General features: G+C 32.5%; 6 protein-coding genes and 1 non-coding gene across 7 annotated transcripts; 4 read left to right on the forward strand and 3 right to left on the reverse strand.

Moving 5' to 3' along the window:
* Nucleotides 1–21,424: 21,424 nt before the first annotated feature.
* LOC121222443 (uncharacterized) lies at nt 21,425–23,115 on the forward strand. The gene is made up of 2 exons (XM_041103215.1): nt 21,425–22,138; nt 22,351–23,115. Exons 1-2 carry the CDS (start codon nt 21,425–21,427, stop codon nt 23,113–23,115), a joined length of 1,479 nt encoding a protein of 492 aa, XP_040959149.1.
* A 1,593-nt stretch (nt 23,116–24,708) lies between these two features.
* LOC107916394 (eukaryotic initiation factor 4A-14) lies at nt 24,709–27,915 on the forward strand. Its single transcript, XM_016845665.2, has 5 exons — nt 24,709–24,922; nt 26,050–26,119; nt 26,246–26,352; nt 26,498–26,928; nt 27,026–27,915. The coding sequence occupies exons 2-5, from the start codon at nt 26,052–26,054 to the stop codon at nt 27,659–27,661; spliced, it is 1,242 nt and encodes a 413-aa protein (XP_016701154.1). The 5' UTR covers nt 24,709–24,922; nt 26,050–26,051; the 3' UTR covers nt 27,662–27,915.
* Nucleotides 25,761–25,871, forward strand: LOC121222928 (small nucleolar RNA snoR98). The gene has a single exon (XR_005920298.1). It is a non-coding gene; the product is annotated as a small nucleolar RNA snoR98 (small nucleolar RNA).
* A 14,613-nt stretch (nt 27,916–42,528) lies between the features above and the next one.
* On the forward strand, nt 42,529–43,301 carry LOC107916393 (uncharacterized). The gene has a single exon (XM_016845664.2). The coding sequence runs from the start codon at nt 42,787–42,789 to the stop codon at nt 43,123–43,125; it is 339 nt and encodes a 112-aa protein (XP_016701153.1). The 5' UTR covers nt 42,529–42,786; the 3' UTR covers nt 43,126–43,301.
* A 607-nt stretch (nt 43,302–43,908) lies between these two features.
* LOC107916391 (probable phospholipid-transporting ATPase 4) lies at nt 43,909–50,352 on the reverse strand. The gene is given in 12 exon segments (XM_016845660.2): nt 43,909–44,935; nt 45,034–45,225; nt 45,314–45,412; nt 45,852–45,977; nt 46,108–46,317; nt 46,434–46,506; nt 46,633–46,721; nt 46,840–47,116; nt 47,247–47,357; nt 47,453–48,803; nt 48,806–49,361; nt 49,977–50,352. Coding segments are annotated over 11 exon segments (3,636 nt in total). The 5' UTR covers nt 49,242–49,361; nt 49,977–50,352; the 3' UTR covers nt 43,909–44,263.
* Nucleotides 50,353–66,575: 16,223 nt separating this feature from the next.
* Nucleotides 66,576–68,346, reverse strand: LOC121222348 (EPIDERMAL PATTERNING FACTOR-like protein 6). Its single transcript, XM_041102943.1, has 2 exons — nt 67,052–68,346; nt 66,576–66,966 (listed from the first exon to the last, which is right to left on the reverse strand). The coding sequence occupies exons 1-2, from the start codon at nt 67,161–67,163 to the stop codon at nt 66,653–66,655; spliced, it is 426 nt and encodes a 141-aa protein (XP_040958877.1). The 5' UTR covers nt 67,164–68,346; the 3' UTR covers nt 66,576–66,652.
* A 172-nt stretch (nt 68,347–68,518) lies between these two features.
* On the reverse strand, nt 68,519–69,505 carry LOC107916390 (uncharacterized). Its single transcript, XM_016845659.2, has 2 exons — nt 69,328–69,505; nt 68,519–68,925 (listed from the first exon to the last, which is right to left on the reverse strand). Exons 1-2 carry the CDS (start codon nt 69,365–69,367, stop codon nt 68,690–68,692), a joined length of 276 nt encoding a protein of 91 aa, XP_016701148.1. The 5' UTR covers nt 69,368–69,505; the 3' UTR covers nt 68,519–68,689.
* Nucleotides 69,506–72,089: the final 2,584 nt, after the last annotated feature.

Below are 72,089 nucleotides of genomic sequence, written 5' to 3' on the forward strand. Positions count from 1 at the left end.
ATAATTTTTTTTCCTGACAAAATTTATCATAAAATAAAAGTTATGAATTTTTTTCCCATTAAAATTTTGTAATATTTAAAAATAATTATTTTTTACTCCAAAATTATATTTCGTATCAAATCATCATTTTGAAACCATACAAAAAAAGTTAATAGTATTAAAAAATATGAGGAAGTACAAAAAATTTTGAGAAAATACTAAAAATTTTAAGAGAATCCAAAAAAATTATAAGAAAGCACCAAAAAAACCATGAAGAACCAAAACAAATTATGAGGGAATACCAAAATAAATCTAAAGACCAACAAAAATCATGAGGGAGAAAATACAAAAGTACCAAAAAATTACGAAGGAATTTCAAAAAAAAAAAAACAAGAGGAACCACAAAGAAAACATGAGGAAGTGCCAAAAAGGATAAGGAAGTACATTTTTTTTTGAAAAAGTACAAAAAAATACGATGGAACACCGAAAAACACGAGGAATTACCAAAAAATTTTGAGGAAATACAAAAAAAATAAGGAAGTATAAAAAATGTATGAAGAAGTATAAAAAATTATGAATTAACACCAAAAAAGAATGAAGAAGTACAAAAAAACTATAAGAGAAGTCCAAATAACACGAGGAGATACCACAAATAACACGAGGAGATACCAAAAATTGTGAGGGATATAAATTTTTGGTTGTGTATGGAAAATTTTCATTTATTTAATTTTTCGTATTCTTTTAAAATTATCATGGATTATAACTTTTTTAGCATCAATTTTTTCATTACAAAATCTCATTGAAATTTCTTAAAATTTAAAAATAATATTTTTTATTTACTCTAAAATTATACCTTATGCCAAACATTCTTTTCGAAATAATACCAAAAATTATGATAGTATAGCAAGAGTTATGAGAAAGCACCAAAACTTATGATGATGTATAAAAAATTATGAGGAAGTATAAAAAAATACTAGGAATTACCAAAAATTATGAGGGAGTGCCAAAACTTAGATGTATCAAAAATCACGAGGGAATACCAAAAAAATATGAGGAAGTACAAAAAATTATGAGGGATACCAAAAACTACGAGGATGCACAAAAAATTATGAAGATGTATAAAACATTATGAGAGAATACAAAAAATATGAGGGAATACTAAAAAAATTGAGAAGTAAAAAAAATTATGAGAGAATACTATAAAATCTGAGAAAGAATAAAAAAAATGAAGATGTACTAAAAATTAGAAGGGTATATCAAAACATATGAGGAAGTATCCAAAGATTATGAGAGAATACCAAAAACAAAGAGAAAGTATAAAAAAAATATGAGGATGTAAAAATATGATGATGTATTAAAAATTATGAGAAAATACCAAAAATTACGAGGGAATATTAAAAAAAATAAGAGAAAGTACAAAAAATTATAAGAGAATACTATAAAATATGAGGAAGTACTAAAAAAATGAGAAAGTACCAAAAATTATGAAGGAATACAAAAAAATATGAGGAAGTACCAAAAATTGTAAGGGGATACCAATTTTTGGTATCGCCTCAATAATTTTTTTTCTTTTATTTAAATTTTCATACTTTTTAAATTATCATGAAATATAATTTATCCATACCAATTTTTAGTATTAAAAAATTGTAATTTAATAGTTACAATATTTTTTCCTTACAAAATCAATTTCTTAATATTTAAAAATGTAACATTCTAAAACTTTAGGGTCAAATTCTTTTAGATATCATTATGAATTTAATCTTAGCACTAGTGGGTAAGAGCTTAGTACAACTCTTAGGAAACTAAGACTCAAACCCCACTGTTTTGTTTGCATATTCCTCTTTATTTTTCAGCAACTAAGGATGAAGGAATAAATGTGTTATAATTAAGAAATGGGCAATAGTTTAATGGCTAAGTATCACACCTTTTAACTTTTTGTTCTTAGGTTCTATCCACATTGTTAACTTCATTTTTCCTTCACGAAATTTGGTCATTTACCAAACAGCCCTTGAATTTTTCCTTAACTCAACCATTAAGTCCCTTTCCAAGCCACATGAAGAGTTCTAATTCAAATCTAACTCAAATTGAAATCTCATTCTCCTTATTTATTCTTAATTTTCTCTTCAAATCCTTTTTTACAAAATTCTCTCAAAGTTCTTGTTGGAAGTTTAATTCTTGAAACTCAACTTTGTAATCAAGTCCAACCAAATCATTTATCAATCGATCGTAGAATTTCGTGCCATTAATCCCTAAGTTTCTATCAAGATCAACCTGTGTAGGTAATCTAGACCATATTCAGACGTGAGGACTATTGTACGAGACTCAAGAAGACAGGTGTGTGTTCTTTTACGAAAAATTGAGTCAAAATTTGAAACTATAGAACCGCACACGGCCTACCACATGGGTGTGTTGCCAGCTAGTGTGGATCACATGGCTTCTCACACGGCCATGTCCCTCGGTATTCCCTTGTATCTTCCTTTACACATGGCATGGGGCATCGCACATGGTTCGGTCACACAGCCGTGTGGCCCTTGCACCTCACCTATCCGCTTCGCACACAATCTGGTCACACGGTCGTGTGGCCCCTGAAACTCAAAATTTACAATTTTATCTCAACTTTAGTTATTTTATTCAAATCAATCCCTGATTAGGTTTTTAATAGCATTTAAAGAACTAGATTATCAATTAGGTCCTGGAGTAGGAATAAAGCAAAGAAATATATGGATTATTAAATTACTCTTTATTGATTGCTTGAATAGTGAATAATGTTACATGTATGTTATGGATATTCGATTGAATGATCCGAATGCCCTAATTGTTTGCAAAATTGTATGTCTAATTTATTCATGAATTTCATTGATTAGTTATGAGATTAAAGGTATACAATATATAGGTTGAATGACTTGGAATGTATTTATATTGCTTTTGCAAGGGTTGGGTGATATGATCGGAGGAAGAGCTGACAACTTATCTGCATTTAATTGTTTGTTGTTACTCACAGTTACAGCAGATTCTAATTGCGACGGTTTCGCTATGTACCCACAGTTACAGTAGATCCTAACTGTGACATTTTCATTGTGCTCTCACGGTCCCTCTGACAGCTCTTATTTGCGAGATGGTTGTGTTTCCGCAGTTACCGATAAATTTTATCTACAATTACCCGAACCCGAATGTGGTATTAAGTCTACAAGTTGGAGTGATGGTGGAGGGAGTTCAGGACAACTCCCGATCTTGGAGCGTTAGTGGTTGGGGGTAGGACAACTGATTTTCAAATAGATTTTTGTATGACATATGTGACAATTCATGCACACATGACTGAATTTACTTAATGAAACAATTAAATTGATTTATGTGCTTATATTTTTCGTGAACAATATGAATAACTCTGAAATTGATTCGATTGATTGTCTATGGTTGAGTATATTATTACTATTGCTTACTAAGGTTGCAACACTGATTTACCATGTTTTAAATTGACAAATATTTATAATCGATTGCTATTCTTGATAATGATGTATTATGTGTATTTATTGTTTAAAAATATAGCTGTGTGATTTGGTTTATTGTAAAGGAACTCACATTGAGCTTCCAAAGCTCACTCTTCCAAGTTTCAATCTTTACAAATAATCCTTCAGACTAGGACGCAGACACGACACTCGGAGGGTCTCGGCTTGTGTTCCATTTTCCTTTGCGTTAATGTTATTGTTTTTAATTCCTTAAGAGGTTAAGTTATTTCTGTTTTCTTTATTATAAACCGTGGTTTGGGATTTGGTTTTAATTTAGTTGTTTGGTACATCTCATTCAGTATTGGTTATAAAGTTAGGTTATTATTTGTTAATATTTGATTAAATGAGATTGTTTTATTAAATCGGCTTATGTTTTATTTCTACTGCTATTCCTAATAAGTTAAACTAGAATATATAAATAACATGTATGAACTTGAGTTTTAAAAGGAAAATTGATTTGAATAAAGATCAAGCCACTTTGGTGGTTAATGTAATATTCCGATTTTGAGTTTACCGTCTAAGCCAAGTTGGGGAGGTTACAAAAAGTATGTTTTTGTTTACTCCAAAATTATATCTCGTGCCAAACCTTCTTTTCGAAATAATACAAAAAAATATGAGTAAGTACAAAAAATCTAAGGGAATACCAAAAATTATGAACATATACCAATTATTATGAGAAAATATAAAAAAATTATGAAACTATACCAATTATTAACTTGTAACTTGTTCAATAGGTAAAAGCTTATTATAAGTTTTTTTTTAAGAAGCTCACAACAAAATCTCTCCTATTATTTGCTTGATCCTAATTAAATAAAACAGGGTGAGTGGAATTTTTTAAAATTTTTTTATGTTCTCAATAAAAAATAAAACAATAAATTTTTTTTATTTTAATGACATTTAATTATTTCTTAGATACAATTATGCTAAAACATATATTAATATAAATTTTATTATCATATAGTTTAAACTAATATTATATATAAAGTGTAATTTTGTAATTATCTTGGGGTAGGATTTTTTTCTATACCCGACCCCAACCCAACCTTAGAATTAGGCTCGTCATAGAACTCATTTTCAAAAAAAAGAGAAGAAAACCCAACAATATAGGATTAGGTTGGTCAGTACCCATCGGGTTTGAGTTTTTTTGTCATCCTTAATTGTAATGTACATTATCGTTTGGAACGTTTAGTTAACAAAAATCTAAGATTATCAAGGTAGCCATACATTTTGGAATCACATTTTTATGTTTGGATGAAGAAAATTATCAAAAGTGTCAAGATTCAATAATACAGAGGATAGTCTCAATATAACCTCTTAGAATCTTAAGTGCCCTTGATAATGTGACATTTTCTATAATTGTATTTTCATTTTTAATGAATGTGACTCATTTCAAACTAATAATAAAAATTAATAATCAAATTCTTTAATTTTCGATATAATCTTCAAGTAATATTTCAAATATACGTAATTATCTTCTAAGCCGAGGAAAATTAAAATTTAGTCTATTATATTTCATTTTCTTAACAAATTTATTGGTAATTTCGTCAAAATTTCCCAACAATAAAAACATATAACATGTTTTAATAGTAAAAAAAATATTTGATACACTATCGATGAAGATTTTAAATTCCACAAGCAGGGTTTAGAGCGTGACATATCTTTAGAATTTAGTAAAAAGTAAAAATAAAATAATTAAAAAAAGGGGACATTGAAAATATTTGAACCTTGCTTGTGAAATTAAAAAAAAATTATTTGTAGTGTATCAAATATTGACCCATAAAATAAGGGTTTCTCCTCTTTCTTTTTCTTGTCATTTTGATTAAAAAAGAAGTTCTAGGTGCTTATCGTTTCTCCTATTTATTTGAGAAAAGAGAAATTAAATTACTAGAGAAATGCATTCATTTTTTAGTAAAATAAAATACTATTTGATTCAAACATTGATCTACCACAATTCGTGATGGCAAATTAAAGTCTTTTCGACACTTAATAAGTTTGTTTTCATGCCATTTAATATTATTTCGTTACATATTCTATTTTCAATAGCTTAAATTTAATTTTAGTAAAATAAACGTTTTTACTCATATTTTGGTAATATAATGATCTATTGGGCCAATACGAGCCTAGGTAAGGACTGAAGAGCCAATTTAGTGTGCAGGACACCAATTTCAGGCCAAGGAACACAAGGAACGACTTCAGTGTTGCGACACTAGCATGTAGTATCGTGACACCCAACTTTGAAGCCACAGAAGTTCCATTCGATGCCTAATGTCGCGACACCAGTTTGATGGAAGCTCAAAATACTAAAAGGGTGTTTTAGTCCACACAACCTTAATTAACTTGTTATTCAACCCTTACTTGACCTAATTAGGTTATAATACATGAATTCTACATATAGTCGCTTAAGATAATGGATTCTGGGGGATCTCCATACAATCTTTCATACTTTTAATTTAGGTTTTCTATTTAGTTTAAGTTTATTATGTTTGCTTAATCAAAAGATCCTATTTCGAAGTTAAATAACTACGAGCGAAGGATGTTCCAGATATGCGCTTTCATCGCCATATATATGAGCATTCTCTTCTTTTATTCTATTATTTATATTGTGTTCGTTAATTTTATTAATTGAATATATGTATAAATATTGGAATTTATTTTGTGCTTTATATTTATCTTGCATGAGTTAGTTGTTTGTTGATTAATTGATTAAGTAAATAATAACCTAAAATTGAGTATTTATTTGAGAGTACTTAGTATACTACGAAGTGACACCCCTAGTAGAAGATCTAAAGAGGTGAAACTGAGAGGGTATCCTGTTGAGTAGAATTCGTACCAAGCGGTGAGACCGAGAGGGTATCGTAGGTGGTAGTCCTTAGTGAAGATTAGACCGAGAGGGTATTCCTATCTAAGGGTGGTAAATACTTAATTGAAGGTAATTATTGACTTAATTAACGATTAGGGTTACAATTGATTCTAGGCTAAATGGGGCTCGCGTAGTCAAAACTAGGAATAGGAGAAACTGATAGTTAACTTAGGGTTAGCTTTAGTTTAAGTTAAATTAATTAATTAGTTTTATTATTGTTTTGGATTTACACTACTAATTCAGAACTTGACTAGATTAGTACTTACTTTTTGTAATTAATTTAATAGTGATTTTCTCCAATCAACAATCCCTTGGGTACAATCCTTGGAATGCTTACCAAATGTTTCGTTGTAAACAAACTATATTACAGATTGATCCGTATACTTGCAGACACCGCTGCTTAATTTTATATGTTTTTGTTGTAGTATTTCCAATCTAAACGTTCGCGTGTCTAGCAGCAGTCAAGTTGTTGGTGCTGTTGTCAGGGATTGTGTCGGTGATAATTGTTTTTGAATTAATTACTTTGTAAAATAATATTGATCGAAAGACGAATAAGCTAGATAGCGTGTTAATTTTTATTTTATTTTATTGTTCATTATTTTTTCTTATTTTTATTTTGTTAGTTACGTTGTTGATTTTTTAAAAAATCTAATCATGGATGAATTTTATGGCGCCCCAAACCTGGCCGGAACGGAACGGAACAGACCGACCCGAATCTGAAACGTCACATTGCCACTTATGTGACTCTCCTCACTAGTCATCCAAACACACCATAAAATCAACCATCACACCATCAAACCATGCTTAATCAAGTATTTCTAGCCCTGCAAGCCAAAATCATGCTTCGATTAACACAAATTAGCAATTTAAGAACATGGGTAAAATCGTCAATTTGCATAACGCTGGCGAAAAACATGTAAATCATAAAATTAATCCAACAAGTGTCTTGGGCTTTTTATTTTAAACCATTTGTGAAAATTTTATCTTAAAACGACATTTAAAGCTCATTAAAATTCAAAACCAAATTTAAGGACTAAAATGTAAATTTTACAAATTATATAAATAAACCATTTTAAGAAATTGAAGTGAAAATATTGAAATTCAATGTTTAAATCCATCTCATGTAATTTTTCAAAGTATTTCATGGTGTTTAAGGTCTCCAATTGTATTGTGTAAAAATTAGGACTTATTTACAATAGTATCAAAATAATCCTAGAACACTCTGAAAACCTTGTCACGACCATGTGATTATCACATCGCGACAACGATCCCTTGTCGCGACATCCTACAGGTCTTGTCATGACATCGACTGGAAAAAATTGTAGGAAAAGTTCAACACTTACATACAACACTTTGACACTCAAATGCACATACCAATTCATGGTTTCATGCCATTTTCCCTATTCTAACATATCATATAGCATACTTAAATCATACTAATCATTTTTAAACACACAAGGTCATTTATTAATAAGCTTTGGCATCCAAATCAATCACCTAAGCTAACATACTTTTCTAAAGTTTCAAACCAATTTACTCAATATAGCAAATTTGCATAAAAAACAATTTAAAGTCCAATAAAGGCACATACCTTGCCATTTTGTTATTATGCATCTGTCCAAACCCTCAACATATCATTTAAGCCATTTTAACCATAATTTAACTAAGCATTTATCTAACATACTTCATGCAATAATCCAAGCAATTAAAACAACCACAAAGCAGTTATAAAAATCCTTAAATAGTTCATGGAAAATCCATTTACAAACCAAAACAAATCCAAACTCTAATCGCTCATTATAAACCCACATTGCCATCCCTTATTAACCAAATCCATCTCATATGTATAACCAAGATGCCTTTGCCTTTGGATCTTAAGCTTGCCTACTTCACCTCTCCAGACAAGCTATTTTTCTGCAAAAATAAACATAAAAAAGTGTGAGCTTAACCAAGTTCAATGAGTACTCAAGATGCTACAATAAATCACAAACACAAGAGTTAAAACAAGCATGCTAAATACACTTATCACATAGCATCATCAAACATTATATCATATTGATATATTGGCAACTTGTGAATATGAAAATACATAACAATGGTTCTCATTGGATACACTGATCTCTATCACACCATGACTCCAAAGAGTCTACATGTCCCAAGTAAGTGTAGCATAAAGCTAACATTCTCCAACACACAAACATGTCCTATGAATGGAGCAATGCTCTACATTCTCTTATCCCTCCACATGTTCCAACTATATCCAATGTTTTCAAAGGTTTACAAGGCCAATATATCCATTTCACACATTTATTTTTTGGTTTATGCACACTACACATATCATGCTTTACCATGGCCAAACACTTACACTTGTTCACATATTGCACTACAAGTGCACTTTGCTCATTGAGCAAAAATTACTCTCATATCAGAGATGTGTGCATAATACCAGCCATCCACAAAGCATATTCAGCCATATATCCAATATATATATGCATATCACGCACTTTAGCATTTATAACACAAGTAAGCTTGTTTATAGAATAATAAATATTAAGTAGGAAAACTTACTTCAAGGACTTAGAATAGATGATTTGATCACTTAACCCCCTTTAATTCACTGTTTTGTGCATTGTCCTTGCTTGTAGAGGCTCCCAAATGAGTTGACACTTTACATACATATCAAAAACATTACAAAGGTATTACAAACATCAACAAAATCTTTCAAAATTAATTAAATATTTGTTAAATTAGAATTAAAAACCTTTTAATAGGATCAAAATAAGTTTAAAATAGCTTTGAAACGGTACTTTAACTTAATAAAATTAGATTCACCATTTTCAAGCTTGAAATCAACTTGAAATCAAAGGATCTATTGAAATCGTGAATTAATTTATTAAAACTCAATTTCGAAACCTAACACACTTAGTTTAATAATGAAAAGTCAGAATGTTACCTCAATTTGGAAAAATCGATAAGTTACGAAGCTAATTCGAGTTTGAACATGTGAAGAACTCTAGGGAAATTAAGGATGAAATCATAAGTATTCTTTGAAATTGGGAGGAGATTTTGTGTTTGGCAAAATTTTTGAAGAGATGAAGAATGGAGGGAAGAAGACTGTGGGGGTTTAAATAACCAATCAATTTTTAAAAATTGGGCAACTACGCTTTTAACCACCTCAAGTTTTCTTCCTTTTCTAAATTGGTCATTGGTTTTCAATTAAAGCCAATTTCAAAATTATTTTCAAATCAAGTCTTGTTTTTAGAATTCGTTTTAACCAAATTAATTCCTGAACACTTAATTTTAATTTCTTAACCTAAAATTTTTAATTATACTTATATTAATATTTTATTTATTTAATTTATAATTATTTAATTATCCAACCTAATTACGGTTTTCAGTTCACTAACCCTCGATTTACTAACTCAATTCTATTAACTCGATTTTTGGGATGTGACAAGTTTAATGATGATGATGATTATAGGTGGTACGATGAATGGTTCGTTAATGGAGTATTAAGTTGGGTGAACGGAGCTTCGACAAACTAGTGGAGTTATGATGAAGATGACAATATGTGAATATTCAGCCAAACCTCATGGTGATTCGTATGAGATGTCTTCGTGGTGCAATGAAGGGTATATGTAATAGCCCGATTTTTAGTGATGTCAAAAATAATGGTTTGAGACCACCAAATCCAACAAGTGAGCTCGTATATTTTATTATTTAGTGTTTATGAGCCAAATGTGATTTTAGGAAGACATTTGAATTAGTGAATTGTGTTTTAGAAGACTTTATTAAGTTAAGTGGTTTCAGAAACGAGGTATCGAGACCTCGATTTCATAAACCAAGCCGTAAATATTTTTATTAATATTTTCGGAGTATCATTAAGTTAGTATTAAAGTTTCGTTAGAAAATTTTAACGTTTTGATAGTTAATTAATAAAAAAGGACTAAATTGAAAAAGGTGCAAAACTTGTTAATTAAAGAAATAATGATTAAATAGCGCAAGTTAAGGGAGGACTAAATGGGAAAAATAGCCCAAAGATGATGGCTTAGGCGGCATTTGCAGGGAAAAATTAGGAAATTAGGTGAAACAAGGATAAAATTGGAAATTTTGTAAAAAAATTAAACAGATAAACAAGTAATTAAAAGAGTTTCTAGCAATTTCTTCATAATTCTCAGCCAAAAACACCATAGGAGAGTCTCTAAAAGCTGGTTTTTCATATTTTTACATAATGTGAGTTCAATTCCTTCTCTTTTCTTGAAATTTTTGTGTTTTAAGACTTTTACAATTAGGTCCAACTATCTATGTCATTAGTTTTTGATTTTATGGATAATTTTGAAAGTTATCATTGATGAGTGCTGGATGTTTTTGATGAATTAACATGGATTTAGAGCTTTAATTTTATTATATGATGATTTTAGCAAGTGATTTCCATAGAAATTTATTTTAGGACCAAATTGTGAAAAGATTAAATATTAGTGTTTGGTATTAAATTCTGTTTATCAAGGGCTGCATAATAGTGTAGAATATTTAGATAAATTTTTAATTGAGAAAAATTAGCTCATTTGATGGATTAATTGGTGAGGGACTAAATTGTAAATATTTTAAAGTTAGGGTAATTGTGTAATTTCAAAAATTGAAGGGTACTAATTATGAAGTGAATTGGAACTGAAAGTATGCTAATGAATTAATAATTTTATATTTTAGATCGAGAGCCCGTATACTAACAAGAAAAAGGATAATTAGCATAATAGTCCCTGAAGTACTACAAAATTTACAAATTTACCCCAGGTAAGTTCGTATGGTTAAATTTTAATAATTATATTAAATTGATGAATGATGTTATGTATTTAATATGTTGTTGAAAAATGGAATGTTGTTAAATTTATTATGTATTTTGTATATTATTGAATAAAAAATGAAATATTGAAATATTATGATTTGAAATGAGCATCAGGCTAAAGTGAGACGTAGGATTGAGTACGATCGTTCTATGGCAAAGGAAGAATTGATAGCAATTTACTCAAGTAAATCGAGGTTTAGCATTTGTTGCGAACTTTCATGTTTACTCTCTATTTAGCTTTCATGAGCTCCAGTTAACTCATATGAGTTTCCGTTTAACCCTAATGGGTTTCAGTTCAGCTCTTTTGAGCTTCAGTTTAACTCCTATGGGTTTTCGTTCAGCTCATATGAGCTTCCGTTCAACCCTTATAGGTTTCCATTTAGCATTTGTGTGCTTCTGTGTAGCATTCGGCTTCTGAATACGATGTACTCACATCCGTAAGTCGTTCTCCGATTTGGTAAGGGATGTTAAGTGACATATGAAATTAATATAAGAAGATTTAAAGTTATTGATAGAATTGATGTGAAATAAGTGAATTCATAAATTGAAGTTGTGATTTGTAGGAAATGTAATTTGAATGATTTACTTACTTGATTTGATTATAGTATGTTCAATGTTCGGTAAGATTTATGTTTAAAACCATCAAACTTACTAAGTTTCATTAAGCTTACTTGTTTTATTTAATGTCTTTGTAGATTATTGTGAGGTCGGGAAAAATCGGATCAATGCGTGAAGCCACACTATCTAACTCACTCCGGTAGCTTTTGTACACATATTATAAAATAGGTTTTGTTTATGTTTCAAATAAACTTATATGAGTATAAAATATTATATATGAGGCATGCTAGAAATTGTTAGATAATGGTTAATTGATAAGTATATTGAAATATGGTTTGAATTAGTAAATTTAGTAAAGTATGCATAAAAGTGTATGTGGTTAATTTGGTAGGTTAGGTTATTTGAATATATGTGATGATTTGTTAGATATAAAACTTGGTTTGGCTTGAATTGAAGGTGTTGTTATGGTTTGTGAATGTGCAAATGGTTGTGTCTAGGTTTATACCAAATTTTAGGTGAGAAAAGTGGCCATAAAATGGCCTATTTTCGTCCACACGGGCAGCGACATGGGCGTGTGTCTTAGCCGTGTGTGACACACGGCCATGCGCACAGGTGTGTGGTTTAGTCGTGTGTCCTTTGCACCTAATTTTTGAAAAATAAATTGTTCACACGGCCTAGCACACGGGCGTGTGGCTGGTCGTGTGACTCAAGTCAGAGAGTTATACAGGTATGGACACGGGCTGGGACATTGTCGTGTCTCTCACATCGAATGCCCGTGTAGCCTAAAACACGGGCGTGTCAATGGCTGTGTGAGCCACACGGCTTGGCCACACGGGTGCGTGTCCCCTGTACCTAGGAAAATTTTTGAAAATTTTCGCGAAAAATTCACCGAGTTTCTAATTTAGTCCCGATTTGTTTCTAATACATAAATTGGGCCTCGAGGGTCCATTTAAGGGACAATTTGATTGAGTATGATTGGTTTTAGATATAAATAATAAATGCTATAAATTAACTATATTTGTTCCGTAAATTTTGGTAATGCTCCGTAAGCCTGTTCCAGCGACAAATATGGGTTAGGAGTGTTACAGTATATTAACAAATGACCAAGTTGGGTAGGCTTCAACGAATTAGTGGATTCACAATTAAAAAAATATGATATGCTCGAATATTCATCCCAACAAGAATTAGACTTAATCATGGATGATGATGTATATAGGTATTTGAACGAGCAACATAGGAACAAACAAAGATCAAGTCAGTTGACTGGGGCTTCAACCAGTTGAGTTATAACCGAGAATATGAGCAACGAATTACTTTAATCATTGGTGAGGTCGATGATGATCTGATTGGTGAAAAGACTGGTTCATTAAAGGCAAATCATGTTGGAGCCTCAATAAATGGAGTGATGATAGCGGGTATTCATATAAACCTCTGTATAAGTCAGAGAAATATGGAGCTTTTTGCCTCGGTCTAGAATCCCAATCTAAACAAAAACAAATCCAAAAATGGGTGGAATAGTTAAAGGAGCTTTTCTAAAATCAAGCAGAAATAAAGACTCCAATAAAAGAGGTTGGGCGTGATGTTCCCAACTCTAATCATGAAGACCATCGTATCATCATCAACCACCTTGAATTAAATGATAATATTCAACAAGGGTATGGAATCGAAAACCATGAGAATGAATTAAATATGGATGAAGGTGTCTCTGATCCAATTAACATGGCAGTAGATGTAGATGTAGAGGTAGAGATAGCATTGCCAACTGACATAGAGTTTAATCCGATTTTGAGTGAAAATGTAGATGTGTCAATACACTCTCTGGCCATAGTTGATGAGATGCCAACCGAAGAAGTCGAGGAGTTCATATCGTTCTCATTTGATGATAGAGGTAAAGCTCAAACTAACAGAGCCTTATGCGAGCTTGAGGTGAGGAAGTTCGAGGTAATAATACCCTAAAACACATTTTAGGGTTGGCTCACATTGTGAATGTCGCGTTGGTCGAAAATAAGGCAACATCAGTGGAATCGACCGAAGGTGCTAGTTTACATCTCTTGGTGGAGGAACAAACGATGAATCAAAGTGTCGAGAACCAACTGGATCTTCTTTGGTGGTGATACGGATTGTCCCATTTTTTTAAAGGACTTTTATTTTCTATTTTAACTTTTGCTTGTTAATTTTTCTTGTTTGTCTATGTTTATTTTTAGTGTTAATCATAGTTGTTTGCAGTTGTGTCCACAACATGTGTTATATCATGAAGTGATAGAATCGAAAAATTGAAGAAATTTGAAACTGGACTCGAACTCGCGACATTGCGCCCCGATGCCATGAAACCCAAGTCGGAAAGCCACATATATTGAAAAGCCAAGTTTTGTCTGAAATATTTTATGTTTTTGGGTTGTTATCCACTGTACACATTTATTTTTTATTTTATAGTATTCTATTTCGCATTTATAGTCATAGAGTTTTCTGTAGGCACTTTTTTGTGTAGGAACCTCGCATGAGGAGGCATTACAATATCAAACTAAACGCGCAAAAGGAGAACAACCCAACTAACCTTGTGACACTCTCGCAAAAAATCGAGTAGTCTCTTCTCTTATCTTTTGGGTGCACATTAGGGACAATGTGCCAACTAAAGTGTGTGAGGGCAACATAGAACTTGTTATGTCAGGTTACCTGTCTGGGCTAAACCTTTAAAATGACATCAGGTAACCAGTCTAGGCTAAACTGTGTCATATTTATCTTTGAGTTCGCATCAAATGCTGGATCCCGAAAATCATATGAAACTAATATGTAAAAGTGTGCACAAGACCCTATTGACATGTCAATCGTATCCTAACCTTAACTAAGTTCACCCGAGAATCTTTATCATATATACATTTCTTTACAATTTAGTTCAACTCTCACCTTTATACCAATTTATCATAATCAATTCACAATCAAGCATAAATACACAAATCAAATGCATAACAATTTTAAAAAAATTATACTGTATGAACTTACTTGGTCAAAACAGTAAACAAGTTGAATTTGCAGTGACTAATTGACAATTTTTGCTTTTTCGCGATTATTTTTGGTTTGATTCAATTCTCAATCTAAACAATTATTTTAGACAATTAATCAATGCCAAATATTTTCATGTTATGCCATGATATTTATGAACCTATATAATTTCATTTTTATGATAGCCCTATATTTTTACATTTTATTCATTTTAGTCTAGAAAATCGAAATAACTATGTCTCTCAATTTTGAGCCTTGATTTACAATCTTTCAATTACATCTGTTAGAGACCCTATACTATCTATTTCTATCAAGATTTCATAACACATTTACAATTTATTCACTTTAGGCCTTATGTACAAAAACTAATAATTAAACTTTACCATCTAGTCCTTTTTCACATCCAAGCTTAAAATCTATCAATTTAACACCAATTTATTCAAGAAATCATCAATGGAAACTTTCAAAAACTTTAATATTTTTTCAAATTGGTACATGGACTACCTAAATTAAGCTCCCACGATCTCAAAAACATAAAAATTACAAGAAAATGGCTTGAAATCTTTTACCAACCAAGGGTCGAATGTTAAAAGCCAAGCTTGGTTTTTATCTTTTATTTTCTTTGTAGATTTGGTGTTGGAAGAATGAAGAAGATTAATCTTCTTTTTCATTCCACTCATTTTGTTGTTTTTATACATGTTTTATACATTAATTAATTTATTAATCATTTAATTAACTTAATAAACCTTAATCAATCAAATATAATCTCATTTAACTAAAATTAGTGGATGTTAACATCATCCTCCACTAATTGATGAAACAAAGTGGTTTATTTACCATTTTGAACCCTTAGCTAATTCAAATCTACAATGATAAGACTTTTACAATGTAATCCCTATACCTTAATATTAACTATCAATTCGAAAAAATTTCTAAACTAAACTTTAACACATCTTTAAAATAAACTCATAAATATTAAATATTAATATTTACAGACTCAGATTACGAAAATGGGATTCCAAAATTTCCTTTTCCAGTACCCCAGAAAATCAGGCTGTTACATTTGGGGTACTCTGCTACAAAGTTGCAACATTGCCTTTCACAACATCGTGACATTATGATTCAAAGAGTGTCGTCATGACATTTTCTTTTGCAATGTTGCAACATTTACTTACAAAGTTGTAAAATCCCTAAAACCCCATTGTTTGTAAATAATGTTATTTTAGGAATATACATGTTATATTTTTTAGAGTAAATAAAATGTGATTTATTAGTGCTAGTAAGGAAGGTAGCTAGATACTGGTAGGAGTTGAAAAGACTTATATATTGAGAGATATTAATCTAGGGTATAGATTAAATTGTAATGTTGTGAAAAATTTTGGGGTCAAAGTGTGGAATTGAAAATATAAAAAGATTAAATTTAATTAGATGGAAGGAGTGGAAGTAATAGAAGTGCAATTTTACCAAAAGTGAATAGTCTCAATTGAGGAATTTTTAAGATTTTCAAGGGTGAAAAACGAATTTCTTAAATATAGTTATGTAGAAAAATCTTATACATGTTGTCAACATCCCCACCCTTGGATCAAATTGAAAAGGGAGATGAAATCTCAACCATTTGACGAAAATTATGATTCCAATATTTTTATATTATAATATTTTATTAATTAAATTAATTAGATATTTTTATTACAATTACGTAGAGATTTCATCCATTCTTCATGCTTCACACGCCACCACCCTTGCTCATGAAAGAAACTTTTCATTTTATTATAATTTAGTCTCTTAACCATTAAGCTTTGGCTAGAAGCCATCAATTTTCCATTAAAAATTTAAAAATCAAGCCGATTTGTGATATTTATAGCAATAAACTTGTTCTCAAAATCATATATGTGTTTTGGGCTAGACGGATCCAAGACATTCTTGACTTTCAACTGATCGGCCTTCTCTGCTATTCCCGTACCATGAACTACTTTGAGTGTGGGCTCGAATAATTTCGAATCAAACACAAAACCAGAAAATTTTTCTATACTTTTAATGGGAAAGTAAATCTCTCTTTCAATAGAAACCGGTAGAAATGTTATTCCCAGAAAATATAATTTATTCTAAAAATAAATTTCCACTACTTTTTACTGTAATAGCAATGTAGAAAACTTATGTGAAACTTGTGTTTCTCTTCTTGTGTTGATCTATTTTAAATCCCTACTAGTGCTATCAATTTATAGAGAGAATTAGAAGAATCCTGGTTGAACTAGTAGAACACAAATAATATTTATATAATAGAAAAATCTAGTATTATTAGGGAGAGGGGGTGGCAACCCCAGCTAAATTTTACCAGGGCTTTGTCGTCCCTTTGTATTCAATATGAGGGGATTGAGGTTCTCCTATATTGGGTTTAATTATATGTACTTCTTAGAATTTTAACCCAACACATTATAATTTAATCTAACAAATACATGTTTTTCTATTTCCTTAAATAAATAATATTTATTAAATTAATTTAAATAAAATTTTCAATTAAATAAAATTTTCAACCCAATTCTATCAACTATCAATATGTACTTTTTAATGGTACATGTACTTTTATAAAATGTTCAATACAGTACTTGTACTTTGAAAATGTATAATATAGTACCTGAATTATCAATGTGTTTTATTATAGTACCTTATTATAGTACCTAGTGTTAACACCATTAATGAATTAGCAATCAACTAATGAAAAAGTGACATGTAGAATTCTTTCCTCAAATCATGACGTTCACATACATAATATAACATTATATGAAAAACTAAATGAAATTAAGTTAAAAAATAAATAATTAAGCTTATGGTTAGTAAAAAAAAGTAAATACTAAATTTACATAAACAAAAATGTAATCTTTTCCATGTAAGTAAATGATGATATTTTCTGAAGAGTTTTTCATTTGAAATAATAATTTTAATTAATTTTTAAATAATATTTTATTATTATCCATGAAACTACATATATTTTCATGTAAGTTTAATATATAGTTTTTTTATTAACCATATGTTTAGTTATTTATTTTTTAATTTAATTTATTTAGTTTTTTCACATAATGTTATATTATTCTCGTGGATATGATGATTGGAAAAAAATTACTTGTCGAATTTTCATTGGTTGGTTTAACAATTCACTTATGTTGTGAACAACAAGTGCCATAATAAAACACATATCGATAGTTCATGCAGTACATTGAAAATTTTTAGTACAAGTTCCACATTGGACATTTTATAAAAATACATGTACCATAATAAAACACATTTTGCTAGTTCTTGGATAATCTCAAAGTACAAGTATCACATATTTATATTTCTTTTTGAAATTTTTGCCTTGAACATATACTTATTTTTATATCCAATTCCAACTACTAGAGGTGAGATCAGTTTAGCTTGGTCGAGTTTTTTTTCGAACCGTCTATCATAACTTGCGGTTTAGTTTTCGATTTTTCATATCAATTTTCTTTAGATTTATTTTAACAAAATAAACTTGTTTACGACTTTTAGATATCACCTAATAAAGTTTCAAACTAGTTTATTATTATTATTATAAATATTCCTAAAAGATAAATTTTCAAGTAAATAAAAACAATCAATAACTTTTATGTGGTTTTAAAAAAATATTTTTATATAAAACTTTTACGTTTTTTCACTATTTTGAAAACAAAATATTTTTGCAAAGAAAAATCATTATATCAATAAAATTTGAAATTTGATAACCCTTAAACTCTCTCAGTTCCCAAGAGTACTTTGCTTAGAAACCCTAGAGATAGCAGTAACTGGTGCGGCTTGGGATGAAAGCAAGTGGTGGCGACGACCGAGAGGGGAGGGATGAGATCTCTCTTCTTGCTGAAGAACTAGTTCAGTTATAAGTCAAAGGCTCGAAGGTGGTACCCAGTTCCAAACCTACACTGATATGTACGGTTTGGATAGAAAAGATTTATAACCTAGATAGCTTTAAGGCTCATATGAAAGGTATATGGAAGACAAGGAAGAAGTTTGAGATACAGGTGGCAGGACAAAATTTATTTCTAATAATATTTGAGTTGGAAGAAGATCTGGAATCGATTTTGGAGGGGAGGCCTTCGCTTTTTCGCTAAAGTTTAATTCTGTTTGACAGACTTAGTCAAGCAATGGAGAGGGATCAGATCAAGCTTACTTCATCACCATTTTGGATAAAAATTGAATCGTGTTCTCCAGAATTCGATAAAAAAAGATTTATTGCATGCTATTGGTGGAACATTTGGTGGGGTTCTCAGATCTGAAGTTAGTGAAGAAATTTGTCGACTCAGAATTAATTTAGATGCTCAGAAACCACTTAGAAGAGGTATTTTTGTCTCTACTGATTATGTCAGTAAAGTTTGGATCCCTTTTAAGTATGAAAATCTGCCATTGTTCTGTTTTGGATGTGGAAGAATAGGGCATTGGTTAAGCAACTGCACTCAGATACCACCTAAAAAAAAAGTAAAGTTAGTGATAATCCCTCTTACTCGCTAGCATTAAAAGCAGAATCAAAATTAATTGGAAAAGAAAGTATGAAATTTAATAGGTTGATGAAGCAAACGGGGCTGCAAAGTTCATACATTGGAGGGGAAAAGAAGACACCCAATAGTATAAAACATGCTGAGGACGGATACATTGAGATGGGGGCTTCACAGGAAAATTTAAGTCTAAAGGAAGAGGGGGAGATAATGAGAAGCGTACAAACTGACGAAACAACAACAAAAGCTGAAAGTTATGTGAGGAAGAGGAAGTCCTTAGATGCAGATTTGACAAGCTTTTTCAAGAAAATAACAGAGATGGAATTAAGAGGCTGAAACGAAATACTCAAGTGGATTATGACACTGGTCCTTCAGTGATGATGACAGATAATGCTGAACAAAGTGAAGTACAAGACTTAATGAGATCGGCGGCTGCCAATAGGCAAGCTGACCGGACGCAATGAAAATTGTAAGTTGGAATGTTCGTGGACTGGGGAGTCCACGAGCTGGTAGCAGGCTGCGTTTTTTCCGAAAGCAGCATAATCCCCAAGTGGTCTTCTTGATGGAGACTAAAGTTGATAAACAAAAGATGGAAAAGGTTAGACGCAGTTGCGATTATATGCATGGAATTGATGTCGAGGCTGAAGGCTCAAAAGGAGGTTTATGTTTTGCTTGGAAATGAGATTTGATAATTAGTCTACGGAGTTTTTCTAAAAACCATATTAACGTTTTGGTTAAAGAGGAGCAGGTTAAAGAAGAGTGGAGATTTACAGGGTTTTATGGTTCTCCATATGTTCAAAATAAGAACGTTTCATGGGTTTTGTTGATAACTTTGGGGCTTGATAAAAATTATCCATGGCTGGTTAGTGGTGATTTTAATGAGATCTTATACCCTTATGAGAAGTGTGGGGGCATCCAAAGAGGCGAGAGCAGAATGCATGCATTCCGAGAAGCCCTTGAACAATGTCATTTAGAAGATATGGGATATTCAGGAGTACCGTTTACATGGGAAATGGAAAATTTACCTGAGACAAATATTAGAGAAAGACTTGATAGGGGGTGATAAACGATAAATGGAGGCTCCTCTTTTCGGCAGGTAGGGTTAACCATCTCTCTCACACAATGTCTGATCATTGCCACTTCTAATTAGTACGAACGGTGATAGAAAGCATAAGGGTAATTCAAAGTTTAAATTTGAGGCGTGGTGGCTGATGGAAGAAACGTGCGAAAGAGCTATTAGAGATTCTTGGGAATTGGGAACAGGTGCTTTTGACGAGAAAATTGGAAAACAACAGGCTGATTTATTAATTTGGGCGAGAACAATCAAGAAAGGAAGAGAAGGATTAAAGAAGAAGTTAATAAAGCAGCTTGGTAAGTTACTGGCAGAGGACAGGAATGATAACACGTTGACAGAAATCATTGACACCAAGATTCACCTGATATGGAAATTGATAAAGATGAAATTTACTGGGAACAGAGGGCAAGGGCGAACTGGCTTCAAGCAGGGGATAAGAACTCAGCCTTTTTTCATAGATTTGCTACATATTGTAGACGTATAAATTCAATTTCCAGGTTGGAGAAAGCTGAAGGAGGAGAAGCTATTGAGGAGAGTGAGATTAATGAAGTAGCGTCCTCATATTTTCAAGAGCTCTTTACGACAAAAAGAGTGGGGGGATGTTCACATCTGTTATCAAGAATAAAGGAAAATATTTCCACTGATACTAATGGAGAGCTATTGGTAACATTTATAGCAGACGAATTATATGTAGCATTAAAGGGAATGGGACCTACCAAAGCCCCAGGACATGACGGTTTTCCAGCAATTTTCTTTCAAAAATTCTAGCATATTGTGGGTAAGGAAACAACAAAGTTCTGTTTGGATATATTAAATAACAGTGCCAGTTTTGGTTCTTTTAATCATACAGATATTGTACTGATTTCAAAAATCCCAAATCTCACAAGTATTGTTAATTTCAAGCCCATTAGCTTATGTTTGGTAATTTACAAAATGGTCGTAAAAACAATTGCTAATCGACTTCAAGGAGTTATTGGAAGATGTATTGATGAATACCAAAGTGCATTTGTTCCAGGAAGGCAGGAAAAAAAAGGATATATGGCAGTAAAAATTGATTTGAGCAAAGCATATGATAGGGTTGAGTAGGGATTTTTGAAGGACGTACGAATGGGTTTCGCAGTAGAGTGGGTTAGGCTGATTATGAATTGTGTTTCCACGACATCTTATGCAGTTAATATCAATGGAGGAATTGGCATGATCTTTTCACCAACTAGAAGCTTACGCCAAGGGGATCCTTTGAGCCCTTTTCTTTTTTTGATATGTAGTGAAGGATTATCATCATTGATGAGGTTGGCTTCAAAGGCGAGAATGATAAAAGGTGCAAAAGCGAGCAGAAGTGGACCAAAAATTACACATTTACTTTTTGCAGATGACTGTATTTTGTTCGGGGAAGATTCAGATAGAGGTGCTAGTATTCTAAAGAATATTTTGAAGGAATATGGTGAGTGTTCTGGGCAATGTGTTAACTTCAATAAGTCATCAATTTTCTTTAGTATGAATACATTTGAGGAGAAAAAGGAAGAAGCATCGACAAATCTGGGGGTGCGGATTTCTACAAACATAGAACGTTACTTGGGGCTTTCGAACATGGTTGGTCGAAGGAAGAAGGAATCCTTCCAACAGTTAAAAGAGAAGATTTTTACTAGGATTGAGGGGTGGAGTACTAGATGGTTATCACAATGTGGTAAAGAAATTTTTATTAAATCAGTGTTACAGGCCATCCTTACCTATGCTATGTCGTGTTTCTTATTACCAAAGACTCTGGAGATTTTGAAAACATATTTGCTATGTTCTGGTGGCAGAAAGCGCATAACAGAAGAGGTATTCATTGGTGTCAATGGAAGTATTTATGTCGTCCTAAAGATGAGGGTGGAATGAGATTCAGGAATATGGCTCAGTTTAATATTTCCCTTCTTGCTAAACAGGGGTGGCGTATCTTGAACAACCCAAATTCTTTAGTAACAAAAGTATTAAAAGCGAAGTATTTTCCAAAAGTTGATTTTTTAAATTCAAGTTTGGGAAATAATGCTTAGTATACATGGAAGAGTATTTGGGCTACTAAGGGTGTCTTAGCTGAGGGATTATGCTGGAGGGTGGGTAAAGGCACAAATATTTCGATCAGCCGTGATAATTGGATTCCAGTTTTACCGCGTGTTATACTACCAGTTATGAATTCGAATTTGAATGATAGCAAGGTTGCGGAATTAATTGATTCAAACAGTAGAACATGGAAAAAGGAGTTGATAGAGCATACCTTCCCGGAGGATGTAACAGAGATGATTCTCAGTATCTCGCTGGCTGAAAAACCACACGAAGACTTTCAAGTTTGGAGTGTCGAAGCATCGGGGGAGTTCACAGTACGCAGCTCCTATAAACTATTACAAAATATTGCATATGATCCTAGAGCTTATGCTTTACAAATTGACTACAAGGACTTCTATAGAAAACTATGGCTTCTCGATATACCCTCAAAAATCAAAATTACAGTTTGGAAGATCTCGTGGAACTTCCTAGCTACTCGCGCTAATATGTTACTTAGACGGCTAACGAGTACTTCAGTGTGTCCTCGGTGTGGTTTTGGGTCTGAATCCATGGAACATCTTTTTCGAGAGTGCCCTGTTACAATATCAGTGTGGAGAGAGTTATCATTCCTTAGATATGTGCAGGATAACCAGATGGGGTTTCAACAGTGGTTAACCTGGGTCTTTTCTCAGTGTTCAGCATCCTACCGTCGAATTTTCCGTGTTGCAGTATGGGCCATTTGGGGTGATAGGAACAACAGATTACATAACAAATGAAGTAAATCTGCAAAAGAAATGGGGAGTTTTGTTAATAGTTACATTCTTGAGTTAGACTCAGTTGCTAAAACTAGTCGACAATCTTCCACAACTGTGGAAAAATGGATAAGACCAACAGACAGTTTTGTCAAAATCAATTTTGATGCAGCTTATGTAAGAGGACAAAATAAAGCGGCTATTGGAGTTGTAGCCAGAGACGAAGAGGGTTAGTTCTCTTATCTTGTTCAGAGGTTCTTCAATGGGTTCCATTAGCTTTTGGAGCGGAAGCAATTGCATGCAGGAAAGCCCTCTAGATCAGCGTTCACATGCAGTGGGACAGAGTTATTATTGAAGGAGATTCATTATCAATAATAAAGAAGTGTAAAACAAAAAATCCAGATAAATCACTGGTCAATGCGTTTATTCATGATATCCATCAGCTTTCGCTATACTTTAAAGATTGTAAGTTCGAATATACCCCAAGATCTACAAATAACCTTGCGCATATTCTAGCATCTGAAGCGATTAAGAGTAATAGAGGAGATTACTTGGTCGGAAGAGTCCCTGGAGTCGTAGGGATTCAAGCAGAAATCGACAGGGTGAGAGAACCAGATTGAAGCAGGATAATGGAGAAATGGAGAGATGGTTTCGGAGTAAAGCAGATTTCAGAGTTACTATACTAAGCTTTTGATTTTCAAAAAGTCTTGAAAGGTGATTTGAAATTGAAGGGACAAGAAGCGTTATGACTGTTGAGGCTGATTGGGCAGAGGGAACGGCTAATTAATATGCTGCTGAGTTGTTTCCTTTTTTCATTTCCTAGGTGATTAGGTTTCCTTTTTATTAATGTTTTTGTTTTTCATTTTGTTGGGCCTAGTCTGATTACTGGGTTTCTATTTTTTCATGTTTTTGAACTCTTATGTAAATTCCTAAGTTTTATTTAGCCCAATCTGAGATTTATTTCAAAAAAAATTTTTTTACATCATAAAAATATAATTAATTATAAATTAAAAAAAGGAGCGAATATTTTTTAACTTGTGTTTTATTAATTGTCCAACATTTTATATTAGGTTGTCTTTCAATTTTTCTTACTCACCCATACTTATTATCATCCAAACTCCTTTTAAATCCTTAATTTGTAAAATAATATTTATTTAAACACATTCAAATCCACGCAATTTTAATTGTTACAATTACAATAACTTCAACCAAACTAAAATTTAATCAACCACATACGTTTTTTTTAGGGAAACCACGTACACTTGAATATTCTAAAACAACTTAATAATTAATTTTGTTTTAGTCCATTCTATCAAATGGAATGTTAAATAAGATAAATTGTAATCCGAATTAATTTGACAATATTTAAATAATAAATTTAATATTTTTAATTACATAAAGTAAAATTTGATATATTTTTATTTATTTACGAGTAATAATTAGAATTTCGAGTTTATTGGAGTAAATCTAAATCAAAATTTGGACATAGAGTTATAAAAACATAGAGACCAAGCCAATCCAATCAACTAAGGACATAAACAGAATAATGGAAAACAAGGAAGGGCAAAAAGGGAAAGAGGGGAATAAAGAAAAGGGTTTTTGATGTGAAGTAGGAGTTGGCCAGGGTTATTCAAAAAAAAAGTTGAAAGGGTTATATAAAAACCTAAAAGAGGAACAATTCCAAGCACTTAAGATTTGTTGTATTGTTATTTTGCCTTTTCGCTATCGTCTTTGCCTATCAACTCCACGGCGCAGATCCGAGGAGTCTCTATTTCTCAATCCAAACAACCGCTCTAAACACTCTCTTCTTTTATTGCTCCTACTCTTCCAGGTTGCTCCTTTTTCCCTCTTTTCTTCTCTTTTTTGTTTTGTTTTGTTTGGGTGCTTGTGTTTGATTGGTTTCTTGTTGAATCTATGTTTTTCTTTTGTTGGGTTTTATTTGATGTTTATTGGATTCGTTTTACTGTATGGGATCTGGGTTTGATCTGTTTTCTTTTTATCTTTCTGGGTTTCTGGTTTTGAGATTTGAGATTTGAGATTTTAATAAGTTTGTAGCTCAGCTAGACTAGCCTTGCTATACGTGTTTATCAAAAGTTGAAAAAAATTGTTGGATTTTGAATAGGAATAGAAGGAATAAAAAGGGGTTGTATTTTATTAGGTTCCAAATGGTAGGAATTTGGAAAGTTTATAGTAACCTGAGCTTCTGTTATTTAAGAAAAAAAAGTATGACTTGTTTTCTTTTCCTTTTTGGTTGGGAATAGATCATAACTGTTATGTTTGATATTGCCAGCTTTGGGGTTGAAATCACTATAAAATTAATGCAATTTGTTAAAGGAAAAATTTACTTGTGGAAGTGTTTTATAATGGTTTAGTTTACGGCTGAGATTTAGCAAGTATCATATTTTGTTGGAGCTGAAATCTGGATTTGGGTTTATTACAGTAAGTTGCCTGGGATTAGGATTATTAACATCAGAATGGATGTATAATTAACTGATGAGTAATGATTATGTGTTCCCTAGAAGTGTCTTCAGTTCAGCATGTGACTTGTGCTGTAATGTTTAAAGATTTGGTGATAAGAGTTTGTTAAACAGTTTTCTTTTTAAGTGCCTTGCTCCCAGTGAAATATTGGAGAAGTGGACAATGTGGTGTCTGATGGAGGATTGCGATCCAATTATCAGATAGCCATCTGCCTCTTTGTATCTTCTCCAGATATTAAATCAGAAGTTAATGCTTGCTCTCTGCTTTACATGGAGTGCAAGTTTGGCTCTTCTTTTACATTTTGTCAATATTGAAAGGCATTGACCTTAATTGCGAATAAATTTTTATAAATTTTGGTGTTTATATGGTTGGTGGCATCTTAATTTATTTATCAGTATCCTGTTATATTCTTAAACTGAAAGGCTGTAATTTGTGGCCTGAACTACGCTTAATAGCTTCATTTTTTTCTTCCTTCTGCAGTCATGGCAGGTTTGGCACCAGAAGGATCCCAATTTGATGCTCGTCAATATGACCAGAAAATGACTGAGCTGTAAGTTTCTTGTTTGTAGTTGACATATGCTTTTCTCTCTTTGCCTGTTTTTCTATTTATGCTTTATACATATAAAATGATATTTGTTTTACCATTTGGTGATGTTTATGTGGTCAAAACTCACAGGCTCCAGACCGATGGAGATGACTTTTTCACAAGTTATGATGAAGTTTATGACAGTTTTGATGCAATGGGACTTCAAGAGAACCTTCTGAGGGGTATCTATGCATATGGTATGTAATACAAGGGAAAAAAAATCATAAAGTTTGTAATTTGCTTTCATAAATTCTTCACATATCATAGTCTGCCATTTGTTCGAACTAAAATAATATTTCTATGTTTTCATTTTTGCTAATTTATGCTAAATCTCCATTCAAGGTTTTGAGAAGCCTTCTGCTATTCAGCAAAGAGGAATTGTACCATTTTGCAAGGGTCTTGATGTGATTCAACAGGCACAATCCGGAACTGGGAAAACAGCGACTTTCTGCTCTGGAATTCTACAGCAACTTGACTATGCTGTAGTCCAATGCCAGGCTCTGGTTTTGGCACCCACGAGGGAGTTGGCACAACAGATTGAGAAGGTCATGCGAGCACTTGGTGATTACCTTGGTGTTAAGGTCCATGCTTGTGTTGGTGGAACAAGTGTTCGTGAGGATCAGCGCATTCTTCAAAGTGGTGTTCATGTTGTTGTTGGTACTCCTGGTCGTGTCTTTGACATGTTGAGAAGGCAGTCACTTCGTCCAGATTATATCAAGATGTTTGTCTTGGATGAGGCTGATGAGATGCTTTCCCGTGGTTTTAAGGATCAGGTTTGTTATTTCATCATGTTATCTTCCCATTCAAATGAACTTTGAAATCTTAGGTTTTGATATTTTTCTGCTCAAATAACGTTGTTATATCTTTCAGATCTATGATATCTTCCAGCTGCTTCCAGCCAAGATTCAGGTTGGAGTGTTTTCTGCCACAATGCCGCCGGAGGCCCTCGAGATTACTAGGAAATTTATGAATAAGCCTGTGAGAATTTTGGTAAAGCGTGATGAGCTAACCCTGGAGGGTATCAAGCAGTTTTATGTGAATGTTGAAAAGGAAGAGTGGAAGCTTGAAACTCTGTGTGATCTTTACGAGACCCTAGCCATTACCCAGAGTGTCATTTTTGTGAATACCAGGCGTAAGGTTGACTGGTTAACTGACAAGATGCGAAGCCGTGACCACACAGTGTCTGCCACCCATGGAGACATGGACCAGAACACTCGCGACGTTATCATGCGTGAATTCCGCTCTGGTTCATCTCGTGTTCTCATCACCACTGATCTCCTTGCTCGAGGTATTGACGTGCAGCAAGTCTCTCTAGTCATAAACTATGATCTGCCTACACAACCAGAAAACTACCTCCACCGCATCGGTCGAAGTGGAAGGTTTGGGAGAAAAGGTGTGGCCATCAACTTTGTGACTACAGATGATGAGAGGATGCTTTTTGACATCCAAAAGTTCTATAATGTGGTCATTGAGGAGCTGCCATCAAACGTTGCTGATCTCCTTTGATGAGATTAGACACCCTTTTTGAAGATTGTTGAGGCAAGGTGTTTTGTTGTTTTGGCAAGTTTCTTATTTTTCTCCCTATCTAGCGTCTTAAGTTAAATGTTCTTAAACATATCTGACCATTGAATCCAGTTTTGCCCACTCCTTTGTGGTGGGTTTAATATGTTATTTCAAGTTTTTATGCAGCAGTAGGGTTTTTGAGTTGTATGTCATCATTTACTAGTTATAATATAAAATCATGGAAGGCATTTCATACATTTGGAGAAGGGGTTTTCTTAACTATTTCCAATGGGCTCAAATACAAATACAATGCAGCTATATACACAAGGGGGAAACTTGCATTTTGATAAAACCTTATTGGTGCACATGGTTGTCCATTACTTAAATAACAACGGGTCTAGTTCATGATCTTTCTGCATTTCGCTCTGCGCCTACGGTCTTAGGGCAGCTTTTCCCTTCCACAAAGAATATCAATATTCTCTGCAAATTTTTAACATGGCAGCCATGTGAGCAGCTCTTAGCAAATAATAGTGAAATATTTCCTCGAGGGATCAATCCATCTTCGAAAGCGAAAGATTGGACACATAAAGGAAAAGTTTTGAGTTCTGAATTCTCTATCAAATAATTCATACACTCTGGCACTATTGTCTTTTGCACCTCGTTTCACTATACAATGACAACATAATTTACTGTTACCCATGCTATTTCTTGGTTGTATTCGTGAATAAAGTAAAGAACTAATGTATGCTAAAAAAGTTAGACTTGATAGGCTTAAATATTTTTAATTTATTTAATTCATTTAATTATTTATTTAAAATTTGAATGTAACTATCTAATTCTATCCAAGTGTTTTTCTAATTAAAAAAAAAATTGTATAGCTAGATTATAAAGAATCAATGTATGTAGTATTTGATATCTTGAATTAATCACAATTAATTTACCAAGAGATAAAAGGGAGAAGTTTTAAGGATTTGGTATTCAATAAATCACAAAATTATATCTTTTGTGATTATTCCTAGCTAAAATCAACGTAGAACCTTTGAGAAGAAAAGAAAAAGCGAGAGTTGTCAATGAGTGATGCGAGACCACGGTTTGTACATTTACGATATAAACTCGTTTTAATTGATTGCATCTTCACATTAACTGCATTTAGAAATATCAAGTTGAGTACCTAGTGATAATAAAAGCCATTGAATTAAGCTTGATTGTGAATTGTCGAAATGAGAGACTAAATTGAATAAGTTGTAAAATATTATGAATTACTCAGAATATGATAAGTGCTATGAGATTGGAAGAAAATGTATTGAATGACATGAAACTTATGTGATATGTTAATTGATTTGGTTGTGATTCTGAATATAATTGATAAATGGAAATCGTATTAAATTGTAAATGAATTGAATATTTGTACCCTATTACTGTTCGGGATGTGTCAGATATAGTTGACATGTCATAGGATTGAGTTGTGTACGGGATTACACGCTTATGCGCCAGTATACACTTTGTGTGCCAGATACGCGCTCCGTGTGCCAAGATGCACTTTGTGTGCTAGTATGCACTTTGTGCGCCAAGATGCGTTTTGTATGTCAGTATGCATGTTAAGTGCTAGTTACCCTACTTTGGTTTATTTGATGATGCACTTTGGTGCTAGTTAGGTGTGTCGATTGGACGATCCGAGTATCTGTTCGAGTCTGAGTTAGGTTAATAAGGGTTGTAAATTATAAGTTTGGTAAATGATGTGAATATGGTAATATATGATGCCTTTTGGACCAATTGTGTATACATGTGAATTGGGATGCATGGAAACATGTTGACAATCATGTAAATTAGTTAAAAACGAGCCATAAGGACCGAAATGAATGCAAATGAGTCGATAAACGCCAGAAATGAGTTGAATAAGATGACAACAAAGGAAATGAATTGTGTATCATAATACATGAGTAATGTAATGTTGATGATATGTTATAAAGAATGTTTGATTCATGGTTAATATTGAATTGGTATGTAAGGAGTGGTTGGCTATTGATAGGTAGGTTGGAATTGGTCATACTCGTGGTAAATTGGATATATATGTTATTTTGGCATTGATACAATAATGGCTATGTTCTTTGTTTGATATTGGGAAGGTTGACAGTTAGTTTATGTATTGGCTAGATGTTATGTGCAAATTACAAATTTTAGATTAAAGTCTAATGCTAATGCTTATGTTTTATATACCTTAGATTATAAATTTACCACTGAGCCTTATTGTTCAACGTATGATTTTTTTCACTGTACGTAGGTATAGGTGATCTTCAGGAATTTGAGAAGTTGTTCCAACATCCAAAAATTGATTCTTCGACTTTATAACGATTCAAAAGTCAATAGTGTTAGAAAATGTAATTTCAGGCCCCGTTTCTGTAAACCGAGCTTGTAAATATTATTGAATATGTACAAATTTATTATACAAGTGAATTGAATTTTGGATAGGTAATTTTTTTCGAATTAGTGATTAATTAGGGCCTAGAGACTAAATTGTAAAAGTTTTAACGCTATAGATTTTTAAATAGGAAATGAATTGAGGACTTAAATTGCAATTAACCTGAGGTTTAAAATAACAAATAGACCATGTTAAAGCATAGAATAGTGGAGGGTAATGTTCATGTCTCTTCATTGATGGAAATTAAAATTAGTTAAAGTTAAATAACTTAAAATTTAAATGCTTAAAATATAAGATAGTAGAGGAAGAAAAACATTTCACCATCTTCTTCCTCTTTAGGCTGAAACTAAAAAAAGAAAGAAAACCTAAGCAATAGTTGAAGTTTTGGCCTTGATTGGTATGTTCAAATTAGTTTATTTTCTTGTAATTTTTATGTTTTTGAGGTTCTAAGAGCTTGATTTAGCTAACCCTTGTACCAATTTGTAAACTAATAAAGTTTTCAAACGTTTCAATTGTTGATTTCTTGAATTTTTTTGTGTTAAATTGTTAGATTTTAAGCTTGGATGTGAAAAAAGTCTAGTTTGTAAAGTTTGATTGTTAGTTTTTACACATAATGACTAAAGTGAATAAAGTGTAAATTTGTTAGGAAGTATGAATAGAAATATGCATTAGAGGGTTTATTATGGATGAAAGTGAAGTTAGTTTGTAAATTGAATCTTAGATTTGAAAGTTATGCTCGTTTAGATTTTAGGGACTAAATTGAATAAAATAAAAAGTTCGTATAAAATAAAAATTGTGTGTGAATTTGGTTGAATATTAATGATATTGTGTGTTTATGTTAATCTGTAGCTAACGTTGATTCAGGTTTCTCTAGAGGGAAAGGAAAAGTTAAAGCCGACGACGAATAGCTCGAAATTCCTGGTATGTATTTCTATAATTCAAAACTTGTTTAATTACTGCAAATTTCAAGTTAATTTATATCATACACTATTGAGATATATCATTGACAATAATTTCAATTTACTTATTGAAATCAAGATTGTAATTGGGATAAAGACTAAATCGAATAGAGCATAAATTCCAAATTTAATTGGTAATAGACAGTTAATACGAATCGAATCAAATAGAATTATGTTATGATAGATGATAATTGGATGTAGTTAAAATATTATGGGATCTAACTACCGTGGTAAACCATCATTATCGTGCAATTTGAGATGGTAAGTCATCGTTGTCGGACAATTCGGGGTGGTAAACCATCGTTGTTGGGCAATTCAGGGTGGTAAACCATCATTGTTAGGCAATCTGAAGTGGTGAGTCATCATTTTCGGGCAACCCAAGATGAAAAAATTGATGGATTATAGAAACCATTGTTGTCGGACAATACGAGGTGGTAAACTATCATTTCCGGACATCCGAGGTGTTAAGTCATCGTTGCCGAGTAACCCGGGATGACATAATTGATAAGTTATAGAAACCATCGTTACCGGATAATTCGGGGTGGTAAGTCATCATTACTAGGTAGCCCAGGATGACAGATTGAATTGAGTTGATGATGAACTAATGAGTACTTGAATATAAATGAGCTCATACTGAATCATGCTTAAACATATACAAACATGGTTTTATACAAGTAGCATATATGTAAAGACTAAGCCTAGTTTAATGAATAAATGTTTAGCATGAGTAATTGATAAGTGCATGGTCACATGAAATTCATGTCTATTTATGTAATGGCTTGAAAATTTATAAGAGTTAATTATATTCATGTGTATAAGATTACTTGTTGTGCCTTATATCATAGTAATACTACTAAGTACTTTTACTTAGCATACAGTCTTGTTTTCTCATGCGTAGGTACAAGTAGATTTTTAATAAGTAGAATGTTATTACAGCATCCAGCAAATGACTCCCGACTTAGCAAGTTTTTCATTGTCTTATTTTTTATTTTGAGGGTAAGTGCCTTGATTGAGTAATTTTGGTATAAATTGTAACACCTTCACCTGACCCGATCACTGAATCCAGGTAGGGAGTGTAAAAAATGGACCCGATTTGAACCGAGGACCAATTCTAAGCTTAATGAATTTAAGATGAACTTATTTAAATAATGTATATATATATCTTACAACAAAACCACTAAATTAAAGTAAAAGTTTCTTATCTCCAATTCTGAACTTTAAGGTAACTACTTCATTTCAGTGCAATCAACCCCGAGGCAAAGCCTCTGAAGGTACCACTTTTTTATGTGCATGACACCCTACTGATGATGATCTTGAATCTAACATGGTCTGGCTTCGTCCCTTATCAAGTTCCTGATCCTACGAATCCCGCAACCATAAGTCAAAACCCCTAGTAAGTTCGAATGAACTTAGTGAGTTTCTTTACCATATTACACAAAAAATAAACCCCATCTAACAAAGTTTAAATAGAAAAGAACCCAACACACATTACTCCCTGTTTCGTGTAGATGATCTCGTTTTGTCTGGAGTGTCAGACTCTTGTTAGCCTTTCACCTTTCCTTAATGGTGGAATGATCGCTGAGCGATCGTTACTTGATTTGCTTATGACCATTCAACCAATTCTGGTGAATTCTCACTTGTCCTTATGACCGCCTCCGGACATACTAACGTTCAGAGTGTGAATACTGCAATAAAATAGAGAGTTATGAGGCAATATCCTAAAGTATACGAGTCGAGTTGTAATATAGATTTTATAATGAAGTAGGTGAGTACTCCGAGGATCGTACCCAAGGGGGCGAGTACTAAATCAATCTTAACCTAAACAATTAAATATCTAATTAATACTTTATGTAACAACATAATTTTTAGTAGTGTCAGAACAATGATTTGAGATCACTAAATTCGATGAAAAAGTTAGAAAAATTTATTAATTAATAATTATAAGTTAAGCGTGATTTTTTAGAAATATTTTTGAATTAGTGAATTTTGTGATTTAAAAGAAATTATTAGGTAAATTGGGTCGAAAATGAGGTATCGAGACCTCGATATTATAAACTGAGCCGTAAATATTTTTATAAATATTTACGGAGTGTCATTAAGGTAGTATTAAAGTTTCGTTAAGAAATTTTAACGTTTTGATGGTTAATTGACTAAAAAGGATAAAATTGAAAAAAAATATTCCCGGGACTCCATTTCGGTAAATTGGACTCGTAAATATATTTACGAAGTTAGTTGTGTAGTTAATTAGGTTTTAATTAAGTGAATTTGTCTAAATTGAGGTTACTTATGAAAAAGGATTAAATTGCAATAAAGATAAAAGTTTAATTATAGATTAAAGAAAGTTAAAAGGACCAAATAGGCAATTATGCCATCAGCCTAAATTGAGGCGGCATAAAAAAAGAAATATCTAAGATATTTTTAATTTAAAATATATATGATATATTATGTTTACTTAAATAATAAGTATATTGTTATATTGTATTATTATAATAATTATATTATTATAATAATAAACCAAGAAATAAAAAAGAAAGAAACAAAATTGAAAAACGAAACAGGGAAGGAGAAAGGAGAAAGAAAAGAAAAAGAAGAAGAAGGAGAATTGGGGTTTTGAAGTTCCAAGCTCAATTGGTAAGTTAACTGAGCCCATTTTCTTGTAATTTTGATATTTTTAGAATCCTAGAACAAAATACTACTTGATTTAAGTTGAGATTTTGAAAGTTAGTAAATTTTTATATGTTGTTCATGTTGAATTAATTGATGAATTTGGGATTAAATTGATTGAATTTCAAGTTAAAAGTTAGTAAAAGGTTAATTTGTAAAATAAAACATAAGTTTTGAATTAATAGGGATTAAATTGAATGAATTTTGAAATTAGGGATTTATGATGAAAATGAAGAGTTAAAATGAGTTTATAGTAAGAATTAAGAGAGCATATGGAGTTAGATTGGGAAAGTAAAATTAGTATTGATAAGGGATTAAATTAGAATTTAGGTAAAGTTTAGGTATAAATGGAAATATTTTAATGAAATTGTGTATTAATGATTTTTAATTGTTTAATTACGTAGCTAATGTCGTGCAAGAGTCATTGTCCGAGAAAGGAAAGGAGAAGGCGAACAAGGAGTGACTCGAGAGAAATTTCAGTTAGTATTACTATAATTCGAATTTAATTATTAATTGTTAAAATTTAAATTAATATACATGATAAGCAAATTGAGGTAAGTATCACGATTGAATTGAATGATAAATACGTATTGGTATTGAATTTATTAATAGTAATTGTTGAATTTTGAATAATATGTTTAGTAAATAAAAATAAGGTGAATACCGATATTGAATTAAATGATATTGAATTGTATATGAATTGAATAAAAGTGAATTAAATTATGAATATGTGTGAATTGTGAATTGTGTATTGATTGAAAAGTGGTTTGAATTGAACCGAAGTATGATTATATGTGAATATTTGAAATATGTATTGGTATTGAATTGTATATTGATTAGAAAGTGGGAAGTAAATCTAAATTGAATTGTGATTGAATCGAAAGTGAATTTGAAATAAAAAATGATTTGAATACCCTATTAACTAGTCGAGTTGAGTCGGATATAGTTGGCATGCCATAGGATTGGAAGTGTTCAGGGATACTTCGACCTTGAGTCGATGAGACACTGGTGTCATACTGTTACTTCGGATAGATTCGATGAGGTACTGGGTACCAACTTTCTTTGGCTCTGCCGATGAGACACTGGGTGTCACTTTATTGCTTCGAACTATCCGATGAGGCACTGGGTGCCATTCGGGTGTGTTTGGTTGGATCTGTGTATCCGCCAAGGTCCGAGTCTTGTTAATAGGGGTAAATAATTGAAATGAGAAAATTTGAATAAGTGTGATTGATTGAGCTATGGAAAGAAATGAGAAAGTGAAATTGTGAGTTGATATGTGAATTGAAAATCGAGATATGAGATTTGAAGCTATGAACCCAAAGTTCATAATGTGATTAAGAATAAATTTTTGTTATATGATATTAATGAGTACAAATTACAATAGAATTGATATTGAATATAGTGATAAATTGAATGAATTGTATATGAATTGAAATGAACTATTGGAATGAAAAGTGAAAAATCCAATGGTATTGAGATAGTGAAATAAGGTATGAGTACAATTAAATACAAGATTTGAAATATTGCTTATTGTTATTAATTATCAAGTTGATTTAAAGTATGAGATAATTAATGAATAATTGTAGACATAAATTAAATGTATATAATTTATCGATTAATGTTATTAATTTGAATTATGGTAATACCACTGAGTATACCTATACTCAGCGTACGGTTGTTTCCGTGCATAGGTTAGTAGAAAGCCAGTGTCCGGTCCAGCATCCAGAGCAATCTCGACCTCAGAGAAATTTTAGTGATGTACCTTTGTTTTGATAATGTGGCATGTTCCTAGGTGATGTATAGGTTAAGTATACGAGTTTTGTTATTACGGTTGTAGAATGATGTTTAAATTGGTTATACGTATGAAACGGAACTAAAATGACATAATTTATACAAATATGAAATGAAAATGATTAAAGTATGCTATGTCTGTTATTTATTTGTGAATTAGTTATAAGTTATCCGATATGTCTGGTAATGCTCTATAACCCTGTTTCAGTGACGATTTAGGGTTAGAGGGTGTTACACTTTAAGTTATAGTACGAGAGTAAAATAAGAAATATGTTTAGGGTTTGTAAAATAATAAAACAAAATAACATAAAAAGAAATTAAAGTTGCTAGAGATAGAGATAAATAAAGTGAATCAAATCTGATGATGGATGATCAGCTCGCTTCAGCAATCCCAATTAACTGTCGTCTCGGGTTCCTCGTCAACCAACTAGTCGCTACCCTAGTAGGATCTTCCGATTTTCCATTAACACAATGAGTCAACAAGAATTATTTATCTTCCGACCTCACAGTCCAGATTAGCTTGGGTAAAGATGTTCACGAATGGGTAATACCAATTTTGGGTTAATTCCTACTTTGATGACTTCCCAAGGGTGTCAAGCCTAGGGTTTGTTTCACGTTCTTTTTTCAAACAATTGATCCTGTGAGTAACCTTACAAAATAGTTAAAAAATCATGCCTCCACTCGCTAATCCCCCTTAGAAGGATTAGTTCCTCATGGCTTTAATAAACAACATGGAAAGAATGGAAGAATTGATCATGAAGAATGAAACGAAATAGAGAGTTTAAGAAAGCCTTATTGATATTGAATAATACAAATCCACAGAAGTTGATCTTACTTTACAATCAGATCTCTTGAAGAAATAAATAAGCTAGACTATGAAAACCTAAGAGAAACAATAAAACAAATCTAAAACATAAGAAAAGAACCTGAGCTAATAGAATGGTGTCTATAATGTATGCCATAGAGGTTTATTTATAGCCTTCAGGTAGTCGTCATCCTTAACCCTAGGTTAGCTAACGTTCTCAAGCTTTAAGTTTGATTGTGCAGATCAAAACGCCCTTACTTCATAATTTATTCTCGTCGCAGAGTCGATGTTGTGACACACCAAGACCTGTGTCCCGACATAGCAACCAATATGCTCCTCTGCAGCCATCTTCAAGGGTATGTCGCGACATTGAAGACTGTCTTTCACTTTCTCTATTCTTCTCCCTATGTTGCGACATTAGATCTCCTATGTTGCGACATGGCGTTCAATATTGGCTCGAAATGCTTTCTAATGGTGTCCTGCACACTCGCGAAGTACATTAGTTCTCCTTTAAGCCTCATTCGACCCTTAAGGTCAATAAAAGACTTGATTTGCATATTTTATTGAATGTTCGTAAAACTAAATAAAATTAATTAAACATAACAAAAATACTTGTATTCAAGCTCCTTAAATGTGAAAACTAGTTTAATCTGATACACCGAATTACGGTAGCTCACCATACACATATCGCCCGTTGTCCACCCTAAGTCTGGTGGATAAACTGACATTCTACTCTTCATTTGGGTTGGAATGTTGTTTGAGATTACTTCTACATAATTTGCCCTTTTTGTGATACCTTGATTTTAAAACATAATATGCTCGTCTGCATTGGACCGATTGAGTTATTTTTGGAAAAAATATGCTTTGAAAACAGTTTTCTTACACAGCAGAAAATTAAAATTTTAAAAATCGACTCGGTTTGTGATATTTATAGCAAGAAACCTTAATTGAATACATAATTGTATTTTTGGATATGCGGATCCTTGATGTTTTTCGACTTTCAACCAAACGATCTTCTTCGCTATTCTCGTACCATGAACTACTTCGAGTGTGGGGTCGAACCAATTGAACCAAAACAAAGAACTAGAAAAAGTTTTGCTTTTGGGGTGAAAACAAAAATTCTCTCTTCTTTAATAGAAACCAGTAAAATTATTATTCTAGAAAAATATAGGCATAATTACAAAAAAAAAAACCTCAACGTTTGGGGCCTTTTAGTTTTGTGCCATTGATCTTTTTTTTATTGACACGGTCAACGTTATGATTTTTTTTTTGAAATCAGTCCAATTTTAACGGTAAACGTGAGTTGACCGTCAGTCAAATGACAGGTCAACGAGATAACCTATGTGGCGTGACACATAATCACAACGACATCATCGGTGACATCATCAAAACAACTTTTTTTATTTTTTTTCATCTTCTTTCTTCTTCTCTCTTCCCCTCTAACTGGTTTCCCAGATTTTCTGTCTTTCCAAACACCCATTTTCGTTTCACTCCCCTCATTTCTTTCCCAGTCTCTATTGGCAACCCACACAATATCCTTGGTTGGAACATTCTTCATCTGAAAATCTGAGAAAGAGAGAAAATTTGAGATTTCCTAAGATCAAAAGTTCCTTTTCTCACTAAACCAATAATGTATGGAAACTGTATGTTAAGGCATTTAAGTTTTCTTAAAGGGAAAGGAAAGTTATGATTCTAAATAAATCAAAAAATTAATTACTCAAATTTCATCATTGACTGCTAAAATTTTCCTAAACCCTTCAATCTAAAGACTACCATTTTTAATCATAGTTAGTTGAGTTTCACAACTTGCTTTGTTCATTAAGATAACAAAAGAATCAAGATTTTGATAGAAAGATCATAGCCTATTATGGAAATATAATTGACAAGTTAAATCTCTGGCAAAACAAAAAAAAATCCATTAACATGAACGTAGGAAAAACGAATCAAAAGGCCATAAAAGGAAGAGCTTTCGCATAAATAAAGAAAGCCCATTTTACCAACTTCATTCAAGAATCAAAATATCATTTCTTTAAAAAAACCCAAATATTCCAACTTTCCAGACATTTCAAAATAGGAAAAGAGGACTCACCCGACAACTTGGCGATAGCCAAGGTAATAGTATCGCTGCAAGTTTCTTCCCGTATGAGAAACCAATCAAACCATTGTCAAACAAAATGGAAGAAACAATTGAACAATTGAACAGAGAACAGTTCAAAACCCATAAATATTTTAGAGCCAAATATATTCAGTTAAAAAGCAATCAACAAATATATTGAGTTGAAATGGGTATTTGAGAGAGTGAAATACAGGTGTAGGCATGAAAATGGTAGTGGGGTGTGTCTGTTTTTTTACTGTAACAGCAAGGAAGAGAGAAAGAGTGAAGAAGAAAGAATGAAACAAAATGAAAAAAAAAATTGTTAAACAATTTTTTAGATGACGTCATTGTGCTTATGTGGCATGCCACATAGGCTTATTTTGTTGATCAGAGCTTGACTAACGGTCAACTCACATTTACCATTAAAATTGGGTTGATTTTTGAAAAAATCATAACGTTGAGGATGTCAATGAAAAAAGATCAATGGCACAAAACCAAAAACCCCCAAACATTGAGGTTTTTTTTTTGCAATTATGCCAAAAATATATTTAAAAGTTGAAAATAAATTCTCGCTATATTTTGGTAGAGTAACAATCTCTCAAAAGTTGTGTAAATAGCTCTACCAGTGCCATCTATTTATAAGAAGAGAAGGTAAAACCCTTATAGAGTTGTAGAAGTTTATTTTCACTAGAAGAACAATATCCTAGCCTATCTAGGATATAAGGGGCAGCAACCCTAGTTAATGATCCAACCCAGATCAATTTTTCTATTTCCCAAAATAAATTTTAATATCTACATATTAAATAATTTATCATCTCAATTTTACCTCGATAAAATTTTGACAATTTTACTCCAGTAAAATTTAGAGAAAATTTGTTCAATATGTCACAACTCAACATGTTCACTATATCCGAATTATTTATTTTTATTTTCGGGCTTCAAAATAGTCCAAAAATATAAACTCATTCTTCCATAATTTTTTAAGTAACCCTATATAGGATTGCAAATTTTCATTTTCATTTTTAGAAACGTACATTCATTTTTAAATGATTCCATTTCAGGCAAAACCATAATCATTCCTGAAACAACTATTTCTCTTTTTCTATTCATTCAATTCATTTCTATTCAAACACGCAATTTATTTATGGTTTCAACGAGCTAGCGGATAGACCGATTGGACATATGTAGTTGAGGCTCAAATGATTTATAATTAAGTTTCGGCTTTTCACCTATTGATTATAAATTCATTTAGTCACGAAGTCAGTCCACTATAGTTTCGACTTTTCACCTATTGATTATAAATTCATTACAAAAGCAATTATTTTGTGCTTGTCTAATGACCTTATCATAAATGTTTTACTCGCATAGGATATCCTTGATCTCTTTGGGATAATATCCGATCTTCTAATATGATCCTATTTTATCTCATGGTAACCATTACATCTTCCTTAATGAAAAGTCAATTACTATAAAATACATATTCCTTAATGAAAAGTCAATTACTATAAAATAGTAATCAAGTCATCCATCACAAAGACAAATGACCTCTAGCCATGTTTACTTTTCATCAACCATATAATGCCAATGAGAGGATATTATTTACCCATGTTTAGGGCTATGAATTCTATTGTTGTGAATGACACTACATACTAAAGAAGTCACACACCCAACGCACCAGCTTTCGATTCCTTATCTATTTGAACTCAGGCTTTTACTTACATCAAAGTGTACATGTCACGCATGCATAGTCTGCAATCCACTCAAGATTTAGGTACTTTACACTATGAACGTCACAAGTGAATAAATCCATAAACATATTTAGTATCTATTCTGCTTGGGTCTTGTCCGATGCATTGTCAGTCCAGTCAGTCACATCTAGTTTTTTATCTTCTGGGAGTCATTTGCTTCGATACCCAAGACAAGACATCTCCTCATTTGAACTTGATAGACGACATATTAGTCTTTCAATTGGTTTGCTCACTTCCGATTAGACTAAGGATATGTTTAGGTTCATCTACTGATACAATCTATCTTTTCGTATTACGATCCGACTACATAATACTGCTTAGTATTAGTTAAATATTAGATAACCAATGAGCAATATTTGCTTTCATTTTACTTTCCATGCAAAAACCATTTGAAGACAATAATACAAAGTATATTAATTGTAATTAATGAATTTGTTTTATTAACCAATCTGTTCAAAAAATTACAAGTGTACGTTGACGAAAGTAATACACTTAGGGTACTAGATCCAACACTTATAGTTTCCAACAGATTGTTATCTAATTTACCATTCTAGTTATCGATCTCTTTTTATGACGGTTCCCCATGGAACTACTCATTGGCGGATATACTCGTAATAGATTTTCCTCAAAGAGAAATAGTTTTGACTGACATATTTGTCTATTGTACCGTCTTTACTAGTACCTTTTTAGTACCGTCCTTGGCAGATATTCTTGCAAAAACTCTTTCTGATACTTTCGAGTGTTGCAATAGTTGTGGAGACAGATTCAAAAAAGTGCAATAATGATGATAAATAGAGTTGTCCATGGGTCGAGTTAGACCGAATAAAAAATTTAGGCCTATTTTTTAGGCTCGGGCTCTACCCAAAAAATGGGCTTAAAATTTTGCCCAAGTCCTACCTAGATAAAAATACTAAAACCTGAGCCCGACCCGACCTACATTAATATTTTTTATATTATTTTTATATAAAAATAAATTTAAAAAACATAATACATCAAATACACTAAAAACATTAAAATAAATGTTTTTCAGCAAATGGAAAAAAAATTAAAAAAATTTATACTTAAATAACAATAAGATAAGTGTAACTTAACAAGCAAACACTTTTAAAATAGTAACATATTAATAATAAAATAAGAGTTATACAATATTCAAACAATAACAACAAAATAGTAGCAATATAATATCGAAATGATAGCAAAACAATAAAAAATAAAAACATTTTTTTTTTGCAAATTCTGGTCGGGCTGGGCTAGACTGGGCTGAAAAAGCTTACCCGAAACCCGACCCGTTCAAAAAATTAACATTATTTTTTTTTCCAAACTCATTTTTCGGACCTATATTTTTGTCCAAAACTTCCCACTTTTTAGGCGGGTCTTCGAACCAGGCATGGACAAGTCTAGTGATAATGGTGGTTATAATGATGTTGTCGATATGATAAAAAAAAAAAGTTGTTGGAAAATTGTAACCTAATGTGTAAAATAATAAGATCCTCAAATTGATAGTTTCACTCTAAAGAAAGACAATTAGAGATTAAATGAAAAAAAAATAAAGATGTATTTCTTATTGATCGAGAGTTTGAATCAAAAGAGGTGCAAAAAGTGTTAGCTGCTACTCAGGAGATTCTTAAGAAGTTGAGCTTCAGAAGTGAAAATTTTGATGAAATACTAGTTGGTGGAAGAACTAAAACATGTCACAGAGGCCTAGGTTACATTGGTAATGACGAGGAAGCTTGTTCTCCGTCTATTTTTGTTTAAGCTAAAGATCATATTGTTCCTCCGCCATAAATAGGTGAAAGGAGATTAAAAAGGCCTACACGTTACTACCATGAAAATATTGGCCACATTAGACTATAATGATACAAGATGCAGGACGATCTAAGACGAAAATAAAGTTTTGAAGATAAACAACATATTAACGCCCGAGTTGAATATAAAGTTATTACTCATGTTGATCAAATCGAGGATATATTGATTGTCATGGATAGTCGATCAATGATTTGTGGAAAAAGTCCTTATTACCCCACGAGTTACAATTCTTATTTTACAGGACTGTTGATGTAGCACCTCATCTCATCTCTTTTAACAAACCTAATGCAAACTTAACCGGGGAGAGTAAGAAGGAACATTAGAATAGAGAATAGAGTAAGGGAGAGTAATGGTGGTATTATAATGTCACTGATTTTTTGGTTAATTTATTGAACTGAACTAATCAAGGTATATGAAATGTCACAGTGTCATACATACACTGTCATTCTTGCAAATAATTGATGAATTCTTAGCAGATTGGACCCGCAACAGCTCTGCTGTCAACAGCGAGAACAATACAATCATTAAACAATTCCACAAAAATTCATAAAATCAAATGCTGTGATATTTTTCTTTTTGGTTCATAAAATGCTGTAAAGTTTAGACAAATGGGTTTCGATTCCTTCACCTATTCAAACATTAACCATTCCACGTGGCAAATACCCATCAATGAACATTCAAAGTTAGCTTTAGGGTAATCCATAATGTGCAACTCAACTGTCTTATAATATAGTGTGTCATTCCAAAGTAGAAAATGTCACATCTCACTCATTCATCTCTTCACTAACTCCCACCCAAAGAATCTTCCTCGAACAATCCTTGCCTAGAATTTTGTCCATTGATGGAGCAGTTTAGATCCAGTTCATACAAGGATGGTGGAGAAATGCAGATGAAGAGTTACTATGGAGGAGGGCCAAGTAACATGCAAGACATGAGGTGTTACAGTGAAAATTCCGTTCAACAAAACCAGCTTGGCAAGGAGATTAAGATGAAGAAAAGCAAAAGCTCTCGAGGGTCTGCTTCAAAGAGCTGGAGTTTTACTGATCCTGAGCTGCAGAGGAAGAAAAGGGTTGCCAGCTACAAGGTTTATGCTGTTGAAGGCAAGATGAAAGGGTCTTTCAGGAAAAGTTTCAGGTGGATCAAGGACACTGCAACCCAAGTTGTCTATGGCTGGAGGTGATCCATCATCAATGCCCATGGCTCATCTCTTTGTTTTGTTTGAGGTTTGTGCTTTTACTATGTTGGTGAATGATGGATGAAAAACTTGAGATTAGGGGCGAAGTTCCCCTTTTATTTAAGAATCTTGAATCTGAAATCTTCATAAACTATGGAATGTGAAAATTGATGTTTCTTGGATGAGTTTCTACATTAAGCTCAATAAAATTTTTTTTTTAATGAAAATGCTATTGATTTCTCTGATTGTGTTAATTTAGCTTAGTTCATGGTTTATGGGGCTATGTTGCAACATTAACAGTATCTGTGTTGCAATTGATATTGCAACGGAACTTGGTAAACTAGAAATAGATTTAACTTTCCTTGACAATGTATTATCCTCTTTTTGTTACCATAATAGTAAACATTACATAAATGTGACATTTTTGTACCAACACACTGTTGAATTCCCTTGCAACCGAGTCCGAGTCGTGTAGATCTCCTTTGAGATACAGTAATAATTTTTACACCAGGAAAAGTAAGCATTTATGGGCAATCCCTCCAATGCAATCCTTTTTTCTCACCTAAGCGGCTGGCCATTGATGTTGAGTTTGACTGACATTTGAGCCCACAGAGTAAAAGCTGCTGATTCATAGCCCAACATGACACCAACCATATTATTTACTATAAAACTTTAGTCATGGGAGATGAAACCAAGAAAATTAAATGGTGGTTTATAGCTTTTGAATTGCAACCAACTAAAATAACTCAAAAATAATAATATAGTCAATGAACAATAGAGAACAAAACATGAAAGAAGTGTTGTAATAATAGTTCTAAAGAAGCAAAGATTGGCCTTGTGTCAAATCCTACCTTTTTTTCCCTTTACATATACAGTTTCAACATTCTACATTATACAAGAGTAACATCAACAAGCCAAGATATGGCAAGTTTTTAAACAATGATGAACATATTCTTCTACTATTTTCACAGGCCACCGCTCTTACATTTGTCAACTAGTGTACATGCAATAACCCCCCCTAAAGGCATCAACAAGCTAATAATAACTAATGATAAAAACAAAGGCCTCAAAGTGACACTGCAAATGGCCGGAAAAGAAAGAACCCTAAACATCTTCAAAAATACCTAAGATTGACTGAATGTTGTTATGATGAACGGGCTGGGCTATGAATCTCTGAAGACAGTTGTTTTCTTTGCAACTTCCCTTTTAACTGCCTGATCTTTGCATCTACCCGTGCTGAGAACCCGATCATGGTCCTTTCTCTGGCTCTCGATCGCTCCCTAGTCCACATGCGTTGATCCTCGACGTCTTTCTTGTAGTACTTGATCTCTTGGATGATATGATGATCCAATGGGTGGAAACATCTTTGGTAAGATATATGGGCCAAATATGGGAGATTACAAGCGATGGTTACTAAGAGGGTGGCCAACCAATAGATCGGTGCTGGAGCGAGAGCTTCTACTAGAATTTGGAAGGCATTACCTGAAATGCTGGGAGATAGCCTGCCATAAACAAAGAGAAACAAATACCAAGTGGCAATGCTTCCCCATATAAAGAGGTGCTGGATCCATGTGAAGTGGCTCATTGTGAAGGCAATCTGGCAATTGAGCGCCCAAATGATGCACGTGAACATTGTTGTTCCCAAAGCAGGCATACTAGCAGTCTGTCCTTCCTCACGGAAAGCTTGATCATAGAAGATGATGATATTGAGGAAGAAAATAATGAGAGAGGAATAAAGGCCATTGCCCATCCAACCAAGTATCTTATACCAGTCGAAAAACAAATTTTTAGGTCCTTGCTGATATACTGCAGGAAACTGCAACACAAATAGGCATACAAAATCTTATAATAAAGTCGCTCGTGGCAAGGATGAATTTTGTTAATAAGAAAATTATTTACAGAGCACAGATTAACCTGCAAGCAGACCTCAGAAGAAACATCTTGCTCGAAAACTCCTAGTGAGATTACAGGCAATGATGTAAGAAGAACATTGAACAGTAACATGTACCAGTCATCATAAATTGATTGTCCAGAAAAGCCAGCAAATGCCTCAAAGTAGAAAAGGGTGAGGCCAAATGCTATATTCTTGTAGAAGAAATAGCAAACCTGAAGGTCGAAGTGGAACAGAATTAGAGGTTGACCAAGCAGAAAGAGTGCAAGAAAATGAAAAATGAAGGCAATCCCTCATTATTACCATCTGTGCAATCCTCTTATAACACCAGTGTCCATGGACAACAAGAAGTCTTTCCAAGAAACGAAACTGGGCAATGGAGAAGTCACTGGCCATTACAGCCTGAAAAAGCGAACAAGGTAGGTAATACACTAACATACAGAAAAAAACTCAATAAACAAGCATCATGTCCAAGACAGAACTGCTAAAGATAGGGAAGGAAATTTTTGTCAGCAATTGAAGAGCAAATGCTTACAATTTTAGCAAGTCATGCTCCAAACATTTCAAAGAACAGCCAAAAGAAGCCTAACAATTACTTTATCTCCCAATGAGGATGGCTGTATAAGCTAAGGTTTATATCTGTGTGTGTCTCACAAATTCAAAAAAGGACCAAACTAGCAAATTCCCATCTAAAGCCCAGTTCTAATGAGATGATCTCTTCTCTTCAAAATTCATACTTATATATAAATATCCTTAACATAAAACTATATAAAAGGTTTGTTTGCTACTAGCATTACAGGCAGACATTGCAACTGTACGAAGAGGGAAATACGTTACCAACCTGCATACCTTCTACACCACTGATGCCAACTCCAATGTCAGCTTCTTTAATCATTCCAACGTCATTTGCACCATCACCAATAGCTAAGGTGGTTTTCCCAGTTCCTTCTTTTACTAATCTTGTTACCTGGTACCAAAAGGATGTACTAAATAAATAGAATATGCAATAAGATCTCACCATGAGGAGTCTCACCTGATTTGATCCTTTAAAAACTTAGAACAAGCGGGGAGGAAGAGAAAGGAAAAAGATATCTTACTAGTGCCTTCTGCTTGGGAGACACACGACAGCATATGACAGATGCACACTGAACTGCTAACACTAGGAATTGCTGTTTCACATCATCCCCCAAGGCATATGCAAGAGTCTTTCCATCAATGATCAATGCGAATGCGGCATGTGGATCTCTTTCGAGTTTGATCATTTGTGAAGCATTGGTAATTTGCAACAATATATTCTCCTTAACTACCTAATCATTAACGAAGAGAAAATAAGTCAGACGTCAATGAAATCAATTTCCTGAAGAAAAATTCCTGTCCTTTCACACACAAACGCATGCGCGTACAGACACAATAAAAACCATACCTCTTTGGCATCTGAACTAATTTCTGTAATGCAGATCTGCTTCATGCCTTGTCTTAGCAGACTGCAAGCATATCTACATCACAAAATGAAAATTTTCACTAAATTGCTTTCATGGAGCATCTTTCCATCAGAAATCCAATTTCAGGTTCTGATTAGATGAGGTAAAAGAAAGCTTAATATTGAATGGCATGAGACAGACCCTATATTTATAGCAGTTTCCACCTTGTCCCCTGTCAAAACCCAAATCTTCAGGCCAGCTTGTGCAAGTTTATCTATACATTGGGGTACCTGAAATGAAGAAAGTTAAAACAGGTTGATGTAAGCCAGAAAAAAATAAAAACGGAAAAAAGGAAATAGAAAAAGAAAACTAAGTTTCTTGGAGAAAGCAAACTGTGATATAACATACCCCCTTTTGCAATTTGTCTTCCACAGCAGTAGCACCAACGAGAATCAAATCCTTCTCCATCATCTCTGCAATGTTTTCAAGCATCAAATCTCTATCAGCCCCAATAGTAGTTTTTGCTTCTTGAAATTCATTGTTCCAAGCAGAGTACTCAGACTCGCCAAGCCTTTTATAAGCCAGTGCCAGTGTTCGCAATCCAGCTTCTCCATACTCATTCAAATGCCTAGTGGTATCTTCCTCGTACAATCTTCCATTCTTTGATAGCCTATCAAAAATAATGCTGACCAAACAAAGTAACAATAAATCAGTCAAACACAATCATCAGGTCATTAAAGGCATATAGTGGTGAAGGGTATATTTTGCATCTATTAATACCTTGAAGAGGTCAAAAGGGCAATAGAGAGACTAACCTGTCAGCACCTTTACACAGAACAAGAATCTGCCCATCTTCATCCCTTACAATTACTGTCATTCGCTTTCTTTTGCTAGTAAATTCCAACATATTTAGAAGTTTGAACTCCCTACAAGATGCCCAGAGGACCTTTAAGAAGCTAAAACAAAAGGAATCCAGGAGAGATTAGCAAAGAGCACAAACATTGTGCATTGGTATCCCCACCTGTCAATTGTTTGCCCTGAAGCTGAATACCTTTCACGGACAAACACACTTGATTGAGTTCTTTTACAAAACTCAAAACCAAATTCTCTGGCTGCAACGAGAAAGGCTGCTTCATCAGGTGACTCTGATTCATATGTATAATTGCCTGTCTCTTCGTTCAGCTCAGGGACAGCAGTCTGACAAATTGCTAATATTCGAAAAAATAACATAATGACATCTGCATTAGGCTCATTCAACCAGTTCCCTTCCATGACGCGACTGTCCTCAAAGCTAAAACCTTTTATGGGAGATTTATGAACCATTTCATCTTTGGGAATAACAACAGTTTCAAGTTCAATTTCTTGTTGTTTGCCTTTTTGCCTGAAATCAGTTGATCTTTCTACATCCTGATCCTCAAGGTCACTAGCCATCTGCTGTGCAGCAGCAAGTTCTACTTCACTAGAGCTCATGCCATATGCAGTACCGGCAATGGAACATTTGAGAAAATCCATCTGATTGCAGGTCAAAGTGCCTGTTTTATCTGAAAGGATTGTATCTACCTGGCCCAACTCCTCATTTAAATTTGATGTCCGTGCTTGAGCAGGATTCCCAGTTTCTTCATCATACATTTGTATGTCTTGATTAATAAAAGTTGCTTGCAAAACCTTGACCACCTCAATTGAAACATAAAGCGAAATTGGTATTAAATACCCATAAAGCATGAGGGCAGTGATCAGATGGGTGACCCCAGATAATACAGGCTTTCTAGGATCATAATAATCATCTGTATTCTGAGGTTGCAGATACCACCAGTCTGGCATGTCGAACTTTGTTTTCACTGCAAAACCGATAGAGCTTACCAATGAGATCACCAAAAGGAGGCTAAAAAGAACATATATTATATAATCCATTTTCCTTTCTATTCTGCTCCTCTTCGAAGGGGACTTCGTGGCATTCTGCATGACTTTGCTATCATGGCCGGTGAAAATCACGACCCCATAGACAAAAGCTGTATTACGCAGCTTTGAATCTCTAAGGAGAATCTGGCTAGGGTCGAGGGCATAAACTTCATGATCGTATTCAAAGTTACCAATAAAGGTGTAAAGACTAGGGTTGGGATCTTCACATTTAATTTTTCCTGTGAAGTTCTTGAAAGACGCATCCTCATCCAAAGGCAATGTAACCTCCAAAGCTCTCTTTACCTTCAAGTTTGTCTCGCCATCTAAATTCATAGTCTCAACATAGCAAATTCCGTCTTCGTAACTTGATGACAGAAGTAGCAAATCCGCTGGGAAAAACTGATCCTTCTCCACTTTCACCACATCTCCAACCTGAAGCTTCTTCCATGACTTATAATCAAAAACACCTTCCCCTTATGAAATTTTACCTTCCGACTATTAACTTTTATATCTTGCATAAACCTTCGCCAATCCTCTAAAGCTTCCTTTGCCATGCTAAGCCCTACAACAAAGACCAAGGGAGCAATCATGCTCACAGCAGAAAATGGCGAAAGGGGTGTAACTGAAACAATTGCAGCTGCAAGGAAATACAAATTGGCAACTCTGTGGAATTGTTCATACAAAGCTTTTGGTAAGAAAGTGAAAAAATTATACTTGGTCGTGGATATGTAATTTGATCGGTACTTAAAAGGTTTTTTCTTGTGCATAAGAGGTTGATTGCAATGCACAAGTCTTGAGTATCCAGGCCCTTCAATAGAATGAGGCCCCTCTTCAGTAGCTTCTGGCCTAGTACAAGCGAATGTATAGAGATGACTCAGCCGGAGCCTTGCTCGAATCCTACGCCGTGTCATCTCTGAGAATCAACCTTTAAGAAAAATTAGTAGACAACTGCCAAACAAAGAATCCCCAAACCTAGCCTTCACTGGTGGCTATTAATGCAGCCAGTCATTCATGGTCCCTCGCTTTAAGTCCTGGTTTCACAAACATAAAGGGAAATTCAACATTAGCATATAACTTACATTTACAAAATGAAGCTTGCAACAATTAAAGCTCCACACAAAATGCCAAACTTCAAAAGCATAAGCATTCAGAAAATTATGTCATTTAAATTACATCCTATATACATTCTAGCATAACCCAGATTTGAAAGTCTTATAGCTATAAAAATCTAAGAATAAAAGATAAATTAAGACAAATATGAGAACAAATCTACATCGCTGAAAGCTACAAGATTGAACACCACCCCCCCCCCCCCGAAAAAAAAAAGATCCTAGGAATCTATTAAACAGAAAAAAAAACCCAGAGTTTAACATTAAATGAAAAAGAATTGATAGCTGGGAAAAAAAATCCCATACCCAATTTCCCTTTTCATCTCAAATATCAAAATAAATAGCTCAATTTAAACAAAGATGAAATTGAAAAGGACAAATGAGACAATGGCGCAGCTAAAACTTCTAAATTTTCAACGAACAAAGAAACAGATCACTGATACTTGACACAAAATAAAAAGAAACCACAAACACAAAACTTTTAGAAAACTTAACCCAAAACAAGAATTTTAAAAGAAAATAGAAGAAAAAAAGTACCTTGAATCTGTAAGCTGATTCATCTTCAATACATAAATTAACAAACCAACCCATTTGCAAAAAAATCATTAAAAAAGAGTAGACAATAAATTTTGCAGATCAAGGAACGACGGTAAAGAGTTTATTTTTTTATTAATTGATTTAATTTAATTATATTAAAATTGATTAATGGAGTAAATCTAGAGAGTGGCCAGGGTTTTAGGCTTAAAAGAGAGAGAGAGAAATTTTCGATCTTTGAGCCAATGACAGTAATTCCCGGTTTCCCATTGCTTTCTACAAATATTTTCTGTAATATATATATTTTTATCAATTTCCTTTTTCAGATTTTCACTACTTTGATTTTTCTTCTATGAGTTTCTTCATCTTCATCTTTTTTCTTTTTCACAAAATTGAACAGAGATCAATCTGTTCTCGTTTTCAAAAGAATGACGTGGCAATAATCTTTCTTTTTTTCTCTAAAAATGGAACAACGTTCAATGTTCGTGGACCCTTTTATCCTACGTGTCAGATCCGCACCTTAGTCTTTGATAAATTATTTTATTTTATTAAAAAAACTGTTTTTAAAAATTATCCATAATTAAACTATTTTTAATTTAGAGAGATGAAGGTTGTGATTAGTTAAGACTAAAGGGGCAAGGTCCTGTCTTTCCCTCTTACTACTCACTTCTTCATGTTATAATAATTTTATTTAGAGACTCGATTAATTATTTGTTTCTATTAAATTCTAAAATAAAAAATTGAAAGTTGAAATATACTTTTAAATCACTGTACACTTTGTATATTTGAGTTTTAATCGTTTTACTTTTATTTTCAGGAATTTAATTTAATTTTTCATATTTAAAAATTCAACAATAGTTGTTATCTTGTTAAAAAAATTAATATTGAAAATGTTGATGTGGATTTTACCCATTTGAATTCATTATGATAAAATATATATATTTTTTATTGAAGTAGTGCTCTCAAGAAAAAAATAGCATTCTTATTCTAATTGAAATAGATAACAATATTAACTATTTAAAACTAACTAATGACATTTTAAAAATAAAGAACTAAATTATGTCAAAATTAAAGTGTATGTATTATACTCAAGTTTTAGCATGGTTCGGGGCCGAAACTGAAATTTGAACAAGAAAATAGCCAAAATATGTGTCACTTTTTAAGATTCTTAAATTTAGATGAAATTTGACACTTTCTTATATTATGAAGGAAAAATAATCGTACACCTTCAAAATTAAATGAGTACACGTGTTGCATGGCAAATGCCATGATCACTCTTTTGATATCATATATTATATAAAAAAAGGTATGGCAACAGGCATCATATATGATAATTTTGAATTTTGGGTACTTATTTGAGTTTCAGGATATTTGGTTTTTTAGTTATATTTAAAGTTCGCCCTCTTTCTTAAATTAAGTTTTAAATATATTTTTTTCCTTCCTAATAATAATAACTTTTAAATAATAAATAACTTTAAACATCATGCATTAAATTATAATTAAAATTTAAAATTAAAATCTCAACCCAAATTATAAAATAATATAATTACATGCAACTGTCATATATATATATCATATCATATCATATATCTCATATATTATATAAAAGAAGGTACACAAACATATATTAAAACATTGAATTCTGGGATAGTTATTTGAATTCCAAAATATTTCTTTAATTATTATCATATAATTATAGGATTCATTACTAACTTAATTTAATTACATTATATAACACTCTAATTTAATTTAATTATGTTATATAGAGGCGATTTTAAGGAGGCTGACATGGCCTAGCACTCCCCTAAAATGAAAAATTATTATTTAGGCCCTCTAAATGTTTTTAAAATTTTAAATTAGTAAAGGTAAAATTACACTTTGGTCCCCCTCTAAAATTATAAAAATTCAATTTAATACTTTAAAAATTATAAAGATATAGACTATAAAAAATTAAAATTTCATTCAGCCCCCTAAAAAATTGTTCTAGCTTCCCCCCTGATGTTATATAATAATTAACTTAATTTAATTACCATATTATATACCTTACTATTAATCATATTATATAATAATTTAATTTAAATTGATTTAGGAATCAAATATAAATATAACATTTATCTTTTATCAAAATCATCGAGCAAAAACTGAGTAAAAATAAGTAATCTTATTTTATTTTATTGTTTATTATATATAGGATAGCATACATACACATGCACATATCATATCATATTTTATATATATCACATATATATACATATAATAAAATAGAATTTTGGAATAATTTTAATAATAATTAGTTCTAAACTAGTTTTAAGACATTTGTCACTTATTATATATTGACACATTAATATGATTTAATTTTACAATATATAAAAAAATATATTAATAATGTTTATTTGTCTGTTTTGAAAGTTAACCGAATTAACCAAAATTTTTAAAAAACCATTAACCGACCTCAGACCGAACTAAATTTGACCAACGACCGATTAACCGAATTAGATCAATTCGGTCAGTTAATTCAATTTTAACTAAAGTTTGAACACCTTGATTGTCCTTAAAACCTAAGCATTGCAAGGTAAGATTGAAATCTTTGAACCAGAAAGAAGTATTTTTTCTGGTTTACTTTCAGTGGTGAGAATGAAAGGAAACGGACCGTGGCCAATCATACAAACACCTGCGTCTGAAGAACTACCTAGAAGGTGTCGTCTTAGAAGTGCTTGACTTTGGTAAGTCGGAGTTATGGGTTCAGGTTGCGAACCTGCCCCTCCCTTCATTTACTATCAAGAGAAAATGCCTTTAGGATTGTTTCCAGAATATGTTTAGGTTATAGGATTATTCATATAAGGGTTGAAGTAAAAGTTGATGAAGCAATATTGCTAGTTGCGTTTAAATTTAAATGCCATGAAAATGTTGTGGTTTAGGCTATAACATCCTCAAAATTTTGATGACGATACTGTAAGGGGTATAAACAAAAAAATTCCTATTTTCGTACCTCAAGGATGGTGTCTATCGTATATTATTAAAGGTATTAAGACTTAGGATAGATCATTAAACTAGACAAAAGTATGAATTGAGATTGAATTAAAGTAGGAGGATTAAGCCTTTATGTTAAGAGAAGGGTTAGAGAACTTAAGAGGAAATTAACCCATAACTTATTTGAAATGACTTGTATTTTCCTTAGTTAAGTGATGAATTGAGTTAGGTAAGAGGTAAAGTAGATAAATATTGAATTTTTGAATTATAGAAAAATGACTATTGACTAGTTTGAAATTTAGGTGAAGATTCGAGGACTTGGAAGATGGCTTTACCATATTGTTCTCTTCCTTGCATAGTGATGAGTGAATATTTGTTATATATTTGAGGCCCTTATTCACTTATATTTACATTCTTTTAGTTGATTTTACATTTCTTTTTGCTTTTTATTTAATAAATTTTTGTAGGAAAAATGGGGTTGAAGTCAGTAGAGTGAGGAAAAAGTTAGAAAATGGAAGAAGTAGGGATTATCTTTCGAAGCCATGGCTTGAACTATTGGTTCCACGACTTTGGCTTAAAATTCTGCACATGTTTTCTATTTCATTTTGAATCGGGCTAATTGGTCTTTTCACCTTAGCTCATGAATTTGCTGTAGAAAAATGTTGTATAAAACAATTTAGTTCTTCTTTGAAAGAGGAGGCCATTTTAGAATACAACAACTTCAAAACTTTTAATATTTATTTAATATTAAAGATTAGTAGGTTAATGATTTAGTAATTGAATTAAAATCTGATTTAGAAAAATTTGTTATGATTTAATTTTGTGGAAAATGAGTTGAAAGCTACCCACCCACTGCACTAGCAGTCCACTCAAACATTACCCAAGATTGGTTCCTGATTAAAAAAACTATCAACTTATAACCACAATTAATAACTATGGCAACTATAGTATACCACTTAGAGGCGATGGAAAAGGTGCGACAGTGACATTTGTGCATTTTAGTACTTAGTCTAGATGTGAATGTGCATCCATGTTGTTAATTCCTAATAGGTTATTAATTGAGGTTGAATGATTAAATAGTATTTTTATTGTTTTATTTTACTTGATGCATTTATTTTACGCATTCTTTATATTTACTTGTTTGATTTTCTTTTGACTTATATTATTAAATTAGTTAGTTGGTGAGTCGAGTTAATTAGTTAAAGTTATCCACATATTTTCCTATGGGTCCAATCTTCAGAATACTTACTAACAAATTATTCTATTATAATTATTACTTGGTAACGATACAACGCATTTGCAATTATTGGGTGAATAATGAACATTGTTTTTTATGCTTTAATTGTATAATTATTTTTTAACTGAATTTTTTAATGTAATTCGCCATCGATCAGGTTTTGGTGTTGTTTCTAGAGGAAGTGTTGTGGTAATCAAGCTAGTTTCTCGTTGTAACATTTTATAGTAAAAGTTAATTTATTTGTATTTAAGGTTTGTAATTATTGCTTCTTATTGTGTGACACAAGCCAAGAAATGAGACTTGGTATATCAACAAACAATGCCACTACTTACGGAGTCAAACCACTCGGGCTACGCTTTCAAAGCAAAACCTCCAAAAGTTATTTAGAGACCACATATTGTTAAACTTCAATGGCTCAAATCTTAAGCACCAGAATTGGTACTAAAAAAGGTCTCTATCAAGTGAAGGAGCCAAAGAAGCCTTGTAGACAAAGGGGTGGTTCATTTGAGAGGGAAAGAAAAGTCCGACTTATTTACTACAAGAATGTATTTATGGGGACAAAAGGAAAGATTTTTCGAAAACTTGTTTTGTACACAAAAATTGTGTCAAATATTAACTTGAAATTTTGGAGTCAAATTTTATTTATGAACTTTGGAAAGAAGTTACAATCTTCGGATATTTTTTAATTACAAATAAAAACTCATTTGATTCTTCTCTTTGATGGAGCTTCGATCCAAGAGTCGTCTAGAATTGATCTTAGAAGAATGTAATTTGTTTAAAGGGTTGTTGAGGCTTGATCTTAAAGTTGAGTTTGGCGAGATGTTTGCTAGAGAATTTAATTTGGATTTGGATTTGGATTCAATGGTCATTGAGACTAAATGTTGAATCAATGATGTCCGCTTCAAGGGTTATCAAGACTTGATCTTGAAAATAGGTTTAAACCTCATTTCTTCAATTGAACCAGATCGAAAGACATCTTTCTTCAAAAATGACTTTTGACCCCCTTTCCATAGTTGAACTGGATTGGAAGGCGACTTTCTTCAAAAATGTTATGCCATTTTTAGAATTTCTTCAAGCTCTTTAGTTTCTTCAAATATTTTTATGGAGAATTTTTAGAGTTCTTGAACTTGTGAATGTGACGAATGGCTTAGAGGTGACTTCCTTTTATAAGAACTCCCCCCTAAAAAAAACAATGAAAGAAAACAAATGCAGAGAACAAGAAGAAGGAAATAAGGTTTCTGAAGTTGCAAAGGAGTCCTATTTATTAGTACCTAGGCAGGAAACTAAAGCAACATTCCAATAGAAACAATGGTAATAAAGTAACAACGTATGTTTGAAAAAAAAATCCAATCAAAGATAAAACACATGTTTAGGAGCAATTAACGTAGAAACACAATGATTAGAGTAATAATCATGATGCTCTCAAATCTATTCAAGCATTGTTAGAACTTCCACGAGCCTCACTAAAGATTTTACTCTACCCTAGTCACTTATAACATACCTTTTGTCTAAGGAATAATTGTTATCCCTTAGTCATATCAACTATTGTCAAACCACCCAATGCTTACGTTTGAGAAAAAACTCAGTGAAGTTTAACTTCAACTCCTCACCATAAGCACAGTCTCAATTTTGCCTTATCAAAATGTCACATCATGTAAAGTGGGCCTATGCAATTCTCAAAAGATGGGGAAGAGTTGTTTTCAACATCCATCATTAAATCACTCCTCTAAGTTTGACGTTGCTTTGACGAGTCTCTTCACATCGGCTCAAACAGTATTCACAACTAACAATTAGCCTCTCTATCGCTTGCACATATGAAGTAGAGCATTCGGTGGTTGAACCTGTGCCAAGTTAACCTCTTTTTATAAATATTATTCTTTCAATATAAAGAAGGAAAAAGAGAGATCTATCATATAACCCTCACTCTATTCGAATACCATATTTGGATTTCCATTCTTAGTGGCTCTCCATACCACTACAATATGAACCACCATCATATGAACTCCAACACCTTATATAGCTTAATGATAAACTACACCCAAGGTCACTAAACTCTTAGTAAGTTTATGTCTTAATCACTTAATTTCAAAAAGTTACAAAATGATCATTGAACTATTTGAAAACTTTTATTTAATTTATTGGGCTGCTAAGTTTTTTTTTAGAGTCTGGCTAGCAAGCTCTAATTGATGATTCGACGATCGGTGCAATGGGTCGGTACTCAACGACGAATAGAAAAACATACCTAAGATATAAACCGATTTGACGGTTAGTGTTAGAGATCGAAGAAGAAAACTAATTGGATTTTAGTTCACAGATTCGTGACGCTCAAAGTTATTTCATGAAAAAAAATTGAATTGTAGAAGAGAAGAAAAAAACGCTTTCGATTGGTATAGGTGATGCAAACAGAGAAGGCCATACAACAACAATTTTAATAATCTAGTGACCAAAATGAAATTTTCGAATAGTTCAATGGACATTTTGTAGCTTTTTGAAGTTGAATGACCAAAATGTAAACTTATTAATAGTAGAATGAATTTTGATGTAATTTAACTAAATTGTTATAACATATATAATAACATCTTTTCCTCCTTCAATGTTAATGGATAAATACCAATGATAAAAAATGACTACAACGCGCAAGATTAGAATTTTTTATTCATAAATGGTGCAAAATCTTTTATATGATTTTATAGTATTTTCTTTTTCATAAGAAATGTTGATTATAATAATATTTAAAAAGAAGAATTTGCAAATGCGCTACAATTAAAAGTATTAATAAAGAAGTTAGTGGTTTATGGGCTCCATGAGTATCGAATATTATAGCCAATGTTGAATCCTCACACAAAAAAAGTTGTTGCTTTTTTGGGTATATAGGCTTATTAAAAGCTAATTAAGCACTATATCTCACCATCTCAATTATTGAAGATGAAGAATATTATTGATTTGAAGAGTTTTTGTTTGAAGGTTTGCTATTATGAATGAATCCACTTCTCAATTAATTTTCTATTATTGGTAAAACTAATCAAATCATTAATTTTTATTTTGAAATTTCATGAAAAAAATTAATATACACATATAAATAATAATAATATAGATATACACATTCATTTTATAAATTATATAAAAAAATATTTAAACTAGTTTTAACTCAATTCGATTGATATACGACAAATTTTTTATCAATTCAAAAAAAATTAAATTTTTTTATTCTAATTGGACCATTAGTTTTTAATTTAATCAATTCAGGACATTAATTTTGATTAAAAATGATTTAATCGCATCAATCTTATCTTGGTTTTGCAAGGAAGAAATTTTGAGAGTGCTATCAATTGTGATGCACAAATGATTGTTAGATTCGTCCAAATACTTAAGGTTGCATATCAAAGTATCTTTCAAAAGATTATTTCAATTTTAAAAAATAATGTAAATTGTGATATAAAATATATATAAGTTTAACCTACATGATTGTTTCGAAAAGTAACTTACCTGATTGCTTGTAAAATTCGCAAAATGCTTAATTATTGAGGATTTTAATATGTTCATTATAAGTATATTTATTTTGAAAATCATATTACTTAAAAAGACCAAAAATAATATTTTAACTTTGAATTTTAATATTCACTTTGTTGTTGGTCCAATGGAGTGTGGCATCATCCTCATTCACTTTACTTTTACTATTTCCTAAAGTTAATGGTTTTGGATCTGCCATAGATTTCATGGAAATTGATGCCAATGGATCACACCACTATGATTTTAGCTTAGACTTTTGTATAGAGTGTTTCACAATTTTAAAATAAGAAAAATTAATTCGTATGTTGCAACTTAATTCATAAAGTTGCATAATTTATCTTATTTGTTGGTATATTTGATCAGATCAAACAAGATTTCTTTTCAAGGATCCTAATGTAATATACTTATGTTACATACTAAAATATGTTATCCAATAAGGTATGGGCTAATTTAATTAAGATTTATCTCAATCATTTGTATCTTTATATTAAGGGTATTTGATTTGATGAGATTTGGACTGATTAAGATGAACTAAAGGTTACCTTGTGAAGATGGATTCATGCTCTCAATATAAAAGCCTTATTTAATCTTGAAAGAGGTAATTGTTGAGGCAATCATGTGAGAATTACTTCACGAAGTGCCACAAGCAGTGCATGTTGCTCTTGGCACTCGGCACTGCACAAGTCACAAAACTTGCCTTATTTGTAGTTGGCAATCTTTTCAACAAAATTAGTTGGGCAATCACTTAGATAATTTTTTGGACATGTGTTGGCCTATACTTGAAGATCCATTTGGTGGAGCAACAAATCTTCAAAGATTGAATCAATATGAATCAAGCCAGTCAGATCCATTGTTTCGAAGAGGTTGGCTTGACTGATCTAAAGACTTATCTTAGAGATCTTTAATTTATTTTTAAATTTATGAGGATATTTGTAAAGCCTTTTATGAGGCGATTTTAGTGAGATATTGATTGTAATTGCTCTGTATCTTAACAAGTCTTAAACTCTTATATTTTACAGGCTTGTGTAAGTTGGAAGGGTGGAGAGTTGAGCTTCTAATGTATTCATTAGGAAGTAAGTAAACAAGTGAATCACTTGATTTACAAACTAAGTTTTCAGGGATAAAACTTAGTGTAGAGAGATCCAAATCTTAGGTACAAAAGTAAGGTTGCTATACTGGTGTGTGATAGGACTTAACTATTTGTACAAGGTTTAAGATAGTGGATTATCTCTCTGGGTAAGGTCCCGTAGATGTAGGAAAATTGAACTGTGTAAACAACTTGATTGTGTTCATCTTTGTTTTCGTCGCAGTGGGACTCTTAATGGGCACTACTTGTACTACTGCATAAAGCACTGCTCCCCTGTTTTACTAGAACTACACCGTCCCTTTTATCTTTGAGAGTGGATATATCCCTAGAGCAACTCTTGTTCCTACTCTTCACCAACTTGAAGAATAGTTTGCATCTATCTTTGGTGTCATCCTCTACCTCTAACTTGGTTGTGAATGGATTTGGGGATATCAATTTCCCTTGTCAACATTGATTATTAATCTTAAAATCATGTTCATAATCTAGAAAAAAATAATTGGTAATCAGTTACAAAGTCTCAAGTGTGCTTTCTTTAGAGTTTTCAAAGATAATCGCATTTCTAGCTTTCCATATACCCCCAATGTGTGTAAGTAAAGTTTGTATAAAACTCTCCACTTGATTCGATGTCTTTTGAAGCTCATCCTTCGTAAGGAATTAGTTATTATAAATCTTCCACAAAAATAAAATGAGTTTAAAAGGTAACTTAAGCTTCCATGTCGATAATTATAATTATAAGGATAATCTTGAGATAAACAATTACTTTTGTATTTAACTATTTAGAAAATCCTCTTGAAGGATAAGTGTTGCTATTGATAATTTTATCATATTAGGATTTTAATTTGTATTATATTTATTATATTACAGAGAAAATTTGAATAGAACTCCTCTTTGTAAAAAAAGAATTTGGCATCTCTCAAAGGGAAGACTTTTTGAATACTTTTTCATCAATCTAATATTATTTTCGCTATTGATGAAATTATGAATAATTAATTTTCATACTTTCTAACTAAGGCTAGATAGAAGTTTTGGTTTCATAGTATTGTGAGATTCAAGTGTTCTTTTTATATTTTTTTATTTAATTGGTCTTTACCGTCCCTTATAATTAATCTTAGTATTGTTTCAAGTTGGGTCTTTCGTTTGGTAATCAGGATTGTAAATTTGTGGGGTGTGCCTCGCATTTATCAAACAGATTGCAGGCACTGATAGGAATGAGGCGAAAGCGGGTCGAATTCAAGTTGTTCGACTCAAGAATAAAAGATTTAGAAGTGACTTGAAAGGAAGAAAATAAATAAATTTAGAAAATAACAAAGGAAATAAGAAAAAAATAAAAAAAGAATAAAGGATAAATATTCAAAATAATAACTAAATAGCAAAAAGATGGATTAAAGCAAAGTGGAAGATGGAACGATAAATCGATAGCTATAATGGATAGAAGGATAAATGTTCAATTGAACCCTTTAATATATAAATCCCAATAAACTCAATTAATGGCTCTAATCAACCCTCCAAGAAATAATCTTTGGCAAATTGAAAGGTGAAGAATTAATTTCCACAACTCATTGAAGAAAATCGAGAAGAAAACTACTTCTAAAAATCACAAGAAAGAAATCTTGCACAATAAATAAACTCCCAGAGTTGAAAACTTTATTAATGAAAACAATTGTCTGATTTGTGTACAATGCAAAGGCCTATATATAGGATAACTAAATAAATCTAAATAAAACTCTTAAGTATACTAGAGCTCTAATTAATCTAAACAAGATGTAGTTTTAAACTAAACTTTTCGGTTGACATAAAACACCTAAATAACTTAAACTACTTAATAATTATTAAGAATTTGGAATAATAAAATAATAATATGATAAGAGCTGATAAATACAATATTGGACTCGTATATAATAAAAATAAGCCCAAAACCTGAACCCAATATGCTTTAAACTCGAGTTAAAAGCCCGAAACTCGTAATTCCCGTCATAATCCTGTCCAGAAATTCTGCTTGTGCAGTCTTCACTAAAACATTCATAACTTGAGTTTCTGAACTTGAAATTGAGTGATTCAAAGTGCATTTTGAATTTAAGATATAGATATTCAAATGCCATGAAGTCATCTCAATCCAAAAATACCTGGATCCAATCTAAAAAGTCATCTCAAGTCTGCTGATTTCCCAAACTTGAAAATTGGCAGTTTCAGTGAATGGAATTTAATAAATTTTACCCCATCCGTGCATGTATCATTCTCCCTTTCCTAGAAAATATTCGTCCTTGAATCTTGTATTTGATCAAATCTTGGTTTGATTTGCTTGGCCTTTGACATTATTGTTGGGCCTTAAGGTAGTGTGATCCCATCACATTCATGGGTTTGAAATTGGGCCTTGAGACTCGCATCAGGCACCTTAGATGAGAATCAACGAGCAATTGAAGAAGTGCCAAAACAGGCTCGATGTCAAGATGATGTGATGGTTTTTGGTAATGGACGTGGTAATAACATCGTGACGAGGAAAGTCGACACATCACGACGATTCCTAATGTTATGCAACCGCATTTTGTACTGCTTAACAAGACTTCTTCTCCCAATTGGACTATAATTACTTCAAGGTTATTTTAGTCATTTTAGCCCATAGTATTGAGCTTATTTAAAGGATCTTTGTAACCCTAATTTAAACACATCAATCAGAAAGGGTTTTTCTTTGAGGGCAAAAAGATGTAGTCGTATATGGAGTTTTGGTGAGAGTTTGAAAGAATTTTGTGAAACCTTTTTTATGAGAGCTTTGGGTGTAAGCTTTGTATTCGCATTGTACTCTCGTTTTGTTTACTCCATTAATGTTAAGTCGATGCCTCCTTTTCTCGTGGTTTTCACGTAAAACTTGTATTAGTTATTCTCTACCTTTTCTATTTTGTTGTTTATAAGGTTTGATCTCCAAAAAATTTGTATCAGAGCTTAGTTTAACTTTCGTAGATCGACTCATTCAGTGACACAACAATTAATTTGGACATCGAGTAGTTCGACGAGACCACAAATTTCAATTTTTACAATTTCAAATAATTATGGAGGTAGCTAGTGTGGCCGAGAAAGAGAGTGATGATTCGATGTTCTCCATATATAATGCAATTAAAGGTGGAGTTGTGTCAGATGTCAATCATGTGTCTGATTTAGAGAAGAATCTTATCCTTTTTTTAGTCTTTAGGACTTGAATGGTTCGTAGAGTGTTTGATGCAAGGTTGGTCACAGATTGTTACAGTCAAGTGGAGAAAGTTGATGGTTTCTCTCCTATTCGGGTATAACTAGCCCTTATTAAGTTGATGGTTTCTCTCCTATTCGGGTATAACTGGCCCTTATTGCATTATAAAATATTGATTTAAATATTATGAGTATTTCAATTTCTAGGTTTGAGCACGGTTTAAACTTGGTTAACATTCTGTAAAATTTAAGTTAGACTTATGATGGGGCATGAAAAAGAAGGCATGATAGATAGGAGTCAAGGTTGAGATTTATGGGGTGTGCCTCATATTTATCGGACACGTTGCAATTACCTTAGACGAGAATTGACGAAAAAGTGAAGAAGGGATAAATAGGTTCGATGTTGGGACGACGCGATGGTTTTTGGAAATGGACATAGCGACGAAGTTGTGACGAGGAAAGTCGGCACGTTACGGTATCACACTAATTCTTGATGTTATACAGACACATTTTGTATATCTTAAAAAGACGTTTTCTCCCAATTTGAGTTGGATTGCGTTAGGGTTATTTTAGTCGCTTTAACCCTTAGTATTAAGCCTATTTAAAGGACCTTTGTAGCCCTAATTTGGACACGCCAATCAGTAAGGGATTTTCTTTAAGGGCGACAAAATGTAGTCGCATATAGAGTTTTTGTGAGAGTTTGAGAAAATTTTGTGAAACCCCTTTTGTGTGAGTTTTGGATGTGAGCTTTGTATTCAGGGTTTGAGCTTTGTATTCTAATTGTACTCTCGTTTTGGTTACTCTATTAATGTTCAGTCGATGCCTCCTTCGCTCTTGGTTTTTATCCTCTTTAAATGAGTTTTCCACATAAAATTTGTGTTCGTTCTTCTCTACCTTTTCTGTTCCGTTGTTTATACGGGTCAATCTCCAAAAAATTGGTATCAAAACTTGGTTCAACTTTCGCAGATTGACTCGTTCGGTGGCACAATAGTGAATTTAAATATCGAAAAGTTTTACACAAATTTAAGTTTCTAATAGTTTCAGATAATTACGGAGGTAGTTGATGTGGCCAAGAACAAGGGTGATGATTCATTGTTTTCCATATATAATTCAGTTGAAAGTGGAGTCGTGTTAGATGTTAGGTATGTGCCTGATTTATCGAAGAATCTCATCCCTTTTTGGTCTTTAGAACTTGAATTGTTCGTAAAGTATTTGAGGCAAGGTTGGTCGCAGAGGGTTACAGCCAGGTGGAGAGAGTTTATCGTTTCTCTCCTGTTTAGGTATTACTAGCCATTGTTGCATTATACAACTTTGATTTGAAGACTATGAGTCTTTCAGTTTCCAAGTTCTAGCATGGTTTAGACTTGGTTAACAATATACAAAATTCGAATTAGACTCTTGATGGGGCATGAAAATGGAGGCGTGATAAATATGAGTAAATGTGGAGATTTATAGGGTGTACCTCGCATTTATAGGACAAATTGCAATCATTTTAGACGAGAATCGACGAAAAACTAAAAAAAGGCTAAAACAGGCTTAAGGTCGGGACGACTCAATGGTTTTTGGAAATGGACATGGCGACGAAGTCGTGACGAGGAAAGTCGGCACATCACGACGTCATGCTGATTCCTGATGTTATGCAGGCACGTTTTGTATATCTCAACAAGACTTCCTCTCTTAGTTTGAGTTGGATTACTTTAGGGTTATTTTAGTTATTTTAGCCCTTAGTATTGGGATTATTTAAAGGACTTTTGTAACCCTGATTTGGACACACCAATCAGTAAGGGATATTCTTTGAGGGCAACAAAATGTAGTCGCATATTGAGTTTTGGTGAGAGTTTGAGAGAATTTTGTAAAACCTCTTTTGTGTGAGTTTTGGATGTGAGCTTTGTATTCGGGGTTTGAGCTTTGTACTCTCATTGTACTCTCGTTTTGTTTACTCCATTAATGTTAAGTCAATGTCTCATTTGCTCGTGGTTTTTATCCTCTTTAGAGGAGTTTTCCACATAAAATTTGTGCTCGTTCTTCTCTACCTTTTATATTTTATTGTTTATATAGGTTGATCCCCAACAAAATTGGTATCATAGCTTGGTTCAACTTTTTTAGATGAACTCATTCGGTGGCACAACAATGAATTTAAATATCGAAAAGTTCGACAAGATCACAAATTTAAGCTTATGATAGTTTCAGATAATTACGAAGGTAGCTGATGTGGCCGAGAATGAGGGTGACGATTCATTATTTTCCACATATAATTCGATTGAAGGTGGAGTCGTGTTAGATGTTAGGTATGTGTCTAATTTAGCGAAGAATCTCATCCCCTTTTGGTCTTTAGAACTCGAATAGTTCGTAGAGGGTTACAGTCAGGTGGAGAAAGTTGATGGTTTTTCTCTTGTTTAGGTATTGTTGGCCCTTGTTGCATTATACAACTTTAATTTGAAGGCTAAGAGTCTTTTAGTTTCCAAGTTTTAGCATGGTTTAGACTTGGTTAACATTCTGTAAAATTTGAGTTAGGCTCGTGACGGGGCATGAAAAAAGAGGCGTGATAAATACGAGTCAATATGGAGATTTGTAGGGTGTGCCTCACGTTTGTTGGACACGTTGCAAACACCTTAGACGAGAGCTGATGAGCAATAAAAAAGGCCAAAATAGGTCCGGCGTTGGGATGATGAGGTGCTTGACATCAAAACGACTTGAGGGTTTTTGATAATGGACATGGATATGATGTCGCGACGAGAAAATTTGGTACGTCACGACGTCAGGACGATTCTTGATGTTATGCAACCACATTTTGTACAACTCAATAGGACTTCTTCTCCCAATTAGACTCTGATTACTTCAGGGTTATTTTAGTCATTTTAGCCCTTAGTATTGAGCCTATTTAAAAGGCCTTTGTAACCTTATTTTAGACACGCCAATCATCAAAGACTTTTCTTTGAGGGCAACACAATGTATTCGTATATGGAGTTTTGGTGAGAGTTTGAGAGAATTTTGTGAAACCCTTTATGTGAGAGCTTTAGGTGTGAGCTTTGTATTCTCATTGTACTCTTGTTTTGTTTACTCATTAATGTTAAGTCGAGAATGTCTCCTTTGCCCGTGGTTTTTATCCTCTTCAAATGAGTTTTCAATGTAAAATTTGTGTTCATTCTTCTCTACATTTTCTATTTTTTTGTTTATATGAGTTGATCCCAACAAAATCATTAGTTAAAATCATTAGATCTGTAATTATCTTTTTATTCTAACAAATAGTAACAGGTTAACTTAACTTGATTGAAATAAGGTGGTAGAGTTGTTCTATGTGAATGGGTAAAGAATTTTGAGTTCGGTTTAGTATTTTGGGTTTTATTTTATCAACTAGGTTTATTTTTTGGATAATATATATAATATAAATTTAATATATATTCAAAGTTAGTTAATTCATTTTTTTAATTTTTTTAAAGTTGAAACCGATTTAACTTATCCATTTTATAATTGAATAGACTAAAACCTACTAGGACAAATTAAAACCGTTCAATTTGATTGATTTGACTCGACTTTTGTACACGCCCACACATATGAAATATATGTAATTTCAAATTAATTTTAATTAGGTATTGTTTATTATTAATTTTATAAAAAAAATTTAGTAACACGGAAATGATATCAAAGCACAATACAATGAAAAACCAAATACAAGAAAAGATTCAACCTCGTGTGTTGCTTTGTTAGGACTTTACCTTTTTTTGAAATAATTCACTTAAAAAATTAGAAGAAAAGACGCTATTTTTTAATTCGGTGGATGGATGCTGCAACTTCAATCCTCAATAGACAAGACAAGAAGCTACTTCAATTGAATGCTTAATTGACCCCACTAACACACTTCATTAATATGTTTAAAAACAAAGTGTTGTTAGTTGTTTATATATGTTAATGGGACCTGCAACTTGCTAAACTTGTCCTAACTTTATGTCCAATTCTCGAGCGATAATGAGAAAAATGAAGAGACTTGGGATGGTGTGACATAGCCGCCATATCGATTGAGTTGGTAAGCTTGGCAAGCGCATAGTCCAAACCTGGTTAGGCCCAACTGATAAACCTTTATAGTCCTCCAACTTTTTTTTTATATTAATTAATTTATATGTTCTAATTTTAACTATTTTAAAATATATTTAGGTTACATAGTTTTAATATTTACAAGATTTCATAATATTTATTTTATTTAATTATTTAAAAATTAATATAATATAAAAATAATTTAATATTTTCTTCTTCTTTTTTATAATCGATTTTGTGAATAGCAATTAGTGGATATTTTTTTATCGAAATCAAGTTTGGATATTAAAATTTTAAATAAAAATTGAATTTAGAATAGTATAAAAAATAGGTTGAGATTGAGGTGAGCAAAAAGTTACCTCACCCTATTACCATCCATATAAATAATTTCCTTCAAAACATTTAGTCAGAAGGTTTTAGACAATTCCTCCATCATTATTCTAACTTGTCTTTTGTTTTGATGCAAATGTAAGTATTGGATGTGTAAATCCGATATATATATGTTCGAAGTCTGCTTATGTATCTCGAAAATCATTGTAGATATTCATTGGAGTGCTACGAATACTTCTCAGAAACAGAAACAAAAACATAAAAAAGCCTGAAATCAGAGAATATGGTGCAACTCTGAACATTCAACAGCTTGTAATATAAAAGCTTTAAAGCAAGTCATGGGCTATAAAACGTAGGACCACACTTGCATTTCCAACTCTCAGGCTCATAATTTGCGGACTGCAGGCTCACATGGCTGTGGTTGCCTGGAGTCGTAGGCACTTGAATGGCTTCACATGGAGTGCAACCATAGCATTTGTGTTCACAGCTCGGACGGCCTGAGCCTGTGCCCAGTCTGCTGGTCTCCGCTTCAACATAAGTTTCTCCATTTATGTTACCCTGTCCTTGCTTGCTTTTGTAACTCTGTGAAAAGACTTCTTTTGAGCTTGAACTTGGCCCCAAGGGAACTTGCAAAGACTCTGGATTCTGGCCTGTGATTAGTAAGGTAAAACTTAATACACATAATTATTGAAAGATAAAAGAGTGGACCCCTTTTTCTGGTGATGATTGGCAAACCTGGTTGATTAGCTCCAAAGCCATAGTTTGGTGTTAAATGCCTGCTTTTTGCACAACTCCAGGTTACTACTATTTGAAGAGCCAACAGAAACCAAAACAAGCTTGCTTCCATTTCTTCAAAACCTCAAAAATGATGGATGTTGACTGAGAGTAACCATGATGGTCAATATTGGAGAGATGAAGGGAGGTAGAGGCCATGCACGACTGTTGGAACATATAAAGTGGTGCTAAAAAGCCTGGCAAACAAAAAATCTCATTTCCCAAAGTAAAAGAAGCCAAAGGTAAAAAATCTCTGGTATTTTTCTTGGTCATTGGCAATGGAGGTTTTGCTTCGCTTTTACTGTGTCATACATGATGGGTTTAAAACTTGGCCGCAATTCCACTACACTGTCCTTTCTGATTGACTGTTTCAATCCCCTTTGACCTTTCTAGCCTCTTGACCTCCTGTTACAGTCTTGCCCAAGCTTCCCTTCAAATCAATCCAATAATATGGTACTCTTTCAGGCCTAGGACTAGAAGATATGGTTGATATTTATGATTTGATAGCATTCATTATATTCAAAATCATGATATTGGAATCCATGTTGCATAGACTGCAGTGTCTTTTAAACTCTGATGGTTTCACTCCTGTTAAGGGTAGGAAAACTCAGCTGCAGAGTGCTATTTATGTAAGAAAAGCATCACCGTCTGAGGCACTCAGGGCTGCACCAATTTTTGAATTAAGAGTTGGTTAAGAAATTATAACTTGGGGGCGGGGGAATCACCATCTGATTCCAAGCTTTTCTAAATTCATCTAATGGTGAACATGCAAAGCCATGATATTTCATTCAATGACATATCTGTATATTATTAGACTTTGAGGTGATAGTTACGAAACTGAGCCAGCGAATCAAAGCTAGAAACAAGGAAATCTCGATTGCACCACTCACTGCACCATTCTAGCTGATGTAGGCTCTACTGCTGGCTAATATTTTCTATGAGCTTCTGTATAAAATTTTCTCAAGTGATAGGCTAGGGACCAGGGACTTGACTCAAACTATCATCCATAAAAAGTGTTTTTTTCAACAATATAAAAATTGCAGATCTTTAATACTGAATAGAAGTCCTCATGTGAATGTAGATGCAACAATAAGCAAACAAAGGATTGGCCGAAAGACCAAATATCACTGGTATTTTATTTCCAATCTTCCATATGCGAGTAACATATGCATTTTATTAAAAACTCTAGCACAAGGATAGCCACACTTATGATTCATGAGTTTATCGCAGGTAAAATCAGCTCTTATGCGACTTTTACAAGTTCATATGCTGTTTAGGTTTGGGAGTTGGAGAAACTTGTTAAGGTTTCAACTAAATATGCAATCTTTTACTTAGATAATAGACGCTTTGTATTCAATGGACTTTGTCAAAGAACAATCGAGCAACATTAAGATAAAGAATTCCAAACATAAAGCAGAGGGACAGATGTAAAGAAAATCAGACAAAGACAAGCTACTTGTCAAACACAAGAATCAAATTCTAGAATGCTTTCATAGTTGAATGAGCAAATTAAACATCATACTGAGATTATAAACCTAAATTATTCGATATGATCCTCGAATCAGAATTCTAAACCCACCTTGCATCGATGAAGGTGACTCACGGTCCTTTAGATTCTTTCTTGGGATGAATTGCTCCAACAATGGCCTCCACTTCTTCTTTCACTCTTTCAAACACGTTAGGGCCTTTAACATCATCAACAGCGGTGTCCTCGTCGATATCATCGCTCCTTCCATGTGTTTCTTTGTGATGGTGTGGTTTTTTATCATGGTGGAATAGTGCCTCAATTTCTTCCTTACCTCTCTCAATTATGTTAGGTGCTTTAACATCTTTCTCTTCCATATCAAAGTATAACATTAAAAAGAAAAAACCAGTAAAATTGTCAGTTAAATCACCCACAAAGCTAGAATGAACAAACCCAAAATCATAAAAGAAACTAATTGAGACTCCATTTACTCTATTGGGAATTGGTACCAACAAAGAGTTCATTTCTTAATAATATCAATACATCCCAGGAAAGAATTTATAGCTACACAGATTATTAGAAGAACCTAGAAAGCTACGATTTCCCAACCCCCCCCCCTCCCCAAAAAAAAAAAAACCAATTTTTATACAAAAAGGGTGAACCTTTACAGATAAAGAAAAAGTAAAAATTTACACAAAATCTTAGGAAAGTCCAACAATCAGGCATAACAAATTCAATTAAAAGAAGAAATTAAGAGCAGATCATATAGTACCTGAGGGAGTCTGTGTTGGATGATGTTTAGGTTCAGACATTTTGATATTGACAATATTTGAAACAGGAAATGTCAACTTCGAGTTTAGCAACTTTATGTTTATCAACTTATGCAAATGCGTCCTTGACTGTTGCTAATTGTGACGAGGAAGGATCAGATTAACAATTGAAACACTGAACTGGGTCATTTTAACTGCGCTACATGCCCTTAATGGCCGCTTGAAATTAAGCTTCACTAATAATAAAAGCCCAATATTTCTACCCCCATTTACACCTATCACACAATCTGATTCAAACAAAAAATGGCTTCACAATTAGACCCAAAATTGAATATGTGTGTCCAGCATAGTGATCTCAATGGACCTTTAAGGGTCCATATGCCATTGTAGTTCCCTTTGGAAGCCACCACCTCACAACCATGTTCTTATTCACTACTTTGTATACATTTTGTAATTGCGAAAACAAATACAATAAACAAATTTCTAAATTGATTTTTTCTTAACGAATTCAATATTTGACTATATATAAAAGTTATTTTGGGTTCTTTGATAAAATTTTTAAAAATTTATCAATTCTACAATAACATTCAAAGAAGACAATACTTTTAACGTTATCAATGTGTCATAATATATTTGTATTTAAATTCAATTGTAATAGAAACAAGTTTAAGTAAGTAGCATCTTATCAATAGTTTAAAGTTTGCGTTTATGGGGAAACAGAAGCCATCAATGTGGGATTTGTGTCCTTGCATGCGGAAACCAAACACTTTAAGTTAGCTCCCAAAAGCAATCAGCTCGGAGAAATGTTGGAAAGTTCTAACAAACCTGAAAAGCTAAAAGAGTTTGATTTCATTTCTCATGTATTAAGCCTCTCCTTTTTGAAATCATTTTCCGATAAACACAAAATTGATTCAGGGTGTAATCAAATCAAACTAAAGAAAAAGCAAACCTTTATTTTTGTAATCAGAAAAAAATAATAGTTCCCTGCTAGAGAATAAGCAGAAAAGACGGTGATCATGTAAACAAAACCCCAATATTAGGTGGTAAAGGTGAATATAAATGTGGAAACCATGGTCCCGTTAGTCACGCTTATTTAGAAAAGGACCACGCACATCATCGCCATCTCTTCCTTTTCCCTCATTTAGTTACCATGAATTGCCTACTCCATTTTCTAAGCAATATCATTATAAACTATTTTTAGAAATTCATTGGCCGATTTAACATATTTCAGTCAACAATCGTGTTCTCTATAATTAAAGATGGCAATCTATAAATTTAAAGTTTGATTACCAATATATATATATATATTTCTCTATACTCAAATTATCATTTCCTACATGGGTTAACCTAGTTTAACTTGGTCGTCTTACGTGTCATGTTTTATATAATTACAACAACAACAATAATAATATCGATTTTTTGTATTTTATACCTATATTATTTATTTACTTAAATGCCAAGTTAATATATAAAAAATTCTCAATGTGATGGCAGTACAATCTTAGACCGAATTTGAGTTGATTCAAACTTTTGAATTGTTGTTGTTTATTCTTAAATTAGAATATCAAAATAATTTAAATTGTGACTAAATCTTCCGAACAAATAAAAGGGAAAAGACTAAGAAAAGAAGTGATTTTGAAATAATTTTAAATCGCCACCAAATACATAGAAAAATCAAAAGAAAAAGCAATGGGAAATTAGCTTTCTTAAATTTTGAGGAAACAAGTGAAGTTTCTTTCATGAGGGGATTGCCATGAAGAGAAGGAAAGCAGTGTGGGGACTAGTAGGGTTTTAATAGGCTTCCTACTTTCTTGCAGAATTGGGTTACATTTGCATAATTTGTTTTCACTACTTTTCTGGGTCCACAATTTTCTAATACATATCTTACTCACTCCATCTATTTTGTATAAAGTGGAATGCTATGTTATAAATTTCACTATTGGGTTATCTGTTTAATGTTTAAATTTGGTTTGATATTGGAAAATCATTGTGTTTTAAAATATAAATTTGGACTCCAACATTCTAGGCCTAAGCTCGATTATTATTTTTAATTATATTTTTTTATATGGTATGTAATTTATTCACATAAACATTAAATTTATATTATAAAAATGTAATTGTAAAAATAGTATGATAAATGTAATTGTAAAAATAAATTAAATTGTCTAATTTAAAACTTTAATAAAAGAGAAAACATATTAAATTCAAAAGAAAGCAATTTTCATTAAAAAATTAAAAATGGGTGAACTTAAAATAGATCCTTAAGTTAATCATTTACAAATATGGATGGGTTTGGACTAAATTTTAGATTTATATTTCGAGTCGATTTGATCTTAAGTAAGTATGATGTGTGTTTCCAACTCAAATGTAACAGGAAGCCAAAAAAAATTAAATTTAATAATTCATATATTTATATAAATGTAGCACACAGTAGTAATTTGTTTTATATAAATATAATCTGTTAACGTATTCATATTAAGATTTTTTTACAATGCATGAATGAAATGAAGGTTCAATAAATTAAAAAAAATTAGTTACCCAAATAAAAAAAGGAATATATACTACTTGGTGTGGGCCAAATTTATTGATTTGCCTAGTATTGATGTATTAAATATCATATTCTTAGCTTTTAGATAGGAGTAAAAGAGATTCCTTTTAATGATAAAGGAAAAATCTTTTTGACATTTGAAAACTCTTTATATAATACTAATCAAGTTGTTATTTATGAAGAAATTAAGAGGGGAAAATCCCTTTTCATTTTATT

Source organism: Gossypium hirsutum, chromosome D10 (assembly GCF_007990345.1).
Source record: "Gossypium hirsutum isolate 1008001.06 chromosome D10, Gossypium_hirsutum_v2.1, whole genome shotgun sequence".
NCBI lineage: Eukaryota > Viridiplantae > Streptophyta > Magnoliopsida > Malvales > Malvaceae > Gossypium > Gossypium hirsutum.

Excerpts from the sequence above, each read along its gene's own strand:
- LOC121222443 (XM_041103215.1), top strand. The coding sequence starts at position 21,425 with ATGGGTTTCGCAGTAGAGTGGGTTAGGCTGATTATGAATTGTGTTTCC. Across the intron at positions 22,139-22,350 it reads GAAAGCGCATAACAGAAGAG|TATACATGGAAGAGTATTTG; the intron begins GTATTCATTGGT and ends AATAATGCTTAG.
- LOC107916394 (XM_016845665.2), top strand. The coding sequence starts at position 26,052 with ATGGCAGGTTTGGCACCAGAAGGATCCCAATTTGATGCTCGTCAATAT. Across the intron at positions 26,120-26,245 it reads GACCAGAAAATGACTGAGCT|GCTCCAGACCGATGGAGATG; the intron begins GTAAGTTTCTTG and ends CAAAACTCACAG. Across the intron at positions 26,353-26,497 it reads GAGGGGTATCTATGCATATG|GTTTTGAGAAGCCTTCTGCT; the intron begins GTATGTAATACA and ends TCTCCATTCAAG.
- LOC107916393 (XM_016845664.2), top strand. The coding sequence starts at position 42,787 with ATGGAGCAGTTTAGATCCAGTTCATACAAGGATGGTGGAGAAATGCAG.
- LOC121222348 (XM_041102943.1), bottom strand. The coding sequence starts at position 67,163 with ATGGAAGCAAGCTTGTTTTGGTTTCTGTTGGCTCTTCAAATAGTAGTA. Across the intron at positions 66,967-67,051 it reads CTTTGGAGCTAATCAACCAG|GCCAGAATCCAGAGTCTTTG; the intron begins GTTTGCCAATCA and ends TACTAATCACAG.
- LOC107916390 (XM_016845659.2), bottom strand. The coding sequence starts at position 69,367 with ATGTCTGAACCTAAACATCATCCAACACAGACTCCCTCAG. Across the intron at positions 68,926-69,327 it reads TCCAACACAGACTCCCTCAG|AGAAAGATGTTAAAGCACCT; the intron begins GTACTATATGAT and ends TTGATATGGAAG.